Source organism: Patiria miniata, unplaced genomic scaffold, assembly GCF_015706575.1.
Source record: "Patiria miniata isolate m_02_andy unplaced genomic scaffold, ASM1570657v1 HiC_scaffold_5, whole genome shotgun sequence".
Lineage (NCBI taxonomy): Eukaryota > Metazoa > Echinodermata > Asteroidea > Valvatida > Asterinidae > Patiria > Patiria miniata.
Window position 1 is genome coordinate 8,853,143 of NW_024037072.1, and position 72,089 is coordinate 8,925,231.

The following is a 72,089-nucleotide window of genomic DNA, read 5'->3' on the forward strand; positions in this document are numbered from 1 at the left end:
TAATCATTAGCATCTTTCCGAATTGTTTCATTTTCTTGTATTTAATTTATTTTGTTTCCTTGTTTAGAAAATTAATATTTGGTAGTTATATTTCATGGGAAACTCAGGGGGGCTTACATTTGTATTTTGGTCAATTTTCGGGCGCAGACATATGCAAAACAAACGCGCATGCGATTGAAACAAAATTGATGTTCCAAAAACCATCAGCAAGAGTGTATTTTATGACAGCATGGCATTTGGACAATTACTAAATTATTTTGGGTCAATTGCTTATTTTAGTCATTTTTCGGGGACCGACCGACGTCCCAGTGACATGTAGAAGCTCCTGACAGAGCTTAAAGGGAATATACAACATTTGCAAACATTGAAAAATAAAACTACCAAGTTTTTACGAAACACCTTACTAGGATGTTGGTAAATGACAGTCTAAAGCATCCTGTAAAATTATGGCACCTGGTGTGAAGTCATTTTCAAGAAAATAGTATTTTTGTATACATTTCCAATGGTGGTCGGCTGACCACTGTGGAAAAACCTAACTATTTTTCAACTACTGCTCCACATTTGCCATTTTTTTTTCAGTCCAAATTTTGTTTCCTGTTGGTTAAGTGTTCATGAATGGGTGCAGGCCAGCTAGCTAACCTTACAATTTTCCGGCATCTATAAATTGATCCTTTTCATCTTTAGTGGAGTCAGGGAACAAGACTACTGGAACATTTTTGTTTTTCTTTGTTTTTCCAGCATTTTCAAACACAAAACTTCAAACATGTCAGTGTAACAATATTTGATCTATTATACTAACCCCTCAAATGGTTCATTTCTGAAAATTACAGCAAAAGCCAATGATGTATATTCCCTTTAAAAAGACAAAAGTGTTAGCAGTCTTTTCAGATTTTTCTAGATTTCACTAGTAAATTGCTGTTACAAAAACCAAAGACGTCATAACTCCCCCCCCCCCAAGAATACCCCCCCCCAAAAAAAACCCAACCCACACCCCGAAAGAAAATACGCTTAAACAAGACCGTGAATAAGAACAAGTCATTGTTTGTCCACAAATCAAACCATTCAAGAATTTATTTAACATGATTGCTACATTTATCATCTGTTTCCATAAAAATTGTCAAAATCACAATATTTTTTTTAAAGATTATAAAACTTTACACTACCCTGAAATCTTGACAAATTGGATATCACGATTATTCCTCTCGTAATCTGGGGCAATTTGGGATGTAGTAAAAACGTTATAGTTTAAGTGTTATATTCACAAGAGCTCCATTATGCAATGACACACCAAATGCGCAGACTGGTTAGCATACGGAGTGAAGCACGCATAACTTCAATTGACCTATCTCGGCAGAAATGCGTTAGAATTGCATCAACGCATCTCATGAAATTATTGTCCAATTACATGATGTACAAATTGACACAGACCGCGCAAAATCTGAGACAAACAAAACTTAGCACACAAAAACTCCATAGGGTTGTCTAAGGGGCGTGGCTAACTCGCAAACGGTGATAGGTCAATTGGTCAATAAGGCAAAACAAAATTGTGTGTTTACAGTAAGGCCCTAAAATCTATCCAGGTAGGATTAGATTGGAAAACAATTCCATTTTGTAACATTTTATGTTTGTTGATCTTTCAGACCTACACGTACTTTGTTTACCATAAGTACCTTTAACACTACTCTGTTTAATTAACCTGGTTATTTGTTTAATTAACAAATAACACACAGAAAGATCCCATAGGGAAGACTTCATTTTAAAAATACACTTTATTTAAAATCTTTGGCCAAATCTGCTAAAAAGAAAATCCAGATAGGTCGGGCTACCGTAAACACACAACAAATTTACTAGTCCTAACCCATATCATCTTTGTGTGAGTTTGGGCTTACTGTAGCGATTGTGTTCAAGAGTATCTCTGTGCAAGGGCAGATCCAGGGGGGGGGGGAGGCCAACAGGGGCCATGCCCCCCCCCCCCCAAACCAACCCATTTTTTTTTTAAAGTGACGTCGCAATAAAGGCAGGCACTGCTTACACCACCATCTTTTCCTCCCAAAAAATTAGTCAAAGTGGTCAGAAATTGCCTCAGATCGCACCACAGAGCATCTAGAATCCCCAAAATGTTGGAGGCCTTTGAGCGTAAATTTTTGGACCCACTTTTTGGGGGGACCAACATTTTTGGGTCCCCCCCAAAAATTGTGTTCTGGATCCACCCTTGTCTCTGTGCCACTATTGAGAAGGTACTTGTGCATGGACACCATAGGCCCTTCTAATTTTCTCCCAAAATTTTCAATTATTATTATCTCTGGTGAACTACAAAACAGTTTTTTCTTTCTTATAATGTAACATAATGATCAAAGGCAGCTGACAGTTTATTTACATTTCACAACTGAATGTTCTCGGCAGGACATAATGATACGTATCTGATAAAAATCACAAACCCAACTCGTCGGAAGAAAACAATCTTGTTGGCAAGAGAAATGGCCGAGGAAAAAAAATACATAGTCTTCAAAATGTTTGATGACTCTAAAAGAGAAACTGTATAACTTCCTCCAACAAAACCATGAAGATGTTTAAAATTAGGTTTTTGTACCTATCAATTAGTAGCAGTGCAGCTTCGAGTTGAAGAACAAGTGAAAAAAAATCAATGTTTCTGTTAAATTTTCCAAAATTCCAAAAAAACTGCAGGGTCTGAAACTGCTCGGCCAAACCCCTACTTTACACAAGGCATCAAAAATACTCTGCGATTTGTGTGTTTTTCTTTTGATCCTTGATTCTGAATGGAGCCAGACATAACAATCATTTTAATTTATAAAAAAACATCCTACTTGTTTATCCAAACATTTGGAGCATGATCAACTAATATCAATCAAACACTGTAATAGCAAGTTTTATAAGTCCAATAATAAGTGTAATATCCACACATCTCAAAAACAGTAACTAAAAAATACTGTATCCAGACAGTCATTCACACTTATCAAATGCTGTAAAAAAAGAAAGAAAAAGAAAAGAAAAGCGACACAAGAAACTAAATATGTACAGTGAAAAAGGAAATACCATCGCGTGGCACGAGTCAAGCACACTAGGGCTGTGCGGAACATGAATTACTCAAATATTCAATCATCAATCAAATGTCTGAATATTCAAATATTCAAAAAAAATGTGAGTGGTCTCGAGAAGATGATGAAAAATGTCCACGATGTCCTATAAAAAGCACATGATTTCAGAGCTTCCATGACAAAAATTAGCTCAAAATTTCTTCTGTAAATTATCAGCCATTCTGCTGTGTCTTCTCAAGGTTTGAAAGCGCAGGCATACATAAATCCCCACTGGCAGCCAGTTTAGGCTGGCGGTGTAAAACTTGATCAGTGCATTCTGAATATTTGAATATTCAATCAAGTCCCAATTAGAATATTTGAATATTCGATCAAGTCCAAGTTAGAATAATTGAATACTCAATTATTCAAACATGCACAGCCCTAAAGCACACTGTGAGCTATGTCGATTAAGTTTTTCTGTCCATCAAGAAAAGCGCTGGAAGCGTTTTATCTCCGTTCTGCCTACGGATGTCATGCCAGGACCCTAGCATTCGATGGGTGTTCCGCAGACTCTTTCCTCTCTCCTGGGCCCGCATGGCTGGCCGCTCCCCCGCGCCTTCTTCTTGATCTTTCTCATTCGGATCTGGGTGCCGTCGTTGCCGCAGGTGACGCTGCACGGTGTCCACTCGCCCCAATCGGACATCATGCAGTCGCGAGCTGACACAAACCAAACAAAATAATCAGAATACTAAAAATCCTCAACAGGAGTGAGATTGCAAGAAGATCAAAATGTCACAAAATAATTGGCATGGCTCTGAATGTCACCAAAGGCCCCAGCCCCAGAGCAACGTAGGGTCTGTGGTATATGTTTGTATCTATGCCTTAGAGCAGCCCTTAAAATATTCATTTCTTATGCCTTCTATCAAATTTTGTAGGTAAAAACACCTTTACGGTAAAACCTCTGGAATTGCACGTTTCAAAATGGAGTCTTTAAAAATCCTTCAGGACAAAAATCCCCAAAGCAGGAAAAAATACTGATAAATCTCACCCTTCTTTGAAAATGATTCTGCCATGACTAAGACCTTGTACACTACATGCTGTAACTTTCAACCTGTTACAGACCCTATGCATGAACATAATATGGCCCATGGGTTGGGGGGGGGCCAACATATTTTTGCTTGGCACATAAATTTGTTTCACAGCTTCAAGAAACCCACTCTAGGTCCGTACCTGTTGTTTGCACTGTCTTTTAGTTACAAAACTCAAAAACATGGCTAAAATGCCCAATATGTACTACAGGGTGGTCCAATTTTTTTGCTCCACTTTTTCAAAGGCAGATTTCTCAAAAGTAAAGGGACATGTTAAAATTCTTTCAAGATATTCCTAAAATACAAGATCTTGGTGGTATATGGTGAAAACGGCGTTGAATATGGTGAAAACGGCGTTAAATATAAAGCTCAAAGTAAGAAATAGCGGGCATTTACAGACAAATGGTCCAAAACAAGTTTGTCCACATCTATGGCAGTCATGTAGACCTAATTACAATTATTGCGGTTCTTTGTGCGTGCAGTGCTATTGTGTTGACCATATCTCATAGACTTGTGCGTGGACAAACTGGTGTATGACCATCTTTCTTTAAACCATCACCATTTCTTAATTTAGGCTTTATTTTCAGCGCTGTTTCCACCATATACCATGACGATACTGTGGTTTAGGAATATCTTGAAACAATGTTAACATGTCTCCCCAATTCCAAGAAATCTGCGTCTAAAAAAGGGTAAAGATTTTTTTTTTTGACTTCCCTGTATAATGTCCGAGTTTAAGTAACCCTTATAATTCTCAAAATTAATGTGAAGCTCAGTCATTCCATCTTCCTTTACAAAAGAAACCAATTTTATAACAGTTCACCTTTAAATCACAACCAAGGACAAAAAACCAAGGTTCAAAGAAAACAAAAATGACAACCGTTCAATTAAGATCTGTCAATTATTAGCCACTAAACAATGATGGTTTTCAGGGGGAAAAAAAGCTAAAATCCCTATGGCAACCTACACGGTCGTGAAGAATTTCACAATGAATTACGTCGCCCAAGGCAAGCACAGGTGAAACACTCACTACAGCAATTTGGAGTCACTTAAAGTGCTGGCCAAATCATAAACTGATGTCTTCATATGTCAGGATGAATACTCCATTACTTTATGAAGTGATTACTTGCATGTCCCCGTTAGCAAGTTCAACAGAAATTTTGGACACCGGGACGAAAACAAGCTAACACCCACGATATACTAGCTGATAATGCATCAATGTGTGTGTGTGATGAAATTAACGTATGTTTCTCAATCCCTGCTGCCTGTAGATGTACAATATCACTTTCTTTAATTAATGACTCCGTTTTAACTTTACGGTTTAAGGTACAATGTTCATGAACTTGAATTTGGTTAATTTCTCTAGGTGATTGTCAATTTTTTTTTTAAATATTCGTGATGTTTCTTTTCTTAACCAAAGTCCCACAATGACAGCCAGCATGGTTACATTTAATAAAATATAAAAAAATATATTGAACCCGTAAACAATTAAAAACAATTAAGCACACACAATGGATTCAGAATGGCTATTCGAAGGGAGGGTTCAAAAGGGATTCTTTTAAAATCCGGAAATCAAGGAAAAACCGGACAAAAAATCCTGAAAATAAGGAAAAATTGTGAGAAATCTCTGAAGTGACAGTCAATCAGTGAGTCAGTCAATCAGTCAGGTGGTCAGTCAGCTAGTCACTGAGGTACCTTAGGCCTTTTCACAGTAGACAAATCTTGGTGTTGACGCGGGGTTGACGCAGGGTTGAAAACATGCAATGTTTCACACATGAACATTTTTTAACCCTGAGGTTGATTTCGCCCTAGGTTGAACTCAACCCTGCTCCAGACCAGGTTTAAGATTTTCAACCTGGGGTTGAAACCCTCGCCAGGGTTCAACACAGTACTTACTGAGTGAAATCAGCTTGGTTTGCACACAACAAGTGTGAAACGATGCAGTGTTGAACGCGGGGTTGAAAAATAAAAAAGTAAACCCTGGGGGCACTGGGTTCACCCAGGATCGAGTTCAACGCGGGTTGAGGGGTTCTAGTGTGAAAAGGTCTAAACAGGACTTTAGGCTGGCACCTCTGGGTCCATTAAAAAAAAGGGATCAACGCTTTAAGACAAATTCATATTTGACTTACGACAAGGCCCAGTGCTGCAGTTCTTCTTTTCCTTCTGCTTGCCGCACGCCTGGCCACCGTGGCGTGCCTTCTGTTTTACCATGCGCTGTCGTCTCATGGTCCCCTTGCCGCAGGATCGCGAGCACTCGGTCCAGTCACTCCATGGCGACATCATGCAGTCAATGGGCTGGCGACCTGACAAACAAACAGACTTATCGATTGAACTACATTTGAAATAGTTTATTGGGTGGGGGGGGGGGGGGGGGTGAGAGGAGCAACAGGGGACCATGGCCTCAGCCCCTAACCAAGTGCTATTACTTTTTTGGTAGTTACATGCAAAGAATTAAGCACTTGTACAAGTAACAAAATTTGTACTTGATTGGAAGAAAAAAAAAATTGGCAAGTCAGCCCTCATAAGTTTACATCAACGCCGGATATGGGCTCCGTTTACAAGTATCCCCTCAACGGCAAGGAGGGAGAGTTGGGGGAGACCACCAGAGAGACGGGAGGAGACATTCGAACGCCGATGACGCCTGACGCTCACGCAAAGATGCTAGGGCTTAGTGCACATTCACAATAAAAATAAGTTGTGCGTGCTTTGCACTTTACATGCTTGAACCAGTATGCACATATGGTTTGTTCCATCCACGGGCGCTCAAAAGTGGTAAAAAAGCACCCTCTCTTTTGTGCGCACGGAGCCGCCCAAACAGTTCCAACAATAATCAAGTCAACAAAGGGCAAAATGCTGCAAATCACTCAGAATAACAATTATTAAAAAGTCAATAAGTTATGTAATGTAAAGCCATCTTAAATCGACATTTCAAAAAAAATAAAAATAATAACAAGCGGTCCACGGACCGCATATGTCGCCTTTTTCCGCGGTTAATCCCTAGATGTTTTGTGTTTTTACAAAAAGTCAAATTTTGTTCCTTTTTAAACAACGACCTCATATGACCCCCACATGACCTTTGACCTCAGTAATCTGATGAGGAATTGTGTGTTCCCACCAAAAGGTCAGTATATCCAAGTTTCATCAAAATCCGTGAAAGTATGTAGAAGTTATACATTTTTTTTTAACATACAGACGACGGTCATACGGAGATACGGACATGCAGAATTTAGGACTGGTAAGTGTCTCCCAAAACCATTCGCTTGGGCGACAAAATAATAGCAATGTGATAACAGAAAGTTGATATCCCCCATATGCTACAGTAAAAGCTGTTACCGTGGATACTAAACCTGAATCAAGGTGATTTAAATATCACTCTAAGGATTTACTACCGGGAGAGGAAATCGTTGAATAGTGGATGACTGATGAAAGGACTGTGATCAGATGATAATGCAACAGAGACTGTCTGATGCAAGGAACAGGCAATAAAGAGGGACAAACCAGAAATGCAAGCCAACAACCTCGGCCGTAAATGCTTCTTGTGGACAAAACACATGACCTGAAACCCAGACGTCATGAAACCCAGACAAAGTAACACAAAATGTTTTCACATAAAGGGTGGTCATTTCAGGGTAGACCTAAACGTTTTTTGTTTTTTTTTCCTGAATTAGCAACTATGAATTTACCATCTCCCCCCCCCCCCCCAAATGAATATAATCCATCAAGCTGTACTGTGGATTTACTGTTAAAAAAAGTGTATCGAAATTTATACAAAATAAATTTTAATATATAGCGTACGTATCTGTCAACAATTAGGTACTCAAGGCGCTGGAAATTATGTCAATTATTCAAGACAGGTATATGAGGTTTATGAGAAATATGAGACCCATTGTTTAGCACCTTTATAGGGGTTTACAAGGTGCTGCGGGGCATATTGCAGCCACTGCCAGAAACACCGGGGCAAACCCCTTCTCTTAGCAATAAGTGTTACTCGGTTCTTTAACGTGCATTACACAACACACGGGACCTACGGCTTGACGTCCTATCCGAAGGATGGAGCATAGCTATGAAAACATTTGTACATCATTATAAAGCTGGGAACCTTGGGAAATTGAAATGCTAAAACCTAAAAAGCAAAACTTGTTTCAGTTTTAAAGACTTGTTTTCATAAAAAAAGAAGATTTTTTGGATGCAAATAATTGAGTAAGGGAAATTTCTCTTTTGTTCCCTTGGGGTAGAGTGGAATACACGTAAATGACGAAATATGAGAACATGTGAAGGCAAAGGAAAAAAATTAAGAAAATTAGTTGGAAGAATGATCATGTTGAAATTAAACAGTTGCAAGGTATTTGTCAAAATGGAATATTTTAACAATTGAAAGCCGGAGTTGATACTTACCGCCTGTTTTGGCATGTTTGGGTGGCATTGTCACAGGAATATCCTCTCCTTCATTAGGCACTGTAGACAATAAATATTACAAATCACCTGTTGCAGTATCATACATAGATATATATACATACATGTACATATGCACAAAAGTTGTATTTGGAAACAAAGTTCTGCACCAAAGGTTTTAAACCAGGTTATTAAAGCAAAAAAATCTTATCTCACATCATAGATAATCAACTATGCAGACTCAAAAACCTATTCAGAGAATTTTGTTCTCGGGAATTTCTGGCATGATGGAAATGAGATGGAACTGGGCACAGGCCGAATTGGAGAAAAATAGAAAAATAGAAAAAAAATGATTGGGCTGATTTTTTTTTCAATTTTGCAGATTTATTGATATTTGTAATCTTTGATATGTCTACTACCCATCCTTTACAGATATAGTATAAAACTAAGTAAAAGTACTTCTTTAGGAAAAACAATTGGACTCTTCCATTTTCAAGGCTACAAAAGTCAAAACTTTGAAGGCCTTTTTCTCAGTATTTCACTTTTTTGACATGTCGATAAACGCAAACTTTAAACAGCCATAACTTGTCAACGAAATGTCCAATTGAAGTGCAACAAACAGTATTGTAAGGAGAATTTTATTCTCTTTCATAATACCCGTAAACCCTCATTTCGACCTCTGCCAAGTTCTGTCTTATTTTGCAAAAAATCCTCACATACTTGAACTTTTGGTTCCATTCAGGCATTTTTTTTTTTAGAGGAATCCAACCTGAATCTAACAGATCCAACACCCAGTGTATCCCAATGGGGGTACTTACTGACTTTGGGAGGCATGGTGATATCCCCCTCGGGTACTGGTTTCTTCATCATTGGGGTCGTCACGTTGCTCAGCTCACCTCCTTTGTTCATCATACCCGGTTTGGGAGGCATTATCTCCCCATCGGGGGATGGAATCATACCCTCCTTGGGTGGCATCATACCCTCTTTGGGAGGCATCATTGTACCCGCTTTAGGGGGCATCATACCCTCTTTAGGAGGCATCATCGTACCCGCTTTAGGGGGCATCATACCCTCTTTTGGTGGCATCATACCCTCTTTGGGTGGCATTCCACCCCCACCTATAGAAACATTACAATTGAAAAAAAAAATCCCAGCTATTTACTATTGCAAGGGTATGAAACAGAAAAGCATTGAAAACACAAATTTTTGCGTAGATTTGGAGTACAAAACAACTGTAACTGGGAGAAAATAATGAACTCGATCTGCATTAAATAAAACACAAAAATTTACGGCCCTATGAAATTAAGTCTTCAGCTATTTATTAAGGACAGGCTTTCAATGTTAAGCATATAGCACAATTTGCAGACATCTCCATCCAGATATTATGATGAAAATTTTAGGAAAAAACCTAGGAAAAATGAAGTACATTTTTTTATCTGTCATTTTTTTTCCTTGGAGATTGCCAAGAAAAAGTTGGCAGTAAATTGCCTTACATGAAATTTGTTCTACCCGTGCACTTCAACATATTCAATTTTTTACTCCTGTAAGGAATATGCATGTTTTAATTTAACAGAAATATCTACTTTTTCAAATGAACATTTTCAACCCTCTGAAAATACGTTTTTATTTGGGTTGCTTTTGCGCAAAATAATATGCCTGAATTATTGTCAGCCTTGATATTTCAAAATTTGTAAAGTAAATATTTTCGTAACTAAATGTGACCTGTTCTGTCAAAAGCAGACGCTTCTGGGCAGAGGTTGAAATTGAAATAGTGCCCAAAAAACGCTGTGGGGGTGATTTTTGTGATGTTAGTGGTCATTTTCTCTGTTTTCTACTTTTCGACACAATGAACTTCAAAATAGCATAACTCTGCCCAGGAATTTACAGGTTTCAAAAATTAAACCACCTATTAAAAGGAAAATGTACATATTTTAACAATATGCAAAAATCTCATTTTCGACCTTATGCCCAGAAAAGTCTGATTTTGACAGAACAGGTGACAAATGTGGGTGGATTTTTTGCTCAATTTCTTTGAATTACTTTTTTATTTAAAAAACAACATATACATTTTTTTGGGTGAAACTCATAAAATGGGGAGAACAACTTTACAAAGATCAAAGTGACCTAGTGCTTACCAGTATGTGTCGCATCAGGACCCCCTACATCCACCTCACAGACCACCTCCCCAAGGTCATCATACAGGGTGTTGTCCGTCCTCTCAAAGACCAGGATGGCCATGGGCGGGATGGGCCGGCCCATGGGGTCATAGAAGGCACCCAGTGGGTTGGAGGGGAAGGAACTGGTGATGGGGTGGATAGGCTCGATGGGGACGGTCGGGGCGTTGTCCGACTGTGGTGGAAAGAGGACAGTAGAAAACTTGATGTATGCAATGAAACAGGAGTACTGTTTGTTACCTGCATTCCCTTTTATGGACTTGGCATTCTCCTGGCGCCAGGATTATTTTTGCCAACAGTTTTGATTTTCGCAAAAGGTAAAATTTTCCAGCCAACTTCTGACAAACAGCCAAATGCCACAAATACTGATTCGCAAGATTCATTTCAACAGTATTTGTATGATATTTCTTGCCGAAACCTCGTATGTTTCAATACTCTGGGGTGTGCACTGGAGCGTTAATTGTACAACAATAGGCCGCGAACGACAGCCAATTCAAGATCAAGACACGGTCCGCCTCCACAGACTTCACGGACTTTGTGGGTGTGTACAAAAGGCACGAGGGATTAACGTGTTTAGATGTCACCGGGAGGCGAGTCCAGGCAATCTTGACGTCTTAACCCGTCAGCCGTGCCCGTGTGTAAAAACAGCCAGTGCGCGTTATCGTGTCCCGTTGAGAAGGTACAGTCCATACCTACCCTGAACGTTATCCCACTGTCCGTGCCGGCATCCCACGGCAGCAGGTCAATCTCCAGCCTTTGTAGCCAATCGCAGTCGGCCGTGCACAGGTTGACGCGGGACACCCCGACGCACCAGTCCGGGCTGGGGCCGATCATGGACAGCGTGGAGACCAGGTTGTGGGTGCGATTGACACTGAGAACAGCCGACATGTTGCCGCGGGCCGGCCACAGGCCCCGACTGCGAATGACTGTCTTGATGTTTCTTGTCTGTTAAAAAAAAAAATCAACTGAATGACAAAGAGTGAAGAAAAATTACACTGCAAAACCTGATGTAAGAAGCTAGCCCTTGTGTCCTTTTCTTCTTATCATGTACTCCTTCAATGTCTAGGAAATATGGATTCCCTGTACAATGGGGAGGAAAAAACTTGTGGAGGAATTTCAGTGATACTACTGAAACATGACACAGTTCTTTGGTCATCACCTCATCAAATCTTTAATCCGCTGTCAAATTTATCTACACTTGGTGAATTCATTATTAACCAATGGAGTGTATACTTAACTTCTCTCTAAGACTTTAAAAAGAGGGAAAAAATACAAAACAAAGAAATGTGAATGCCAAGAATCGATCAAAACTCAAAATAATTTCAAGTAATATAGGAAAAAATAGTCATTTGTGACACAAATGAATTCTTTAAAGAAAAACATGGTTAAATGAGATGAGATAAACCATAACCTTTACTTAGTCTTCATGGTATGGCCATTATAACTGTCTGTGGGTACATCAAGCCATTTATCATCTCAAATGGGTGACCCTGGAGATGACAAGCCTATATCTTAGCTCAAAGTTTATTGCTTTAATTTCGTCAGAATAAGGCCATAAATTCCATACCCTGAGAGTTGTTGAACCATTAAGAATGAACTTTGCCACTGACTAATTGCCCACTGTGGACTTAAAGCAACAATTTGGGAAGGCAAAAATGTCAAGAGTGTATAGGGCTAGGGTTAATTTTTTTTTTACCCATGAATTAGACAAAAATTACCTGTGCTAATATTTCCCTCTCCAGTGTAGTTGGCGAACCCCATTCTGCGACTCTTTGCACACCCAGTGAGGCATAACCCCCGTATTTCCAAATGGTGTAGTCCTTTGTGTGGGATGCACCAATCAGATCAGACCAATGATCACCATGGCCTTCATTCAAGGGGGGAAATAAAGAGGATTAAGAATACTTGAGAATACTCAAATCACAGTTAAAAATACTACTACTACTAATAATGTAGGTATTTTTATAAAGCGCAATAATCCACCCTTAACCCCTAGTCACTGTTGAGCCTGAAACCGCTGAAGCACTCTATGGTTTGATTGATTATTCAGTAAATAAACGCAATCCCTACAGGTGCTAATGGTTTAATGGCGCTGAAGGCGCTACATCATTATTACCATGCTCATTGGGCCAGTGAAACATTCCAAAGACAATCTCAGCTCCCTGGGGAGTATACATCTATTGTGCATTTACGGGTAGTACAGGAACCCGGTACCCGATTGAAAAAAAAAAAAAAACACGGGTACCCGGGTACCCGTTAAAGAAACCAAACGCCAAACATGCCAAAATTCAAATCTCGGATAGTTGCTGTTGAGATTGTTTACAAAGGTCAGCACGATAATACTACCACATCGGCGCATCATTACAGCAAGATACAAGTGTGTACAGTGAGCTTTATAGCCTTACGGTGTAAACTGCAGCTTTCGCGAGCATCAGAAATGTGAAATATGTTTTGTTTTCCCATGTGGCCTGGTTTTCATTTTGAAAATTCCCCACAAATGACTTCAAAACCTTCATTGTCTGAAAACTTTCATTTTCTGAAAAGTAACCACATGTAAGTAATTTGTAAAGTTGCTTACGGGTACCCAATCCCATAATCTAGAACCGGTTCCTGACATTAACGGTCGGGTACCCAGGTACCTGGTTCCGATGCACAGCCCTAACAATCAATCACAGCTGCATTAAATACCCATTTACTCCTGGGTGGGGGGAAAGCAATGAGTGGCATACTTGTAGTGCCTTGCCCAAGGACACAGCACCACAACCCCAGGCTGGACTCGAACCCACACCCTGGAGAACTACCCGCAGACTACGAGTTCAATGAAATCTAGCAGGTTATGTGAATTGAGACACCCAGGCTATATGCTATGCAACAGAAACTGGTTGCTAGTTGTACATCTACAATACTAAAACCCTCACAACAAATGAATCAATGAAGGGCAAAAACCTAATTTTGATTTACATCACCCAAACGCAAATTCATCTTATGAAGAGTTTAATTGCAGTATCGGCTGCTACATGTACATCAGATTCGAACCAGCCAATCAATCCCGCAAGCACGGTGGTCGAGTGGTGAGACGTCTGCACTAAAAAGCAGGAGGTCATGGGTTCGAGTCCCACCCGAGTGATTTTTTCTAACTTTCACTCAGGAGGTAACACACTGAGTATACAGTGTTTATATGTCGGTGAAGGGTAAAAACCTAATATTGATTTATAACAAATGAATCATTTGACGCATTCTGTGAGAGGCTGATGTAAAACCTCATATCAGCCAACACTTCAGGACCAGTGATTTCTCACTGCTTTCCCGCAAACCGTGTTGCAAGTTGATAATACTGTACCTCCAGGGAAGTCCTTAGGGTGCGTTTCTTGGGACCAGAGTCCCCGCATTGTGACTGTGTACTTGGCCGTGTGGCAGGCACAGCACTCAATGTTAGCATCCTCATCAACAGTGTTGGTCTGCGGTGGCACCGATGCGGCAACATCTGAGTATGGCAAGTGTTTAAATAAGTGACAATGAAAACAAGTACAAAAAAAGGATGAAAACAGGACATTAAAATGAAGAGGCTTTGGGGTTCAAGAGCTACAACTCTATTTCCAGTAGAAAAACAAATTGTCCCTAATACATGGTTTACGCCAGAAAATTTTAGTCAGGATAACTTGGATTACAGATTTTTTTTTTCAAGATCCAAAGTTGGGAAAAAAATTTCAATGAGTGGGGGCACCCCATTCAGTACCCAGAATTTGGACACAGTACCAACTCACAAAGTGCTAAGACAAAAATATGTTATGGTAATTCTACTTTTTTTTGCAAGAAAGTTATCAAAACTTGTCTGGTAAAATTATCAGAAATTACCTTAACAATCCCCACCCAGTCAAACTCCAACACCAGGGTTTGTTGGAATCTTTTGGAGTGAGTACTGCACTGTTTGAGTGAGGAAGGGTCCTAGTAAATCACTCTAAGGGGGTTAGGGTTAATTTAGGTACAAATTAAGGCTTAAAACAAAGGAAATTCTAACAGGGACAACACAGTTTGCATTGCACATACAAGTATATGAAAAATCCTGCCATGTTTAATACTGTATCATTGCAAATAAAGAGCACAGAAACATCACAATTCATGTGTGAAAACATAGAAAAATACGAACACAGGGCAGGAGAATTCAAGTCTGAAGACTGAACAGTTTGCCGATTACAATATTTGGAACACAATATTTCCATTCACAATGACGCCCTGTTTGACTGCTAAACACATACCTTCTTCACAGAGCCAGAGGGTCAGGCCCCGTTCATCTTTGTACCATATCTGCTTCTTCTGAACGGCCGCAGCCCTGATAGAAAAATACAAACAAATCATCAGAGAATTCAAGTCAAGCAATCCTCAAGAAACAACAAGAACATCTGCACTACAACACGGCAGAATGCCACATGTTGTACAAGTGAAAAATCTGTCAAATAAGCCACAAAGGGGAACTGACTAGGAGCAATTGTAATAATTATAAGGTTGAACAAAGAAATTAACTGGAGCGGGGTTTGAACCTGCGACCTCCGGATTGCCGTTCCGGTGCTCTACCAACTCAGCTATCCAGCTATGTTGGCGGTTCCCCTACTTGTCAATGTATTAATTGTGCAAGGGTGCTAGTCAGAAACCATTAACCATAGCTACAATGTGCCATATAACCAGGGATCATGCCCAGTCACAAAACTAGCAACATTAACAATGCTGTGAAAATTTTTTACAAGATCTGGAGTGTATCAATAAGGAAAAAGGGGACCGAGTATGAATGTACATGTACATTTCGGTAAAAGGAGATGAAAAGAGAAGCACCAGGAGGGACCCTACATGTACATGTACATTTAAATGTAAAAAATGTGAGTGTACAAAGTTTGAGTATAGGAGTGGCAAAATTAACAGGCTCGGGGCATAGTACAAATATACACTTCCACTCTCCCTGGAAAATCAATCTGAAAAGACATCATACTTGATTGCACTCATCTATTCACAGATCTGGAGCATCGTTCCCAATTTTCTTACGCACACATGAAGTTGGTCACGTGTGTTCCATTAAAGTCATTAGCTAAATCAAGAGGGAAAACAGGTTGACAAATGAGGTTCGTTCCAAGCGGACTGAAAAGGCTGCAACTGTCACAGATGGTGTGATCTTTGAAGAAGAAAAAAATTGGTAAGCTGTGATGATGTCTGTGAATTACCACACACAAGTCACCAGCATTTCTAGACTTTTCTTTCTGGTTGGGGCATCCATTTTAAAAAACAGGAAGGGGCAAGAACGACAAGAGTGTCATATATTGTGCATCATGTAACGAATTTGTTTTTGAAAATGAATAAAAGTGCTGTTAACTGCTTTCTGACTGGATACAAATCAAGAAACTTAAGACGGCCTGACGTTGCGATCTTAACAATAATCTCCCTTTGAGGCAAATTTATTTTTGGAAATCCTTCCTCTTTTAGGGACAAAATCACATTTTGGAATGCGATGATGCAGTTCCCACAGAAGTCTTGAAATGAAATTCAATGATTTTTTCATGACTTTTCCAGGACAAAATGAGGGCTCTAATTTCCCTGGCCAATTCCTACGCTGTTTTGTCATCTTGGGAACCTATTGCTCTGGAGGCAAGGGGCACCACTCCCTTTTAGCCCTTCAGTTTGGCGCAGTACCACAAAAGCATCACAATTGTGCACTGAACGAGATATACATCATACATGTACAATTCAATTCAATTTATTTATTCTCATCATGTAAAAAAAGGTATACAAGGAAATATAAGTAAGATTTGAGGCTTTGCATGGTGGAGATACTAAATAATGAAAGGTTTTCGGAAACACCATGTGCGAATAATTTCTCAACTAAGAGAATGGTTCTGAAAAGAACCAGAGGTATAAACTCGACGTTTCGGTCAGTATGCTCTGACCGTCTCTCCTGAAGACGGTCAGAGCATACTGACCGGAACGTCAAGTTTATACCTCTGGTTCTTTTCAGAACCATTCTCTTAGTTGAGAAATTATTCGCACATGGTGTTTCCGAAAACCTTTCATTATTAAGGAAATATAACAAACTGGAATGCAAACTGGAAGACTGCCATAGCCAAATATTAAGCCAAACATCACAACAAAGGGGTTGTGCAGGATTCTATGACTTTTTTTCTTGAAATACTAACTTCCATGACTCCAATCCATGACTTTCCCATAACTTTCCATGATAGCTTTAAATTTCCAGGATTTGCAAGGGTTTTTTCACAACCATGGGAACCCTGAATACGGTACTTGCCCCACTTCCCACACACTGATCTTCTACTGGTTATCATTAGGAAGAAGGATTAACGATTTACTTGAAGTTGACGCAGCCGGTGCCGGCCGGCGGTGCGATCCATCTGAATGTCACCGATGTCTTGGAGGCCTTGGATGTGTGGATGAGAAGCTCCGGACAATTGATGGTGTCGGGGGAAAACTGGGCCAGACGATCGTCAACAATCTGAAATGAGAAATCACAAGCAAATGACCAATTTTTTAATTTATCTACTGCATTTTCAATTATGTATGTGGGATCATATATACTTTTTGCGCATTTCAGAAGTTTAATTGCCCAAGAAACATATGATGATGAAATCAATCTTAAAGGTATATTTGTATATTTATACAACTTTACTTTTGCTCTGATTTTTAGAACTGGATGGATTTGGGGGTTAGTATTTTATAGCAAATATCAATTGTTACACTGTCCTGTTTAAAGTTTTGTTTTCATAGATGCTGGAAAAATCAAAGAAAAAAATGCTATTATTTTAGTCTGGTTCCCTGACCCTACTTCAGACGAAATGGGGCAATTTATAGGCGTCAGGGAATTGTCAGGTCAGGGAACCAGACTAGCTGACTTGCATCCATTCACGGATGTGTAACTGATTACAAACAACATGTGGTCTAACTTTTTTCCCGACAATGGTCGGCCACCGATCATTGGAAAATTGATACAGAAATTCCACTTTTCTTGAAAATGACAGCACACAAGGTGCCATGATTTCACAGGATGCTTGAGTCTATTATCAACTTACAGTCCAGGAAGGTATTTCATAATAGTTTGGTATTTTTGTTTTTTTGGTGTTTGCAAATGTTGTATTTATAAAACATTAATATCAGCAAAGAAAAGACAAAATGAAAAAAAAAAGTTCAAAAATTTGCTGAATCCCTTCAGTTGATTTTGGTATTCCATAAATTTTTACTTTTCATTATTACTTATTTTACTTTTCAAAAAAGAAATTAATGTAAATGTATGTGTACTGTGAATCAATGCTTTTCAATTTGAAGCTTATCATAAACAGCATTATGTAGGTATTCTGCAGTGGCCGACAGAACTAGCAACATAAAACTTAATGTACCGATGTACATACATGTACATGTACAGGTACGTGTAACTTTAAACAACCTTCGCTGTGCCAGATTGATTTGTTTTTCACCTGGACAGTATGCATTTAAATGGGACCGTAATCAATTTGTCAATACGTTTGTTTGCCTCATACAGGCTTAATTAAGATGAATGGCAAGGATCTGTGTTGTCTAAATGAGATTTAGTGATTACCATAATTCCCCTGATGAACAGGTTTTCTGTGCCAATTGTTTTCATAAACCGATCTTCATTTTTGACATGCTTATAATTTTAAAACACTCAAATGAATTCTATATATGTAAAAACCTCTAAACAAATGTAGATTGGTTTAGTTATCTATTACATGATTAATTTATTTTGTCGAAGTTATGTATTGTATTCAGAATATCTATAGCTTCATCAGTGGTTGGTTTATTCCTTTATCTATAAATTATAATTTATCTCAAATTGTTGGATTGTTCTGATACTTTGACACTGTCAATAAATCTTGATTCTGACTTTCATGGTATTCTATATTGTTTTTGTACATGAACATTTGTGCATGCACCAGTACCGGGTACATTTTTCACTGCACATTATGTTTGTACATGCCATACACAATATTTGTCATTACCAATTCTGCTTCTGAAGGTTTTTTAATCTTAAGTTCTTCATTCCAACTGTAATACATATTGGCAGTGCGTCTTTAAAAATCATCTGTGACTGTAGAATATGAAACAACTCAAATGATGAGATGTGTTCTTTTCTAGCAATTCTTCTTACAATTGTTTCTTTTGCTGACTGTTGTCTTCCTCTGTAAAACGAATGCCAAGCCAAGGAGGGAGAAATGAGAGAAATGAAAGGAATGGAATTGATTCCAATCGTTACTCCATTCCTCGGCCGGTTCCATGGTAGGGGGTGCCGGTCATGCGATACACAGGCTCAATAGTCTAAAACAAATGTCAAGTGGCTGAGGTGTCGCGCAAGTGTGTGAAATGTTACACCACTTGCTACCAAGAAGTATGCAGGCCACACATGTACAGTACATCTACTAGGTATGTACAGAGAACCAACAGGACCGTATACAACATTGGCAAACATAAAAAAACATAACTACCAAATTATTATCAAATATCTTACTTGACTGTAAGTGAATAATAGTATCAAGTATCCTGTGAAATCATGGCACCTGGTGTGCTGTCTTTTTCAACATAAGTAGAAATTTTGCATCAATTTTCATTTGTACTTGGTTTGTAATTGGGCAAATTAGTGAATGGGTGTAAACGTTGACACTGAATTGACTATGACAAACATGTATTGATTCTGAACAAATGATCAGCATGGCACCGAGTGCAGTGGTCATTTGTGATCAATATCATCAAGGAGAACAAATAGCACAAGCACACAAGTTTTGTTTTTGAGTGAAACAGAGTCACAGTGTTTTTTCCCTAGTACAAACAGTTAAGCAATAGATTGAACAAAACTTAATGTTTCTGAGCCATGAGTATTGGGGGGTAAGTGCTAGTGAAAAAGGGCATTTGAATGGAAAAGGGCAGTCTTTACAAAATATTGGGGGGGGGGGGAGGTAAATACCCCCTTTCCTCCCCCTGGCTACACCTATGACATAGGAGAAAATTACTTTTGCAATATTTAGGCCTATTACAGCTAATGTGTCTGCATATCACATTAAAGCCCCAACAAAACTCGACTGCAACCTTATGAATAAGGCAAATCCGATAATGAAGTTTCAGCAAAAATTGTGTGTACATTTTTTTGTATGCACTATTTTAAAAAATTACAAACCTGTGCTGCACAAACATAGCATAGGCCTACAGTAGGTGTTCCTTGCTCTATGGTGTTACCATGTACATGTACATGTGAAAGTTGATGGCCTTAATTTTGACTATTTCTCAAGAAAACAAGGAATTAGGTCTTTTTTAACTCAGCCTTTTTGAAAATTGGTGTTTCACTAAGTTAAATTTCTGGGGGGGGGGGGGCAATCTGGGGGTGCACACATTTTTCAAGGGGTTGGGGGGGCACAGAAGGCAACTGATATACGGTTTTAGTGCAATTCAACCCCCCCCCCCCCCCAATAGTTGCGGCACTGCTTCAACCATGCAGTGTACTCATTACTGTACTCAAACACGTACTGTACTGTACCTCAAACAGTGAGATTCAATTTCCAAGTAAACATTTCTGATGGCAATTGAGATTGCAACAATTGACCTCTACAGAAAAAAAAATCTGTAGTGTATGCCCAACACAATTCAAGATTCAATTTCCAAGTACGTAGCCTATACAAGAATATGTAAATGCTCTGTTCCTGATGGCAAAAGAGATTGCAACAATTAAGGTCCCCCCTCTCTTAATGTCTGTCCCCCCAGACCATGCAGCCTTTCTATTATTATTTGCGTTGGCAGAGGGCTTTTCAGCTCTGTGGTGTTTGGATGGGGGAAACCCAAGTTAAAACGTGCATTAGTAAAACAAACATTGTTGTGTGCATGTTAAACCCTGGAGGTACGGGTACAATGGTTAAACTTACAGTGAGTAATGACTGGAGGGTATTCCTATATTGGAATCGTGGAGAAAGGCAAGAGTGATTGATGCATCAAGAAGATCAAGACACAATGCACATAACCATTGGACGTGTACAGCACATCTAACCCTAACTCCACAGGCATTTTTGCTAGGATGCAACCTCAATCCTGCAAATCATCCTCCAACTTCCATGTCAAAATTTCACACAGCCTCAATCCTGCAAAATCCTCTGTTATTTTTGGAGTGTGGTCCTTGGAGGGGCAACCACTGCCTCAATCCTGCAAAATCTTCCAGCAATCACTGCCAATATGTTGAGGCAGAGCAAGTGACATCCTGGAGCTGTGCAGAGGATTTTTAAAGTATAATTGAGGCCTACATTTATGCATGGCTGAGCATAAACAACACGTGATCCGGCCCAAGACCCTGACAAAGTGCATCCTCCAAAAAATCAGCAACACCTTTTTGCCATACATATACATGTAGCCTCAATCCTGCAAAATCCTCCATTTTGCAAAGAGGACTTTGGAGGATTTGGGAAGGTTAGGGTTGAGGCCAAGTAAAAAACTTTTTCTCGTCCCCACCCGCTTCCTTTTTCGTGTCCTGTGGTGCATATTGCATGATGTGGCGCAGTGCATATTGCGCGATGTGTTTAGTGTTTACCGGCGGTTTAAACCATCCACGTGACAGGCTCTCGACCAATAGGAATGGGTAAACTGTCTCAGGTATTTATGAACACAGGATAAAAATCACATCACAGATGTTAAATTCTTCATTTTCTCAAGACCGCTCACATTTTTACAAGAATCTAATCCAAAAAGATGCTTTTCAGATGATCAAATATTGGGTACGTTAGGCATTAGCCCTATTTTGCGTTGCTGACCTTATCCTTGACACAGCCTATAATTCAGTCTATAATATAAACTGACATCACAATTCAGTCTGTAGTGTAACTGACATCACACACACACATAACACCCTATCCCTCGTTATCTGTTCATCCTGATCTTCCCGAGCATCAGTCAAATGATAAACTGCATCACGATGTTTGTTATTCTTGGCACTGAGGTCCAATGCATCAAGGACGGTTGCCCTAAACCAATAACGAAACTAATTGCCCTTACAATGATAACACTACCTTCACCAACACGTCTTTTTTCTTTTCTTAAAGGCCTTAAATACTCGGCATGAATGCAAGCGCAGTGTAAATTTGTGACGTCGTGGCAAGAGCAATTATTCCCTGCTGCAAAATTCACAAAAGTGAAAACATTTCAACATCAGCAAATTTTATTTTAGCAGCAAATGCTTCATGACGTCAAATCTGACTTGTATTCGTAATCGTGTGAAGTAATAACAAGCCTTAATTCCAAAGAACTCTCTGAATGTTCCTAGTGTGCCGAGGTTACTATACACCACAAAATTATTTTCAAAAAGCACAAATTTTGTTATTCTTCGGTTTCTGGGCAATGAGGGCCCGTCCCAATTCATATCCAGGATGAGTCCCAAAACAAGCTGCAGGGTAGAATCATTCACTCTTAGTTGGGGAGGAATATAGGGTTCCCATGCACCCCCTGGATATATTTTTCTAACCTACTTTTTTTGCAATCCTCAAGGTGTCTAGTGAACGAATTTTGATGTTCCCAAGATCAAATATTGTCCCATGGGGTTCATTTGGCAGCCATCTTGGTGGCCATCTTGGATTTTGACGAAAATCAGTTATTTGACATAACTTTTGAACCAGGCATCATATTTGTCCGGAAGACGCTCTGTATTTATCCGGGACACGTTACGGAAATTTTTAATTGGCAACTGCTTGACTCACCAATACTGATACATGTAACTTCCTTGTGGGAAAAATGTGGGGAAGTTGTTTAGGATCCTGCAACTTATACCCGATACAAGGTCCCCAATTTGTCCAGAACTCGTCCCCAGATATGAATTGAGAAGGGCCCTTGGTTTTAACTTCACTCCTGAAAACTGGACAGACAACTGTACAGTATTCAGTCAAGGGAAAAAAATGTGTACAGTCTATCCTCTGTATCCTCATTCTCATCGTGTGTGATATTTTGAAGGCCTTATCCTAAAACAAAAAGAGTCACTCCTTTTAAAATTAGGTCGTAAGGAGACAAGAAATCACCATTTAAAACATTTGTGAGTTGTTACTGGGTTGTTAAAAAAAAAGAAGAAGAATGAAACAAACAATAAGGTCTCAGATTGATGGTGTCCCAAAAGGTTTGAAATCTGGTCGTCCTATATAGGCCTTTTCACACTAGAACCTTTCAACCCGGGTTGAACTCAATCCAAGGCAAACCTGCAGTGCTGCCCCGGGTTGAGTTTTTGATTTTTCAACCCTGCGTTCTGTGTTGGTTCACACTTGTTTCGTCCAAACCAATCTTATTTCGCTCAGTTACTATACTGTGAGGAATCCTGGCGAGCGTTTCGACCCGGGTTAAAAATATCAACCCTGGTCTGTAGCAGGGTTGAGTTCAACCCGGGGTGAAATGACACAGGGTTGGCTCAGGGTTGAACATTTTCATGTGTGAAACGCGGCATGTTTTCAACCCTGCTTCAAACCCTGCGCCAACCCCGACATTTTTCTAGTGTGAAAAGGCCTCTAGATAACAAACTATTTGGTTTAAAAATAGTTTATCTTAAACTCTTGACACCTTGGCCTACATTTACACAATGCTATTCCCAACAAGGGAAGTCAACCATTTGCAGGAAGTTCCTGTCCATCTGGATTGCTCTTTTAAAAGAGCAATTGCACTGTCGAGGTCAGAATTCATACAAGTACTGTCTTGGAAGCAGTAAATTGCATTTCATACATATGAAATTGTTAAAAGATTGTGTAGCATACCAAGTATTTTTTTTAAATGATGAAATTCCGTATGATGCCTCAGTGCACACCAAAACAGAAACTCACTGAAAAGAAGAATTGATTGATCTATTTATTTAACTTTAAAGTGCATTTGAACACAAATGTTTGTAAAATTTACATTTTCTATGGACTCCGTGCAGTGATCACACACAAACTTTTATAAGGATGTACATGTATAGGCGGACTCTATATTATCATGCAACTCTATGATAACGGCAGTCCTCTTTTTGCGTTGCCAATACTCCTCCGAGAGGCAATATTCATCCAATGCATCGGTAAGGACCTTCTGCTGAGATGTATTAAAAAGAAGACTAAAAAAAGGTAGAGACTTTGAGTACTTTTCATGATTTTTAATAAAACTTCACGTTTTCCTTAACTCACAAATTTTTCCTCACCATGTCTGCCAAAAGGTACCACAAATCTTTAATGGTGCTCTATCCATGGAAGGTCCATGGTTCCCATTCCACAGCTGCAAAGGTTAAATGACATCAAAAAACGATATTTCCACTGCGAAATCGTAAAAACTTGTATGGAATCCAAGTAAGCACTAGCACACACGTTCAATAAACGGTGCACCGTATATAGTGCATGTGTGTCCCCAATCATCAATCAGTACATGTACACTTGTCTCGGTGAATTTTTCCCCCTTTCGGGAGCTGGGATGTTAAGAAATCATAATGCAGGCCTAATCGTCTTAAATCAACTTGGAACTTTATTGGGCCAAAAAAAGAGTCTTCGGTTTCTGGTATACGTGCGCGTCGCTGTAGCCATGCGCGTCGGCAAAATTAAAAGTTTTTTTTTTCAATGTAAGATGATGTCTCAAGACCGCCAAACTCACTGGTTTGACTGGAATCCTGCTGCTGCACAATTTCAACATGTTTTTAGATGGGGTTACGATCGAGTATACATGTAAGCTTCATGTGGCCTCTCTGGTAATTGAACGTCTGTAAGCCAGACTGAGTGAGCGATGGTCATGTATCTGTAACCTGTAAACGCTTATTAATTATAATTAGCACAATATGCAAGGCAGCAAACTTTAGACCAGCCTGGCAGCTCATGCACAAACAGCCTGATGTCGAAGTCGCTGTAGTGTATGGTCCGACGCTACCGTTTTCTCTGATTTTTGTCTTGACTATCCAAATTTCCCGAAGAATGTTCGTGTCGGTCGAGATCGTAAGTGGGTGTAGAATTCTCAAGCCTTATGGCCTTAGTGAGGTCACCTCAAGCTCCATCCTGAAGGAGATTTTTGAGAGTTTTAAGGCGATCGAAGTGTCATCTGCAACATCAGCCGACATTTGAAGAAAAAAAAGTTGGGGAAAAAAAAAAAAAAAAAAACTCGTCGCCGCACCACTTTTGGGGCAATTAAGCTCCATACCAGAACCCGGCAACTTTTTTTTTTTTTTTGCCTTAGGCAATTCACAGACTTTCTTCAGGGGATGTGTAGGTCCAACATCAACTACATGTATGAATAAAAAAGTTCAGGTTGTCGAAGAAACCACTTCCCACCTACTGCGATTATAGAGAGTCTACCTCCGCTCGCATGTCTATTTGCACATTTATCGTACAGGAAATAAATCGAACCACTGCCGGATTTTTTTTATATCAACGTGAAAAGCAAGAGTTAAACAACACAAAAGACGGGACAAATCAGGAAGGTTAGTGAGCAGTCTCAATTCTGATCGGGAAACGTGATAAGTACCGCGATAACACAGTGTCCCGTCCTGCATGCATTACAAAATGTACATTAAATACATGTATTCAATGTACATGCTAGAACAATTAAACCTCAACCAGGTCCATGTGCTGGTAAGTGTATGTGTTGTAATCGCGTCCCACTGGCAGTAAAAAAAACACTTTGTCGAAGATCCTTGAAACGGGAGACTGCCTCATCAAGGCAATTAATAAGAACATCGCAGCGATTGCAGTTGGTACATGCAGGAGTAGCTGCATGCATGTATGTATCTCAAGACAAGTGACACACGCCGAAGACACTTCACAACAACTGGGGAACAGGATCCCCGGTCTTGATGAATTATTGATGCAGATCATGCCATTAAGAATGTGATCCACAAAGCTGGGGCTTACATCATCGGCAAATTCCCTTCATCATCAAATGTCACTGACAGGAGGTTTTAAGGGATTGATCGTTATGTATTCATTGGAATCCCATACAGTATAATGTGTTTACGAGAAACTATGCTCTTGCTGGAATTACAGAGTTTGGCTTTTGTTTTGCTTTTATTTCAAGATGAATTTTGCATGAGCAGCCAGCGTATTGGATTTATGTACTTGTTTAGCATGCATAAAAAGGTGAAATTCCCACGACGACTCACATGGCTCATATACTTGTTTGAATAATGAAATGTTACCATGTTGCAGAGTACACAAATTCACTTTCATGTATGATCTGGACCCAATTATTGACACATTACATAATAGTTCCCAGCCACTTTTTCTAAAGGCACCTTTTTCAATTTCCCCTATCCTGAATAAAAAAAAAAAATCCTGGCGAGACTGCTGTCTCTAACTAAATGTAAAGCCATCCTATTTTAAATTTTAGATCTCTAATGAGAGGAGCAAAAGAAAATCTGCCACTCTGGAATTCTTAAATGCTTGAAGGCCTTACCTCAAAATGCCCCGCTGATGTGGCATCGTCTTCAACCAGTAAACACGCAAAGGTGAACTCACGGAAGGAGACGGGTGGGGTACTGCTCAGCGTCACTGAAACACAACAGTGAAAACAAGGGATTAACCCTGAACTCTCTTAGCTCTCTGGCCTTGAGGCAGCCCGAGTCCTCCGATATCCTCCAACGGCAAAGAGTTCAAAACTCTTAAAGCCCGAGTCCATCATTTGCAGCTATCCAAAAAGTAACCGGCGTAATTATTGTTGAAAAACATACTGGTTGAAAGATGGTGAGGGGACTAAACTCCCTGTGAAATTATCCTTTCTGGCAAGCTCTCATTTTGAAGAAATCAACAAAAGAAGGCATTTCCAACGGTGCTTCTTAAGAAGCACCGTAGGAAAATTTTAATTAGTTGTTCGTTTTGTTATTCGGCGAAGCGCGTGCAAGCATTGGCACGACGCACGAGGTTGCTATAATTCGTTGGATCAGTGCGCAACATCGCGTAAAGCTGCAATTCAAAACAATTCGAAACATGATTTAGCAACTTTTGATTTGAAATTGAGATCCTAGAATGCTGTTTTTCTCGGAATATGAAGCTGAAGCTGAGCTGAAACTTCATCAAGTAAGTTGTTCAGTATCCTTCATTAGATTTTGAACACTTTTGTTGCTTCAAACGAACAAAATGCACTAATTACAAATGATGGACTATAGCTTTAAGCACCTGGCTGAATCCTTCAAAATCATCCACTTTTTGTCACTGGAGGCCCCTGCGTGGATCCTTGGAAATCCTGCACTGGGTAATTAGCTGGCATGTTAATACATAATTGGATTTCAATGCTCTCATGAGTTCACCTGTGTAATTGATTGAAATCCTCCATTGGTATCCTGTATTGTGGATTGGCAATGCCAAGGCCCTAACTGGAGTAAAGAGGCTGTACTGGGTGAGTAAAAAAAAAAGGAAACCCAAATGTCACAACTGTTTTTTTTATGAAGATCTGCATGTAGCACTTTCAAAATCCCAATCAAAAGCCCAATTAATAAGCTTTCGTTTAGTACAAGAATCATTCAAATCACTCATGTACTTTTCCCAAGTTACGGAATTTTAAACACAAACACCGTTTTGAACTTCTGTCCACGGAACACAAACAGGGTAAGTGTTCTTTCAGCAAAATGAAAACAAATTCACATACACCCCTATGTGAATTGTTTTCATTTTGCTGAAAGAACACTTAGGCCTAAATGTACCTTTTTGGTGATCCGTGGACAAAACTTTAAGACGGCGTTTGTGTTCAAAAGTCTGTAACTTGAAAAGTACATGAGTGATTTGAATGATTCTTGTACTAAAAGACAGCTTATTAATTGGGCTTTCGTATCCTAGATTTTTAAAGTGCTACATGCAGAACTTAATTAAATAATGTGTCCTGCCATTTGGGTTTCGTTTTTATTGACTCACCCAGTACAGTGTGCTGGATGCCTACCGAAGTATCTGTACATACGTACATAAGGCAATTAACATCCTGAATCCTCCAAAATCCTGTTTGGCCCCCATCCTGCAAAATCCTCCAGTGCTCAAACAATGAGCAATACGTGACATTTAAACAAATATTCATAAACTTTAATTTGTCATTAAACTGTTCATCTAAATAGTTGTCTGAATTTTAAATTCTAAAAAAGTTTTTAAAAAATAGTGTGGACCTCAAAAACCAAATTAACCTTAAAACATGTACATGTACAATTATATTTTGTGCAATGAAGGTGAATTTCTGATTTATAAATTTAAAAAAAAATTAAAATAGTGTTGGCCTAAATATATTTCAATGTGACAGCAGAATCAATATTCCCCTAGAGTAACTGCAAGCCTCAGTTTTGAACCGAATGCATAGAGAATACCACAGCATTAGCGGATCACATGTAAAGAGCCTGCAGATCCCACAGAGAATAAAGGCCTTTGACGACGGAATTTCTTTAAGCCAGCTTTTAAAATCTTCTTTTGATTTGCCAAAAAACAAGTCCGCTCGTCACACATCCTGAAGAAGACCATAACCCAAAGCCCCTGTGGAAATCAGAAAATACGATACGTGGGTGGAATACATTATTCGTTTGCCGGGAAAAAAGAAAAAAAGAAAGAAGTTTGGAGCTTGCCACTGCCTGTGTGGCGCACACTTAACTTGATAACAGCGATAGTTACTGCGTCGCGGGAGTTGGTTTCATTATTGTGCTCATGAACGGACCACCACAACACATTTGAGTCTCTGGTGAGTTTGGGCTTGTGAGCTTTGCCCGGCAGCTGAGTTGCGGTATTATTGAGCGCGGGCTCCGCGTACACCTGGGAGATGGTTCCAATCCGATTGTTCAAATATTCAGGAGGTAATTACACTGCCAACTTGGCTATTGATGATCAAAAGGTATTATTTATGGTCTTCCGTCGTGCTTGTCCGTGATGCTATTTTGGAAAGTTCATACTGTACACGTATAAAAATATGTTGTTGTTTTTTCATCAACAAAATGTGTTTTACGAATCAAAGAGAATGAAGGGATGGGTGTGTTTCTTATCATTTTCTCAAACACCACATTTGAAAATAGTTTAGTATTTTTTTTTTTTAAAGGATGACAGACACAAATCAAATTTTGCCAATCATTCATTTTACTATTTAATATCCACCAAAATCGATAACATTTTTGGTAAATCTTTGAAGGATTTATAGGCCAAATCCTTCATTCTTAATATCGATCATGTTGCCTTTTGAAGCATATCTAATTGCGTTATGAACCAGTTCGTTTTGATTGAACCATTGATTAGAGTTTGAAGTTATACCAATTTTGTTTTGCACATCTTATAATCTGTATTTTACTTGACCTTTTTTTTTTTATCTTTGTGTAAATCGTTTAATTCCGCCTGTGGGCTGTGACACTGATTTTATTCCTAATAGACCAGTTTCAATTCAATTCAATTCAATACAAATTGTACGTTCAGGTTTTTTAAAAATTTTGTTACTTTGTTCTTGGCAAGAAAGGTGAGAAAAAGCCTAGACCTAGAAAATTTGGTGTTTTGCTACAGCGTTCCCTATATTTTCTTCCAAATGCATGCATCTTGGATCATTCTCCACTTTGTTTTCCCTCTTCAGGATTTCTGTTTCTATTATTTTTTATTTATAGGCCTACTTATTTTATTTGCAAGTCAGATAGCCATGGGCACTTCCAAAGAATCATTACTCTCTCTCTCTCACTTTTGTACCAAAGAATTATAAGTTGTACGTACATGTAGAGTTATAAGGCATACGCATGAGTTATAATGCGTATGTACGGGTCATTATTTGTAAGGTGTACGTACGGGTTATAAGTCGTGCCTACAGGTTTTACTAAGTCGCACGGTTGAGTTAAGTGGACGTCGTAACTACACATTAAACTTAATGTAATTATCTCCAAAACAGCTAGTAGCTCGATAATATCAATAACATTACTTGACAAGAACAGTTAATTTAGATGAATGCTTTGGCTATTTTTTTTACTCTTTTAAACATCGCAACACACCAGTTTAACGATGTTTCTCCCAACAATTTAGCTAGTTTGCATTGGAGGCTGTGTTAACACGCACTGGCTGTTTTTATTACACAGGCACGGCTGACGGGTTAAAACGTCCAGCGTGCCTGGACTAGCCTCCCGCCTTCCGATGAGGTCTAAACACGCTTATCACTTGTGTTTTTTGTACACACACACATATTGTGAAGTCTGTGGAGGCGGACCGTGTGTTGATCTTGAACTGGCTGATGTGCACGGCCTATTGTACAACAATTTAAGCTCCGTTGCACACCCCAGAGCGTTGAAAAATATGAGGTTTCGGCAAGAAATATCGAACAAATACTGTTGAAGGACCCTTGCAAATCAGTATCTGTGGTGTTTGGCTGTAGGCCCTATATATATCAGAAGTTGGCTGCTATATTTTGCCTTTTTCGAAAATTGAAATTTTCAGCAAAAATAATCACGTCCCGATGTGGTTAAGAGAAAACTAACAGCATGCAGCTTTCATCTTGCTTCAGATCTCTAATGTCCCACTTTTGGTTGCCAGCACATGTTGGGCGTCACCGCGTTATGGAATGGTTTTTATTGTTGGGGAAACTACCGCTATGGTAGGACCGAGTTATGGGGATTTTCTGCTGTCCCCATAGCCTCTTCGGTCCCCATCATACCATGGGACAACACGTGTGCAGTCGATCCCCCCACGGTTATGGAACAACAAAGTCTGTCCTTTATACACACACGCATCTATTGATCAAAATTTCAATTTTCCCAGCTGCATTGGAATACACCCAGTCATCCCTGGACTTGAAGAGGATATTTCCCTCTTACCATGGAGGTAGAATTACCTCCATGCTCTTACTAACTCCCAATCCTGACAGTTTCCCATTAAGATTTCACAGTGTATGGCCCTCCAGTCTGCATCACTCAATACAGTCTTACAGGCGTAAGTGCTCTGATAGCATCTTGGGATAACATTGGTCTGGCATGGTATTATTACAGCTGCAGTGTAGCTCTTAATGGTAACTGGTGATACGTAAAATGCACATCACAGGGGGTAATATCCATACCATAGCGACCATTAGAAATGATGTAGTGCGATAAAAAAAAAAAGAAAAAAAAAGCCAAGTCTTCACCATTTGTTACATGGAGCTGTGTTTTATTGCTCCATGATGTACTGCAGGCCTGCCAACTCTTACAAATTGAGCGTGAGACTCACGCATTTCATGTTATTCTCACGCTCTCACACCCACACAGGTTATCACACGCTAAATTTTTTATTAAAAATGACAATAAAAATTAAACTAATCGAGAGATTGACTCCAAACTCGAAAATGATGTTTAAATGGTATTTGGCTAAAACAATTGGTTAAAGTGGTCAGAAATTGCCTCAGATCGCACCACAGAGCGTCTAGAATCCAAAGTTTTTTGGGCCCTTAAGCAGGCCCCGAACCCCATGCCGTTAGGGCTTCGCACTTCGTGCTTCGCGCTCGCATTGGTTCTGATCAAGCTCCATCGCCAAATTATCACTCTCAGCTCTTACTCAAAGATGGTAGCCCAGTGTACACTGCCTGAGCAAAACAAGAGCCTTTTGAATTTTGGGAAAAAAACGTTGCAACCTGACGCCACTTCAAAGTTGCATACAAAGTCTACGGAGAGTCAAGAACATTTTTAAAGTATTTCCTAACAGAATTGGAAATGTTTCTCAGTCCCAGATTAGTGTCTTATCATCATTTTTGCAATGACTGACCTTGAAGAAAGGATGCTCATAATCATTCAAAATGTTTTTTTCCCGGACAGAAAGATGATGTGCCTTGCAAAAATAAAATGTATGCTTATACAGTGTATGTTATTTTCTGTCTAGACGAGTGTGCACGTGCATGCACCAGTACGTCCTTGTAGAATTGTCATATCCCAGTGTACAATAGAAGGAATCTCAAATACCATTTTTCAAAAGCAAAATCCTACAGAGAGCGATAATTGCATTTCCATTGATACACAATGTAAACACTTCTCCATTGTTAGTATGCATGTATTTATACAATGTATACAAGTACAGTATCACTCTCTTGCCTTGCAGTGTTGCTGATGGCATAACCAAGGCTCATTCATTTCAAGCGGTTGTGAAAAAAAAATCCCTAATGATCATTTCACGGCTGAGTGCTCGTGAGATTAAAGTGGTTTATCAGTCATTGTGGGATTCAGTTTCATGGCTCCGCAGGCATATTTTAATTTATAAGGTTAGCTGTGAATTCATGATTTCTTTTGGGCTGAAAACAATTGATTTTTTGTTTTAGGCCGAATTTCAACCTCAAATCTTCTGCCACATTTGGCCAAACTTTTTTAATAAAATGTATTTTTTGAAAATCAAAAATGTTTTCCCTATGTAATTGTGTGTGTGTTATTGGTTAATTAGACAATTACACAGCAGAATTAAAGGGAATATACGACATTTGCTTTCGCTGTAATTTTCAGAAATGGATGGAATTTTTTTTTTTGGGGGGGTGGTTGGTATTTTACAGCAAACATTGTTACACTGACTTGTTTAGAGGTTTTGTGTTCATAAATGCTGGAAATACCAAGAAAAACAATGTGTTCTGGTAGTATGATTCCCTGACCCCACTTAAAATGAAACGGTACAACTTATTATACATTGTAATAGACTTCGGGGAATTGTAAGGTCAGGGAATCAGTCTAGCTGGCTTGTATCTGTGCATAGGTGTGTAATCAATTGCAAACCAAGTGCGGATCAACTAAATATGGTAAATTGGGGTCAGTATTGGAAAAAAAGCCAGTTTTTCCAACGCTGGTCGGCCAACCAGCATTGGAAATTGATATAAAAGTACCACATTTCTTGAAAATGACAGCACACCAGGTCCAGTAAGGTATTTCATAATAATTTAGTAGTTTTGTTTTTTGATGTTTGCAAATGTTGTATATTCGGATTCCCTTTAAAGTAGCTGGACTCTTCTTGAGTGGAATCAATCCTGCAAAATCTTTCCAAATTCCCTTATAGATTAGGAAGGATCTAGGATGGCGAGTGCTTGATTGTCAAACCACTAACTAACTTTGACAATATGGGAGTCCATTTGTCCACGTAATTATGCAATTGGAACAATCCGAAATGTACTTTCCGGAAAAAGCGTCATAAAATGTGTTTTGTAAATCTCGATTCACCTTTCCCATCCGACAACTTGAAAAATCCTGGCTTTCAACTGACAGTCAGCCCCCCTCAACAAAAAATTCCTGGATCGGCTCAGGTAACAATCCACAGCATCAAATTACAGAAGTTGGCGTTGATCCCCAAACACCATCAGCAATGATTCAGATTTACGTACATGTATGCGAGAGAACTCTGGTACATGTATGGTGCACGTGTTATGATTTATTGTGCAATCACACTTCTCCCAAGTTCCACTCTCTCAAATTTCAAATTGAAAATCTCCCCTTGAGAAAAGTGCTCAAACCACTTTGTGTTTCTATCGTATAGTCTTTACTCATTTTTTCTCAATCTGAAGTTACCAAGCCTACAAACTAAATGGCTCTACCTACATGTACATGAATGCTCTGAGATTCAACATAATTCAGTTCTTTTCTCCTAACGAATGTTTATTTTGTATGTTTTATTTAAATGGAAAAGGTTACTTTCCTCTATTTGGGATATTTTAAACCCTCTCTGAAAATACACATTTTTATGTTGTGTTGCTTTTGAGCCCAAATTGTGATATCTATTATGCTTTAATATTAAAAATGTAAAAAAAAATTAATAAAGTCTGTTGACCACAAGCAAATATGGCCCATATCCAGCCGGCGTTTATCTCGAGAATCCTTGTCATGAAATGACTGAGAATACTTGTATTCCCCCTGGATGGGATGCCAGTCCATCGCTGTTTACTCGCAAGCTAATGCCGGCATAAGCTGGATTCGAACCCCTTACCCCGCATGAGTACTACCCCTGACCCTCTGATCATGAGTCACAAACTCTAAAACTTCCATAACTAAACACGGGTGGATTTTTTGGATGGATGACACATTCAAAGGGACACAACTATTGTTTTGTTAGCAAAAAATAGCAACTTAAAAACGAAAGCTATTTTTTAGGCTGAAACTCAAAAATAAAATAGCACGGAAGGACAACTTTAAGAGGACAATCCTGAAGCCTCCCATGGTCAGCCTTCAGGCTTCAAGTGCCCGGGTCTCACGCAGAGTTAAAGCCCTCAAGACTATTCTGGAGAGACCCTTGGTTGCAAATTAATCCGCACACCATACAGGAAATTGCTGTTATTGTAGAGCCGGGGAATGCTGGGTGATCACAGGAAATTGAAACACAATCAGGAGAACGTGTGCTGCATGGACACGTATGTCTACTTGGACTGTCAATATTTCCCCAAGAAAGAGGCCTTTGCAATTCATGTAGGACGCTTATATGACTTAATAATGAATGGATCTGACTCATGCTATTGATATGCATGTCACTTAAAACCCAGAAATTCAAAGCTGACTTGCTATGTACATATCGTCAGTGTTTTCACAAGGGACAAATTTGGCCACAGGGCGTTGAACAGTGGTTTTGAGAAAATCGACGGTCCGAATCGACAATAAGGTTCAACAGTCTGAATTGACAGCATTGAAAATTAGGCCAAAAAAAAAAGTCTCCGGTTTCTGGTATGGAGCTTGCCCAAAAAGTGGTGCAGCGACGCGGCTTTTTTTTTTTTTTGCCTGATTTTTTTTGCCTCAAATGTCGGCTGATGACTGCAAATGGTTCCCGACTAAACTTAGTGCAAATATATGGGAGTCCAGAGAGGCCACATAAAGCTTATTCTTGATCATACCCCATCCAAAAACACGTTAAAATTGTGCACCATCAGGATTCCAGTCAAACCAGTGAGTTTGGCGGTTTTGAGACATCATCTTTCATTGAAAAAAACCTTTTCATTTTGCCGACGAGCATGGCTACGGCGACGCGCGCGCATACCAGAAACCGGAGACTTTTTTTTTTTTGGCCTTATTGTCAGTTCAGACTATTGTTGTCAGACTATTGAACCTACATGTGTAGTGTGCTTTCAGATTAACCCTAACTCCCGATGCCTTTTTGCTAGGATGTAGCCTCAATCCTGCAAAATCCTCCAATTGGCCTCATGGAAAAATAGCATCTAGCCTCAATCCTGCAAATTCCTCCATTATTTCTTGAATATGGTTCGTGGAGGGGTGACCACTGCCTGAATCCTGCAAAATCCTGTGGCAGTCACTGTCAATAGGTTGAGGCTTGGCCCGTGACATCCTGGAGTAGTACAGAGGATTTCATGCCAATATTTATGCACGGCATCCAATGAAATCAATAACGCACTTTTGCCATGTAACCTCAATCCTTCAAATTCCTCCACTTTGGCAGAAAGGATTTTGAAGGATTCAGGGTGGTTAGGGTTAATGAACCTTCGGGCTATTGAACCTTGTTTTCATTTCAGACTATAGAACCTTCGAACTAATTGACCTTATTCTAAAGGACTATCAAACATTCGGACAAATGAACCTTCGGATTATCGAACCTTCGGACTAACGAACCTTATTTCATTTTCGGACCAAAGAACCCCTGGTTATGGGAAATGTGTGTGTTGGGACTATCTAACCTTTGGATCAATAAACCTTCGGACTAGTGAACCTATGGAATATCGAGCAGATCCCGCCTTGTCTACCCACGTTCAATGGGACCCGGTTCCGTTTACGGTAGACCCGTGTTGATTTCAACAAGAAGATAGTGTGAAAAGACCTTTGGTGGATTTTAAGGACTTTCGAGGTTTAAAGGGTTAAACTGACATGGCTTTGGTTCTTTCCTTAAATCCCAATACCATCAACTCATGTCTAACGTCAACTCATGTCGCGTGCTCGAAACAGCTGATCAGGATCGTCTGCATGTGTTTTACTTGTGAAACGCGTATGCGTACCGTACGCACAAAGTCATATAAACTGAACACGTGATCGTTCTGGGCCAATGAAAATACAGTATTGAAGACAGAGGTACCGGTATAACAATACAAAGTGATACCAATCACATTCTTGAAATGACATTTTTGGCTAGAAGGAACACCACTGTTTAGCTTTCAGAAAAGCATAATTAACAGTGATTACATACAGGTGCTGGTTTTTTATGCAACCAATTATCCAGGAAAATTCAAAACTGAAGTTATTTTTCCTACATCACAAAACATGGTCATTAAAAATGACACCTGTCACATTCCTGAAAATGACATTTCAGCTGCAAACTGATATACATGTACCACAGGTTAGTTTTTCAGACAAAGCCTGCATAATTAACTGTGATTAGAAACAGGTGCTGAGTTCAACTTTAAAGGGAATGTACATCATTGGCTTTGCTGTAATTTTCAAAAATGAACTATTTGAGGGGTTAGTATAATAGATCAAATATTGTTACACTGACATGTTTGAAGTTTTGTGTTTGAAAATGCTGGAAAAGCCAAGAAAAACAAAAATGTTCAAGTAGTCTGGTAGATGAAATGGATCAATTTATAGATGCTGGAAAATTGTACGGTAAGGGAACCAGTCTAGCTGGCCTGCACCCCTTCATCATGAACATGTAACCAATATGAGATTTGAAGGTTTGCATGGTGGAAAGATACTAAGACAAGATAAGTTTGCGGTAGCACCATGTGAATAAATCTCTTTTGTGAGTATGTGTGGTTCTGAAAAAAAAACGGTTCTTTTCAGAACCACACATACTCACAAAAGAGATTTATTCACATGGTGCTACCGCAAACTTATCTTGCCTCATGTAACCAATAGCAAACAAAATTTTGACTGAAAAAAATGGTAAATTGGGAGCAGTAGTTGAAAAATAGTTAGGTTTTTTTCAACGGTGGTCGGCCGATCACCGTTGGAAATGTATACAAAAATACCATTTTCTTGAAAACGACTTCCTACCTGGTGCCATAATTTTACAGGATGCTTAAGAATGCCATTAACCAACATCCTAGTGAGGTATTTCGTAAAAACTTGGTAGTTTTATTTGTTGATGTTTGCAAATGTTGTATATTCCCTTTAAACTAGCTACTTAATTAAATATGTTCTAAGCCAAAAATATGTAAAACAAGCAGCACTGATTTTAAAAAAAAAGTCACGATATTGAATGTTGAAGTTTTTCAGCAAATTTAAAAAGCAAAACTTTTCCCTCAAAGTTGCTTCCTTGGGCTTTTCAACAAGTTTAATTTTTTTTTCTCTTATTACAATTTCAACTTGTTTAATTTCAACCAAAACTCCTTTTAGTTTTCCTTTTTTGGACCTCTCCAACCCTCTGAAAAAAAACAAACAGGTTTTTATTTTGGGCACAAACAGATCCACCTTGTAGGTAGACTGGCTCCCGGTACGTACATTTTATCAGTAAGGTTTGTGGGGTGGGAACCAGCCTATCTCACGAAGTACAAAATTATTGTAGGGACACAAGAAGTTCACATTTTGTGAAGTATAATCTTCAACAACTAATCTTGGGCCGCTTTCTTTCGGTCGATGTCTCATTCAAAAGTGAATAACTTTGGCATTGCAAGAAATGTAGCAATTTAGAAAAGGAATATCTTTTTCTGGATGAATTCGGGAATTCAAGAGCAATTATTTCTACCAACAAACTCGTGAGGAATAAATTGAAATCTATATAGATCAGGGCGGAGTCCAAGTCATCCAATGGAAACATCTATTCATTTGCACACCAGTTTTCATCCTGTGTTAGCTACATTGTGAGTGTTACCATTCAGCACTCCAGACTCAAGAACCATTGAGTTTCAAGAACGTAGGTCTGGGAGCTAGAAAAGCCAATGTAAAAAAGTTCCAGACGTCTGTGCCAAAGGCTATGGTCAAACTCAAAGGGATATCATTACGAATAAGGGAGCCCGACGACTCAAGTCCTGCCACCCATTCTCATCTTCTGCCAAAGAGCTACTGCAGGATTTCTCTCAAGCAAACACGGCATCCTGGGTTGCAGACCAATGGGAGCAATCATGACAAGGATCCACTACGGGCCTACATCAGTTCGTCGAGGACCACACCAACATCAGTGGAATGGATCTAACATGCAAGGCCTGGAAAAGACTAAACCGGCTTCGAACTGGCGTGGGGTACTTCAGAGCCCACATGTCCATGTGGGGCCTCGCAGACAGTGCCACCTGTGAATGTGGGATTGCAGACCATCCCATCTACCGATCTCCGCATGGTGCAGATGGTCTAACTAACTTGGACCAGCACATGTAGGTCAAATTATGGTTGACCGAACTGCAAGTTGATGAATCTGTCTACCCGACAAATGAAAAAAGAAGAAAGGAATATCAATCTGCACACATCCATGTACAGGACACATCCCTGTAAAGAAAGAATCATTGGTGTCTCACATTTTTTGGGCGTTTCCCTCACAGACAGAAAACCACCCTTTCATACTTCACACTGTAATCTTCACTTTGCCCTTTAAAAAACTCACCCAACTGTATCAATTGAATCACGCAAGGTCTCAGGAACAGAAGGGATACACAACCCACAAAGAGAAGGGAATAAATACCATCAGGCCAGAAAGGAAGCAATTGACTGGAATGGATCCTGTGGGAGGAGGGAATTCATTAATGTAATCCCTTCCAATAATTGGAATGAAATCCAATCAACACTTCTGCGCTGGCGAAACTCTGAATCTCTGAATCGTTATGATCGCCAGTTACAGGCCTGTGTGTAAATTTGTCATGCTGCTTTACTTATTAAAAAGGTAATTTAATCAGGGATTAAGGGCAGTAGATTTCAATACATATGAACCAACAAGTACATGTACCGGTACCATGTGGAAATGTGTACAACACATCAATTGTGCGTTAAATATGTATATCAAAAATTTGTAATATTGAAGGTCTTTTTATATATTTTTTTACTGTTGTCGGCAAATTTTGAAAGCTGAGGATTATTTTATTTTTTTTTTTTGCTTGTCAAATATTTTGTTGCAACTTTGTCTGCAAATTTTTCTGTCGGCAAATTCGTAGATTTGAGGACCCTTTTTTGTTGTTGCCTTGTTGGATGTTTTGTACTCCAACTTTGTCGGCAAATTTGGTCCGAAACCCCCCAATTGAAAATGCTCTAGCTATGCCCCTGTGTGCAGTTCAACTTGTCGAATGATGATACAGAATGTTTGAAGTTATTATCTTTTCTTGTTTTTTTTTTTCTGTTACAGATAATTAAACCGCGACAGTCACCGGTCCCTTCCTGAGAATTCAACCTTGCAAATGGAAAATATGGAAACATTAGATCTACCCAACTAATGAATCAAGCAAACTTGCTCCAGAAAAAAACTGGAATAAAACTCCACAAAAAATAAATGTTTTCTTAGCACAGATAGACATTGTAGCTGTATTGATCTCGTCCTCCATTAATTAAATGGAGATGTTCCTGGTAACTACATATCGTCGTGACCAGTCGGGTAGTAATGACTTTTTGTCACACGACTACCCAACTAGTGAGTTTTGCTCTGCACAGCACTAGACCTTGTACAATGTACCAGCACATGTCGTTATGCATTCCTGAAGTGCACTGTACTTTTAATGAGGGTTATGTCATGGTCATTGCACTCTGCTGGACGATGCCCTGACTTGTAATGTACTGACTTCATCTCCGCATTAATTTGTTTTAAGAAGGGGATCGGTAACTACAAATAATAACACAAGGGAGAAGGATTGGGGTTGATGGGGCTGTCAACGGTGGCAGTGATTCACTGTCTATCAGGTTGGCAGATTTAACTGACATCTTTTATACACGAACGTAAATGTATAACATTATTTAACAAAATTTATTTCAAAAATATAAAGCAGGGAATGCAGGCCAACTGCTAAAAATAGTAAAAATTAAAAAGAAATTCACCAGGCATTAATTGCTTTTATTTGTTTTTCAAAATGAAAAATCATGCAACAGACTCTAATAAAAGAAAATGTTATTATTTTATAAAATTTTCAGATTTACCCAAAATCAAAAAACAATGATGCATACATGTACATTTAGTAGGCCTAATTCTTGTAAAGTTCAACTTAAATTTCAAATGCGTACTTTTCTCTGACCATTTCAATCTACACCGTATATTATATGCAACTACCGGTAACATGCAATTTTTTTATTAGTAGGATCATTTACTTTTTTATATTTTTTTTTCATTTGAATCAACAATATCGCTCAAAAATCTTAAGTTGGGCACATAACACTAACCTGCAGAATTTTTTAAATACCGGTAGCTCAGCCACTACTGTACTTTTTGAAGAAAAAAACCCACTATTTTTGGGTCTCATATGTATGCAACTAGATTTCATTGCTATTCCACATAAAAGTGTGTCCTTTGGCACACTTGTTTAAAACCACCTTATGGCGTTATGCGATCGATTTTTTTCTAAATGATACCATTTCAGGTGGAATAATTACACAGGGTACTTAAAGACTGGTTCCGTCCTCACTTTGTGCGAGGTTTCTCTCGTTAAATCTGTACGTCCGTTTCCTGGTTTGTACGTGCCTTTAAAGCACAAAGTGGTAATTTAAACGTGTGCTATTGTGTTTCAATGCACACCATACATATGCAAATGCATTAACACATTATGCACACATCTCTGCCATCGTTTTTAATTAATCTGCTCTAATACCAGACACGTACACACCCACTCATCAATGAAGTGACATCAATTGGTACACATCTTAAACAATTTCGGGAAAAGATGACTCAGCTTTTGTCAACACTTTTCAGGATGTCATGTATACATGTATGTAAAGTCTGTCTCGAGCCTATATGGCCCATCAGGCCGGCGTTTATCTCCGGTTTCAGTGGCATAAAACGACTGAGAATATTTCTATTCCCCCTGGACAGGATGCCAGTCCATCGCAGGTTACTCCCCAGCTAATGCTGGTACCCATTTATACTCCTGGGTGGAGAGAGGCAAGTGGGGATAAAGTGCCTTGCCCAAGGACACAACGTATGGCCAGCAGCCGGATTTGAACCCCTGACCCTCTGATCATGAGTCACGAACCCTTACCGCTAGGTCACACTTCCCTACCTACATGTATGTACTCGGAATTTTTTTTCTGGTGAATTTGAATTTGAATTTTCCCTATTTTTGTGAACATTTAATTTCTAATGACAAAAAAATTTGCCTGGAAACATACTTTTGGGGGAGCGGGTGCTCTAACCTTACATACTCTTTGTGGACTTGTGAACAAAAGATGTCCACAGGATGCAGGAAGCGTGAACGCTTTGTGGACTTGCACACGTCCACACTAGGTTTCCCCTTTTCTTGAAAACAGGTTTAGAGACATTTTTGGGTTAGGGTTATCCGTCGCAAAACGTAGAGAAATACTCAAGGCAATTATGGTTAAAAAAAATTTGGGTTGAAAGAGTGTTCATAGTGCAAGTAAACTGATTTTTTTCCTCCGGTTTTTCTTAATAACACGAAAACAAAGGAAAGTCCACAGAAGGTATGCAAGATAAGACTTGTTCCCAACCCTACAACATCAATCCTAAAAGAGGGACCCAAACTAGTCTACCCAGCCTGCGAGAACTGAATTATTGTCCGGCCGCAGGCGCCTAATAATTCAAATCTTGTAAAGTAATTATCCCGTAAATGTGGGCCAAAATTTCGGTCAATGCCTCTTTGAAAAGTGAATAACTTTGTAATTTCTAGAAAAAAAAGCAATTTAAAAGGAAAATCTGTTTTTCGGGGGTGAAACTTAGAAATAGCAGGGACCGTGCACCACTTGTTCCTTGCTAGCTGTGGTATTACATTGTTTATCAAGCCCCGTTCCCAAAATTGTGCGAATATAAGAAATTCATCTGAGATGAAAATGCCCCTCTGAAGGAAAGCTGGCAACCTTTTATCTTGATTTTGTCTCCTGGAAACTGGTTGTTGTTGTGATGCCCCGTGGCGATTTTTCCCCCTTGGTATCTACACTGCAATCAATTTCTAGAAGCAAAGTCCAAGCAATATGTGCCGTCCAAACGCAAATTTATTGGGGCCTGCCGACACGTGGAGTGCACTCAAATGTGATAAATCGGCCGGTTAATGTACTTTGAAGAAATTCCACGGAGTTCGTTCCGTTTCCACACAAATTAGCGATATTTCATGCGCTTGGCATTTTCAGAACCACAAGTTAATTTATTCTGTCTGTGCGAATGACGCACAATGCACGGTGTACGGCACAAGTACGTGTCTTGTGCCGTGTTACGAACACGTTACTTCAATTTGTCGCTCAGCATACTGTCTCTTGAGAATGTACATGAAATAAAAATAACTTGTTTTCCATTCACCCCGCCTATGCCTGGTATTTTGATTCCAGTATTTTTTTAAATGTTGATTGTCCAAAATTAACTTTGCAATAAGACTAGACAAAATCCAGTGTTGTTGTACTAGTACTCGTACTCGTACTCGAGTATCAAAATACTCCGACTCGAATTCACGGTACTCGTACTCCAGAAGCAGAGTACTTGGACTTAACTATTTGATATCGTAATTGATCATGAAAGTAACTGACTCGATTATAAGGACTCGGAGAAAAATCGAGTAAGTTAGTTTTGAATGAAATAAAATAATCTCACTATAAGAAGTACATGCTCCATTTTATCGATACTTCTACTCGGAGTACTACTTGTACTCCGAGGTCAAAGTACTCAGACTCGGCTTTACAAAACTCATGCTCGAAGGTCCAAGTACTTGGACTCGGATGTACTCATTCCCAAAGGTCAAAGTACTTGGATTTGATTGGTACTTAGAAAGAATGTAATATCCTGGCAGCACTTGTGGCTGTGTACAAAGTCAAGAGTTGTATTTTCGAAGTATTTTCAAACAAAAATTGGAAATGTTTCTCAATCCCAAATTCATGTCTTTTCAACATTTTTGCAATGACTGACCTTCATTGGGATAATAATGAATAAAGTGGGGTCAGGATGCAACATTCTTTCCTGGTACTCGATACCTTGGTACTCGGCAGTACTTGAAAATATACTCGGATAAAACTACTCGACTACCACACTGACAAAACCTATTTGTAAACCATGAATTTGTCAGCATTGATAATGTAATGAATAAAATGTTCCCAATCAACTTGATTCCTAAAATCTGCATTGCCATAACCCAAGATATTTACGAACAAATTAAAATGAGTTTTACAAATACATCTTTATGAGCTAGCCCAAAACCAGTTCAGCCATGGCTACATACATAAAGATTAACTATAAAGAAAATGTGGCACAGATAAATGACAACATTGTGAATATATATGATCAAGCACGGCAAATTACAGAAAAAGGGCTTTTGCTTGTTTTTGATTTTTTTAAGGTCAATTATTAAATACAACTAAAAGGTATTGTGGAAAAATGTTGCAACCTGACACCACATTTTTCTTCATAATATCATTTCAATGAAGGTCAGTCATTGCAAAAATGATGATAAAGCATGAATCTGGGACTGAGAAGCATTTCCAATTTTGTTAGAAAATACTTAGAAAATTGTCTTGACTCTCCATAGACTTAGCACACAACCGCTGAAGTGGCGTCAGGTTGCAACCTTTTTTCAGCCATTTGTTTTTATGAATCGCTAAAGACAAGATCCATAATCTAAGTGCAACTTCCTTGCTCTACAGCACATGGCTATTATAGCGTATACGTTGCGCGGAAACATGGTGGGGGAAACACCTGTTCTACACACTTACCCAAATACTCCTGGCCCGGTACGTAGAATGATGGATGGCCCGATATTCGGATCCGGTACCCGTTGTCACCGGGTCGTTTGGGCACCGTAAAGTCCCCCGGCAGCCTCGAACACGCGCGCCTCGACGCTCCCAGCGTTCCCGCCAGTAATGTCAGAGAGTAAAATGACAAAATGGTGAACATTTTGGTAAATATCCGGGCCATTTTGTGGCTGTGTACTCACAGTGTAGTAAGCTTAAGACGTTCAACACTTTCACCTCACCACCAGCGCTTTCATTAAAGTTTATCACTTCTCGCGAAATCGATCCAACCCAACACGTATACACTCCAGTGCATTGTTATTGCTCGACGGCTGTTTTTTGTACAAACAAAAGTTCTAACCACGGTGAACGCCTAGTGCCCCCTCTGTATTGCAGGGTTTTTTCCCACTACAGTACAGTACAGGCTCTCAAAAAACAATCCCCATTAAGTCAACGTAGCGCCCTCAATCTGCCGATTAGAAAACTAGAGTAACTGGAGGTCAAATAAATATTGCCAACAGCGGCATTTTCTAATGCTTCAAATTTCGAAATGATTTATCTCCCATTCCTTCAAAAATATCCACTGTATTTCGCCAACCCTATATAATTCTAAGATTTGACAAAAGTCACGCGTTATCACCAGGCTCGTCGCCAAGGGGGGCGGGCCCTCCTGGCGAGCAACTGCCCCACCCCCGGTAAAAACCATAAGCCTAAAAATTGACTACAAACGTGCTTTTTCTTGTGGTGCCCCCCCCCCCCCCCCCCCCCCCCCCCGAGAGCTGGCGACGGTGCTGGTTATCACAGTGAAAATACGAGCTAAGACAAGATAAGTTTGCGGTAGCACCATGTGAATAAATCTCTTTTGCGAGTATGTGTGGTTCTGAAAAGAACCGGAGGGACTCAGAACCACACATACTCACAAAAGAGATTTATTCACATGGTGCTACCGCAAACTTATCTTGTCTTAGTATCTTTCCACCATGCAAACCTTCAAATCTCATCGAAAATACGAGCTCTGACAAATTAATAGTCGTGCTTGAATAGGTGCTGCGCGCACAACACAACACAACACGCCAATGGACCGATCCAGTAAGCACCGCCCCATGGTGTTCTGACCAATCACAGCCATGATTTATGTCCGACGTGCGTGCACTAAAGTCCGACATGCGTGCACGCGCGTATGATGCGCGCGGCAGAAAAATGCAGTGTGGCATTGGAGAGGAGCATGTGTTAATTTGCCCACGTGCGCACTGGGCGGAGCTTACAGGATCGGTCCATTAACTTTCGACCAATCAACTTGCTCCTGACGAAAGATCTGTTTGGGCATGATCTAGCACGATCGTCAAAATATTATGTTCGCAGATAGGTTTCAGAACCCTTGAACGAGCAGTTTGGAGTGCCACATTTTTATCAAATGTAGAAGTCCCTATGTCAAAACTAGTTGAAAGGTGTTCAATCGTTAAAAATACACAAGAAACAAGTCAATCATTTTTAATAAGTACTTCATAATTTATTGTACACAATGGTATTGTTCAGGGTTGGGTTTTACCCCTATATAGGGTGCTGGACCCGTTTAGAAGCCGTGTTGGATTCTTGCTAATGTGATAAACGGGTTTCCCGGAATGACCAAGGTCCAACACAGGAATTTTGGATAGTGTGAAAGAACTTAACAGATTTTGAGGCAAAAAAGGTTTGCTTCTAAATTTGAAAATGTATTGTGGTGAGTTTATGGCCTTTGAATTCCTTCTTTTTGAAAAGGAAAGGGACGATGGGAAACAAAGATGGCAAGAAATTTATGGGAGTTGCAAAAATACTTTTAAATTTGTATCAATAATTAAAACGATTATAAAGTTCATACTAATTAATATAACCAAGCTAATTAAAATGGCAAGCACAGATCTAGTGAAGGCCTTGCATTTTTTTTGGCAGTACACTGACTCGAGTAGTCTATGGAATATCCCCTTGCACAGCAAGGGACTATGATATGCTAGCAAAACATGCAAAACAAGACTTGTCTTGACCTCGAGATTCTGACTATTAAGCGGGCGCTTCTATCGGGTTTCCGGTAACCTGTTGTTGTACTACAAAAAAAAAGCAGCCAAATTGACCAATCAACAGCTTTTTAATTTTAGTCCACAGTTTTGATCATAAATCGAAATGACATCACAATATCTTAAGTCTACTCTGATTGGTTGGCGCGCTGGGCCACTTAAAATTTGCATTGCTCAAATAATTATATCAGACGGGTGATAATCAGACTACGACTTGAGCTGCTTCTTGAAAAAAATTAAAACGTAAAAATTTCATCGTTCTATTGATCAGACCACAAGTACTTCATCTTAACTGCTACAACAAACTGAAAATCTCCAGTCTTGTATGAGCATGTACTGTGCATTTCACATAGCTGGTGTAAGTTTGTAATTATTTACCAAGAATTTGGTACAACAAAATCCAATGACACAGTTACTTATATCACACATGTGTCTTAAGTAAATTAGTACTTGCTTTTATATGAAGATTTTAAGACACAATATTCTAAAACAAAATAGTCACACACTTTTCCACAGTAAAGTTAAGTTCTACAAAAAAGAAGAAAAAAAAGGCGATGCTCTTTTGTAAGTACTGTTTTCCCGTCAAGATCCTTCTGACAAAAAAAAAAGGTGTGAGAACAATATAATTCTAAAGGTTTGCATGATGAAGATAGAAATAGGATCAAGATTTATGGTAGCACTATGTGACAAGCTAACCCCGGTTCTTTTCAGAAACTCACAAACGAGATTTGTCACATGTTGCTTCCGTAAATCTTTGTCCTATAACATAATCATTTTCTGAGTTTACTTTCATTAAGTCATGAGTTGTGGATTAAATAGAAACGGAGTAAAGAAATGCTAAATACCCCCTTTTGCTCCCTTTAACAATAGATCCTTTGTATTCTGTAACCATCTTCGAGTTGTTTTTTTTCAATCAGTAAAAAAATTGGGAATGTCTTAAATAACGGTGTATGTTCCGCTTCAATGATGGATCTAGCTTAGGTGGGGTAGTCAGTCTAACTCCCCCACCATGGGGCTGCAAAATAAAAGGAAATTCTTTCAGGAAAAAGTAGCACATGCCAGTCCCCCCCCCCTCGCCCCTTGAGCAAAAGCTGTTTTTATCCCTGCATATCTGAACAATCATCAAGCTCTCTTAAACTTATTTACTCAAGTTTCATAAAAGGACATCGCCAGCACCTGTAAATATTTATAAAAAAAAAAATTGTTTCACTGAAACAAGCATAGAACAAAATGGATGGCAACGTTTTGTGACAGAGTTCAATCTCTTTGGTTAGCGGATTTAAAATATCTTTGAACTTGAATTTTTCGAATATGATCGCTATATGGCAGCTCAGTTTGAATCATTCGAACACATGTTTTATTCTTCGACGCTTCAGGCTTCAGCTTGAAGCTATCAATGTCAATCCCGGGCGGCCGCCATACCCCTTCATCGCCGCTCACAACATCAGCGATGCAGTGCTCTTTAAAATACGCCTTCCGTTTTCTCAGTTCGGCCACCTCCCGTTGCATTCTGTCGTGGCCAAAAGCCTCGACTTTCTTCCAAAATGTCCTGTTGAAGGCGTCGTACAGCTGCACGTCCCCGAAATTCCACCTGCGGATGTTGTCGGCCGTCTTCGGTGAGACGGCCCGCACCGAAGACTTGTTGCGGGCGTTGAGGACGAAGTACACAATGTCGTCCATTTCCCAGCAAAAGAGGTCCCGCAGAAGTATCAGGGACTCGTCGAAGTACTCCGTGATCATAACCAGGTCAAACTGGTATTCCATCTGGTGGATTTTCCGTTTGATCCGGAGCGGGTCTCCGAGTGAGCGATCTTCCAGACCAAGGTCATACAGCATGGGATTTCTGACCCTCAATTTCCCGGCAGTGTGAGCGATTGCGTAGTAGTACTCCGGTTTCTCCAGGAAGAGTTCCAGCGCCTTGTCTTCGGGGAGATTGTACGCGAGAGCAAAGTTGCCGTAGGTGAAGAGAGATTCGAACATGCTGATGGGGTCTCTGATGATGGTGGTGTAGACCGCATCACTATGCATGACCTCTGCCATGCCTGGAAGATTAGAGTTAAAAAAAAGATGAGACAGTGTTGAAGTTAAGTCCATCACAAGTCCACACAAGTCCTCACAAGTTCACACAGGTCCTCACAAGTCCGTACAGGTCCCCACAAGTCCAAAATCAAGTCAAAAGCTTTTGAAATGATCTGTGACACAGTCATTCCTTTTAGCATTGTTTTAATCTGTGTTACTTATGACGATTGACTCATGGACTTGTGGCTGGACTTGTCAGGGACTTGACTACAACAATGTGATAAAGGGTATGTTTTTCTTTAATGGCCCAACGACAAGCATGTGATTTATTCTGGACAACCATCAACCGGAACCTACATGTACTTTGCAAATTGCAAACCTGTATAATTCATTCACCTTTTATGAATGCAAACAAAACTTGAGGATATATCAGGAAACAGACAAACAAGCAAAATTACATGTGCATGTAGTACACAACTGACAAAATGTTCAACAAACTATGATTAAAGGTACATAAGATCATTTCCTTTTGATCATTTCCTTTCCTGTCTTTACCAGCGGCGTAGCCAGGGTTCTTATCCTAGGGGGGCATGTAGGGGGCTCGAGGTTGCAATGGAGGGGTGCCCCAAAAATTTCATCCAAGCTGAAAGGTAGACAGGTTTTTGTTTTTCACAGGACATCCGCCCTCCGTAAAATCAAATAGGAGGGGGGGGGGGGGGGGGGGCTGGACACCATCTTCCAATGGGGGCGCTGTAATAAACGTATATCATGACTACATTAGACAATAACTACCACTGTTCGCTTTCAAATAGACGTTACAATAAACAGCCACTTGCGACAAAAAAAAAGAGTTTTAGTACAAAATATGCACAAAAACGCGGAAAAAAGGGACTTTTTGTTCTTTCAGCTAATCATGGTAAATCGTATGGCTGTGTTTTTCCTCCAGATGCCAAATTTCCGGTGGGGAGGGGGGGAGCAACTGGGGGGGGGGGGCACAAACTTTTAATGGGGGGACGTGCGCCCATGTAGCTACGCCGCTGGTCTTCACTTTGAGCATTGAAGGTTTCTGTCCTTAAATCAGTAGGGATATACTTTTCCGTGTAATTTGCAAATAATCTTACATGGCTTTAAGTTTTTAGAAAGCAAAGAGTACATTGTAATACCCAAAGCCGCATACCTCTGTAATTGAAGCGAGTGTGGTGACAAAGGACGTTGTACTTTTTCACAGGGAATTTCATCATGAGGCTCCTTACGAACAAATACTGCCCGTTGCCCAAATAGTTCCCCTCCTTTGGAAGGACAAAGTCCAGCTTGTGCTCCTCCCCGTAGCGGAATAGAATATTCTGAACGGTGCTGCTGCTGCATTTGTGCATCTTGAAGAAGACGATATTCCTCCTTGGGGTGCAGTGATGTTCCTCCGCGATTTCATCCGAGGAGATTGTGTTCGTTTGGTTTCTGTTATCGGTGTCTCTCAACTTGGCCTGTAAGTAAATAGGATTTGGCACATGTACATGTAAGACATTAAGGGTTGTCCAAAATTATCAACATTTTCACAACATCTACATGTATAGGCCTAATCCAGGCTATATTGAAAAAATTGGCATGTCATGAACATGCACCCACACACACACACACACACCCATTCTGGAATTTGTATTCCTGTGGAGACATTTCTTTGTTCTCGTGTAGTAAAGTTTTCGAGTTTGAAATTGAAGTTTCAAAATGCTCTTATTTTAACCAGAATTAATTTCCTGGGCTGAAATTTGGACTAAATATCCCTTTTCTAAAACTCTTCCATTTGCGACAGATCAACCTACCTTGGAAATTCCTAGTTTTTGAGTAAAATCCATATATCTATTTCGTGAAATTCTTGTGGAGACGTATTCATCTATAGAAATGTTCTTCTGGAGACGTATACAATCTTTTGTTCCCTATTGTGTTCATGTCTCCGTAAGGTAGTAAATTCCAGCACACACGTGTTTACGTTACATACCTAATGTGGACATTCCCTTGCTTTCGTGTAGTTAAGAAAAACCTCTGAAAAAAACTCGTTTTACTCTCACTGTGACAACACTTTCAATCCAATTTTTTTCTTCTATGATTCCCTTTAGTGTTTCTCTTGATTTTGCCACTGATAAACCTAACCCAAAAATGCCTCTAAACCTGTTTTCCAGAAAGGGGGAAACACTGTGTGGACGTGGGCAAGTCCATACATCGTCGCTGCTACCTGGTTTACGTGGACCTCTTTTGTTCGGAAGTCTACACAGTGAATGTAATGCTTACCCCCAAGCACACGCGCATACACACACGCAGGTCGCGCGCCATGGATTAGCCATGTGCTAACTAATCAAAACACTGACTGGATAGCTGATTTGAAGTGAAAATGGTCGTCGAAATTTATTGTCCAATAGGCATGCTCCTTATATCATGATGAGAAGAATATACAGGAGATAAATCTGACAGCATTTTGCTATTGTGACTGCATTCTTTGAACCAAAAAATTGTCTCGGTTGAATGCAAATACAATGTAAACCGATTCAGGGAAAAGCCTATATAGTTTTAGTATAGGGGCAAATCAAAGTCCAAAATTTATAGGCTTCAGTAATTCTGGAATTACTTTTGTAGTATTTATTTAACATACTGCTTAAAAAAGAGAGCATAATCCTTACCTTAGCAATGTCATGCATTGACTGTACCAGCTTGGAACTTGCACTGCAAGGGGAATGGGTATGGAAGTATAATAAAAAAAAAAAATATTTTTTTTTAATAGTTTAAGAAGAAAATAAATAGAATTTTAAATTACAAATAAACTTGTCATACTCTAGATTTGCAATAAAAGTAACATAATTGGAATCTTATGCACAGCATTTTTGGACAAGTTACAAATCAAGTTTTATTACAACTTTCCCAACAAGCACCAAGAAAAAAACACGACTGACTTAGTAAAATACTTTGTACGAGCGGCAAACTCACAGGGAACCATTATGCTCAGCCCAGCGCATTGACGAATTTGACAATAGAAGCAGCGATGCATGGCACTGGTAGAGGCTGAGCAAAACCCATTGTTGGAGGCCATACAACTTTGTCAAAACTTTTTTCAGACTTTCCCATTATTGCAAAAGGGGTGTTGGTTAGACTATGCAACCGATAATTAAATTCTGAAACGATTTCCAATTCGAAGGACAGAGATAACGACATCAACATAGTTTGACAGATCCGATTAACCCTTTTTGTCTGCGAAATTGTCGTCCTGTCTGCAAAATTGTGTGTCCGTCATCAAATATGTCACAACAAATAGTCTGATAGTGATACTGCCCAAGACTGTCCGCTTTGAACAGCGCCCCCAATAGTCAGATGGTGTAACACCCCCTCCCTCCTTTTTTGATTGTGTTACAGCAAAATTGTCACAAACCCCACCCCCCCCCTTTAAATCGGTCAGGCGTTGCCCCTGCATCCTTGCAAGTAAATGCAAGCATTAAGATTTTGCCGCACTTTAAATATAGTAGGCATTTCATAATATGCCCACTTGCCATGTACAAATGTGCTTACCAACACTGCCTCGCAATTTTCAACACATAAGATGCTTAAGCCTCGGAATTATTATTCAGGACAGATATTTGACACTGTCCATCTCAACCCATGGTGTTTTATAAAAAAGTGTCTCAATATCCGTTACATTTACACTATCAGAGGACCACAGATGTTCCTAAATCCTGTATATTGATTCCTGATATGTATTCAGTAACAGGTTAGACAATACACAACTAACGAACCACAGCTGGTGCCACAGTGATCATTACGTGTATTTATAGTCTTTCTTGTATTTGTTTTTGTTTAAATCAATACATTGCCATGATACAAAATGGAAGAAAACTGTTTTGCAACAGAATAGCTCATCAGCTGTCCAGGAAACAAATATCGTGATTCTATATAACATTTGTAAATGTTGACTTTGTGCCATATTCAGTAACACAATACACTGCTGTTCATGTTTCTCAAATAACATACATCAACAGATGCCAAAGTGATAGAATGATAGAATGGTACTTCATATAGTTAAAGGGAAACTACAATACAAACATGTCGACCTAGACCCAATTTATTTAAGTAATTCTTGGATGAAGATATTTTTCCACCAAGCTACAACAAAAATCCTGCAATACTTTTCCAAATAACTATTTATAATTACTTCAATTTGGTTTTAAATGAAAGGAAGTTGACTTGAAACTTGATTCAATCCTGATTAACTTTATGCATCATGTTCCAGAACAAACTGCCTGCATTATTGACAAATACCTTGTGAACTTCTATTTTTTTAGGTTGAAAAGACTAGGATTGCCTGGTCGTGCTAGACCCCTGCAGAGATTGTGAACAATTTAGGCAGTTTAGGACATTGTTTATACTAAATGACAGTCAGTCATTAAGGTGATTGTCGGGGAGTAGGGGAGTCAGTCGGGGAGTTGGGGAGTCGGTCAGTCAGTCAGTCAGTCAGTAAATCAGTCAGAGGACAGTAGGCTCGCCCGGCGGGTCCAGCAGGCTTGCCCGGCGGGTCCGGCAAACAAACAAACCCCTTAGGCCAAAAAAAGTCTCCGGTTTCTGGTATGCGCGCGCGTCGCCGTAGCCATGCGCGTCGGCAAAATGAAAACGTTTTTTTTTCAATGAAAGATGATGTCTCAAAACCGCCAAACTCACTGGTTTGACTGGAATCCTGCTGCTGCACAATTTTAACGTGTTTTTAGATTGGGTTATGGTCGAGAATATGCTTTATGTGTCCTCTCTGGACTCCCATATATATTTGCACTAAGTTTAGTCGGGCACCATTCATGCCATTTGCAGTCATCAGCCAACATTTGAAGCAAAAAAATCAGGTAAAAAAAAAAAAAAGCCGCGTCGCCGCACCACTTTTTGGGCAAGCTCCATACCAGAAACCGGAGACTTTTTTTTTTTGGCCTTATGAAATACCTTCTTTTTTAACAAAATCACTTAAGTTTTCGTTCACTTTTATCAATCTTCTTACCCTCTCATTTGAAAGTTACTGACTGGCAACTTCAAGTATGCGTGATAGGAGTACAGCAGCAAGGTGCATAGTAGTAATGTAGACAGTACAAGACCCACATGGATTCCCTGCTTGAAGTGGGCCATCTTGCAAGATATTCCGGACCACTCAGAGCGGCTGAAGCTAAGAGAAATCAGAAAGCAGGATTTAACAAAAGGGAAAGAGTAAATATAGTTTGTGTAGAAATAAAAAGTCTTCATTCTTTAGTCTCTGCTTTTCAAAGATAGAAACTAAGGAGTACACGATCTACGGTAAAAAAAACACATCTAATTTCAGATTGAAAAACTCTGAGAAAAGAAATCAATTCGGTGGAAACTTGGGTGAAAGCTCAATCTAGTCGATTGAATGAAATTTTTTCTAAACATGTCTGGTTCCTATTTCCAGTCCGTGGGAGTGAATAACAGCATGAATATCACTCCAATGGAGTGAAGAAAGTACACTGTATGCTTCTTTTAAAACCATCTTAACAATTTTGATAGTAATACATGTACAGTCGAGTCTCGTTAATACAAACTCGTTCGGACCTACCCAAATTGTTTGTTATATCAGAATTTTGTATTAAGAGGAACATCAGTCCCATTCATTGTGCACATAAATGCACAGTCGGGACTGAGGCTATTTGTTTGTTATAACCAGAATTTTGTATTAACAGAGTTTGTACTAACGAGATTCGACTGTATACAACATTTGCATTTGCTGTAATTTTCAAATGGATGGATTTGGGGATTAGTATTTTATAGCAAACATTGTTGAAAATTTTGTGTTTACAGATGCTGGAAAAACCAAAGAAAAAAAATGCTGTTCTTGTACTCTGGTTCCGTGACCCTACTTCAGACGAAACGGGAGCAATTTATAGACGTCCAGGAATTGTAAGGTCAGGGACAAACTAGCTGGCTTGCACCAGTTTACAGATGTGTAACCGTTTACCAACAAAATCGATTGTGGTCAAGCTAAAGTTGGTAATTTGGGTGCAGTAATTGAAATAAAGTCCCAACGATTGTTGGCCCACCATCATTGGAAATCGATACAAAAATTTCACTTTTCTTGAAAATCACAGCAAACCAGGTGGCATGATTTCACAGGATGCAGGCATGCAACTGGGAAATCACAAAAAAAGAGGAAATTCAATTTTTTCCCAGACTTTGTACAGTGTTTTTCTATTTTCAATGGCACGCATGGGAAGTAAAAAAAGAGGAAATCAGCTGATCCGAGGAAAAGTTGCATGCCTCAGGATGTTTGACACTATTATTCACTTACGGTCACTTACGGAAATTTTAAAATAAATTTGGTAGTTTTTTTTTTTCATGTTTGCAAATGTTGTATTTTATACTGAGACTCCATGTTACCAACGCTTGTACAACGAAACATCACGTCCAATTTGATTTAACTCCAACTTCAATATGCAAAGAATCATGATTTTTTTACTTCAATGGTTGTTTTTTTGAATGTTGAAATAGGATTTTATAAGTATCAGTTTAAAATTTAAACTTTACAGGTCTTGAAAAGGTCTCCGGGTCTCAGTGAAATTTTCACTCTGAATAAAGCCAAAAAATTAATAATTCTGCTTCCGATTACATGGCATTCTAAAATAGGGTAGGTAGGTAGGGATTTTTTGGGGGGCCATTTTGTGTGTGTACAATCATATGGAGGCGTCTGCGTGTAGTCAACGGTAAAACTTAGAAATTGATGGTTTTGGTTTTTTTTTTTCTCATTTTGCCCATAAAAAAAATAGGGTAGGGGCTGTCAGAATATGGTAGGTAGGGAAACCGGAAGCAGAACTATTATTTTTTTGGCCTAATACATGTTTACCGGCGCGGACACAATGAATGGAGACCCAAATATCAGGATTCCTTCATGCACTTCATTTGACTTACTTTGGCTGTGAAATATTGATCCAAATTAATTAGGCCAAGAAAAAAACCCAGTTGATCATCCCTGCCTGCATCTTTTTTGAAGCCGCATCCTTACATTTCATTTTTTTTTTTTTTCTCACTTCAAAAAGCAATTTTATTTTCATGCTTAAAACATGCATAAATTGGGTAAAATACATAGCATATTTTGTTTGACATAAATATTTTGACTCTTCTAGTAGGATAGCTAATAAAAAGCTGGAGGTCATTTTGAACTGAAAAGTTGGCGTTTTGAATTTAAATACATGGCATTACCCCCCAATATTTTGTAAAGACTGCCTTTTTCCATTCAAATGCCCTTTTTTCAACGGGGGGGGGGGGGGGGGGGGGGGGGGGGGGGGGGGGGGGGGGGGGGGGGGGGGGGGGTAAGGGGGTTATTTACCCCCCCCCAATATTTTGTAAAGACTGCCTTTTTCCATTCAAATGCCCTTTTTTCAACGTGCTTACCCCCCCCCCAACAATTTGTAAAGAGTTCCCTTTTTTTTTACGAAGTGCCTTTTTTTCTGAACAAATGCTCTTTTCCAAAAAGAAGTGGTGCCCTTTTTTGTGGTATCTGCCGTTTTGGATACCTTTTTCAGAATTTCACACATGAAAAGCACCATATATTGGCCCTTTGTGTGCATAATTGTCGGTTTTGAACAGCGCCCCATCGACAGATTTACCCCCCCCCAATAAAAATGACCGTGCTACGCCCCTGACTTTTAACCCACAAGAAGCATAGGCAGAGGAAAGATGGAATGTTGAGGTTGATCCGTGAAAACGTTTTCTTTGAGGTTAATGCCCACTTACTTACAGGCTAGGTAACATTTTTGCATGTACTTGTACAGCTAGTCCTGGGTCAATTGTTATACAACTGCTTGCTACATGTACTATTCTTAAAGGGAATATTCAGCATTTGCTTTTGCTGTAATTTTCAGAAATAAATGGATTTGGAGGATAAGTGTGTTTTAGAAAATATTGTTAAACTAGCTTGTTTCACGTTTTGGGTTTGGAGATGCTGGAAAATCTAAAAAAACGAACCATGTTCTTGTAGTCTGTTTTTTTATTTACTTTACTTAAGATGAGACGTTGTAATTTATAGACTTTGGGGATTATAATGCTCTAAGAGAGTCTGTCTAGCAGGCTTGTTCCCCTACACAGATGTGTCATCAATTGCAATTCAAATGCGGAATGACTAAATATGAACAATTAGGAGCAGTTTTTGAAAAAAGCCAGTTTTCTCCAACAATGGTCGGCCGACCAGCGTTGGAAAAATACAAGTTTTCTTGAAAGTGTTAGCACACCAGGAACCACGATTTCACAGGATGCTTTAGATTGTCATTCACTAACAGTCCAGTAAGATATTTCCTTATAATTTGATCATTTCGTTTTTTGATGTTTGCAAATGTTGTATCTTTCCTTTAATCTTATCTGCTTTCCTTCCTCACAAGTCTGGCCGACTCAGCATATTTTGTGTGCATGTAGAGTGCATATTGGCTAGTACATGTACATGATGTAGTTGTTTGTGTTCCTTCCTCCATGGTTGTACCATAGAGCAAAGACCTTTTTGGGCACACTGTCCTGTGCACAGCATGCATCATGTTACAAGCCTGTGCCACTTGTTCCGGCCGCCATTTTCTGCCAGCTTGTTTCTCTGAGGGTTTTTACGCACTGTACCACCATGGCAGCATTTTTCTGACCTTGAAAGGTGCTCAGGCCATCTGTGTCATATTTCAATCCAGGAGGTGGGGGAATACAAGTCTGATTGTTTTATTCTACACAGCTTTTAGGTGGGGGATTTTTAAATAAAACCAATACATTTGGTATCAGCTGGAAATATTCAAGTTTGTAGGTAATTTTGTCACAGTTTTGTTTCTAGAAACAATTCAGGAAGTGTTTCATCACATTCAAAGTTAAAAAGGGAATATTACGGAAACAGGCGAAATGTTGGACCCTGCCACTGGCATTTTGGTTTTACAATTAAATATAGTGAGGGGAATACATGTATGTCAAAACGCGAAAGAAGACTACAGCTACTTTGTTTTTAGGGAGAGGGGTATAATCTGCACTCTTCAACTCAAAGGGGATTCCCCTTTTATTTCTCGCTTCTAGTTCCCATGCTCACCAATGCACTAAATGTTGACAAGGCACTGGGTTGGGAGTATTAAGTCTGCCTTTTTATAGAGAATACACAACATTTGCCTTTGCTGTAATTTTCAGAAATGGATGGATTTGGAGTATTTTATTTCTTATTAACCTAAACTCCCTAGGCAGTGTGCAAAATCAAATTAAAATTGGAGGATTCAGGACTGTTGTTAGGGAAGTAGTTATGTATAGTTTGATGTTTGCAAATGATGTCTATTACTTTTAAAACCAAATTAGTCCATATATTTAATACTCAGCCAGTTGGGTCAGGCATGCAACTGGGAATTTAGAAAAAATAAGGAAATTCGAAACCACATAAGACTTTGCACAGTATTTTTTCTATTTGTAATGACATTCATGAGAAGTAAAAATCGAGGAAATCAGCGGATCTGAAGAAAAGCTACATGCCTGGTTGGGTAAATCAAAAGGGGGGGGGTGGATTGTTGGATTTTCATGAGTTTCTTTGATTTTCATGAACAAGGACAAATTTCAAATTGGTAAAAGTACAAGGTTCCCCAAGTTGGTCAAAGTAATCAATTGTCCATGTAAAGTCCATAGTTGGTCAAAGTAATCAATTGTCCATGTAAAGTCCATTAAGGCAGTAAATATTGATTGATGAATTTCGTGTCGTAGCTTAAGTTATATTGAAAAATAACAACACATCATCGGCAAACCTGTAGCTTTTTTGTGCCTTAAGTAGCTAGTGATTTGAAAAATGCATGTGAATGTTCACAACAAATGTAGAACATTACTGCACATTTTTCAAAAATTCATGTTTAGTTTTAAAAACAAATGCGATTTCATTGCTGCAAACATTACAAGAACTCCCATCAATATTATTAAAATTCCCAAGCAAGTAAAAGAAAACGGAAAGATTTCCAGATATGAAGTTCACTCAACACCCCGTGTACAAACCCTATGGATTGGACTGAAAATTTTTAAGTGTTTTCTAAGAAAATGCTTGTATTTTCTCACTGCTCAAATTGACTTTGATGAAATGAAATTGCTATCTGGGGGCTTGTTAGTCACAATACAGAGGAAAATTAGTGAACTTCGTATCTGGAAATCTTTCCAAGAAAACCTGCTTAGTTTAAAAAAGAAGTTTGTATATGCTGCTTATCATTGGATCTAGATGTGGAGACCCACCATTTAGTCTAGACCTGGTATTAAAATTACATGCATTACAAAAACAAATGTCATTTAAAGCATCTTGCTACGCTGCTTTCCAATCACATAATGTCCCATCAAAATGAATAAATACACATGATTGGTTGAAATTATGTTTGGTTGAGGTTTACTTTCAAAAATAATGATGGAGATTCTCTTAAAGTTAAGTTAAAGAAAAGAAGATATGATTATGACCACCAGAAAATGTAAACGTATGTTTGCTATTAAGTTGGTGTTGACCGAAAATAAAGGCAATGTTAATTGTTGGCATTTATTTAATACTAGAATGGGTGTTGTGTTATAAAGAACAGTTCTTTTCCTTAAACAATTTACCCATGATCTAGCCTTAGGCCTATATGTCTAGATGTAGAAAAAGAAAATAATTCAGATAACAAATTCTCCGGCTATATCATATTATGGTATACGTTGTTCATGTACATGATTGAAAGTGAAACCATGTGTGGTTTGATAAATAACATGGAGGTAGAATTAGCTCCATAATATTATAAGCCAATGGCCAACATCTGACGACAAATTCAGTAGAAGTACTTACAATCCTACAAGGAGAAGTCGATCCACTCTAAAGAATCACCATTTTCACAATTTGTGAATAGCTCCCAGCCTGCCCAGCCTGCCCAGCCTGCCAACACTATGAAGAGTGCAATTTCACCTCCTGCAATGTCAAGTCGAAAAGTCAAGGCAAAAGTCGAGACATCGAGGCACAGCTCACTTCGTCGCCGCGTGTAAACAGCAGGCGTATGCGCCAACCGGACCACGCTGAGCTGAGCAAGAACAATAACTCGAGTTGGACGAGCGATATGATCTCGCACTCGCCTAACAAAGCAGGATTATCTTTCATACATAATCTTCTCGTCCATAATCCGTAAGGTCAACACACCGACAACAAAAGGTAAACATTTCTGTTTATACTGTGGGTTTGTTTTCCGCCAGAGCGTATTTATCGGAGGCAACTTTTGACATCCTTTCTACGATACTGGGTAGTGTCATGGAGGAATAAGTGCACCACGTTGCACGCTGAGCCGTGTGTACGTATGCGCTGGGCTTATCTCTGTACAATGTACGTACATGTACACGATGTAGTTCGGATGGGGTGTATGTGACGTGTGAATCGAGCCCTCATGCATAATTCTTGATTTGTTAACTCCCGTGGGGTCGGGATTCCAGAACCACCAGTTCAAGTTGTAGATCGAGGGGGTGTGGGGGGGGGGGGGGTACTAAGCAGATAATTATTTATGGGTTATCTGCCTTAAAGTGATAACACAACAGTGCCGACTGTCGCGTCGGGGGGCGGGGGAGGGGAGGGTTGTAACGTAAGGATGTATTTCTTGCGGTCTACGTGGCCTACGTGAAATGTCCTGCCACGTCCACAACTAGATAACTGACCGTTGTTTATCGCAAAAAAACAGTAATAGGCCTAGCGGTTGCAGTAACCCGTATGCTTTTTATAGGGAGGAATTAAATTCTCAGTGTGGCTCCCATTAAACTCCCCCCCCCCAAAAAAAAACCCGTATAAATATTGGTCTTGTACTACTGGAATCCAAATACAATGAGCTACCAAAATGGGTGCGTTCGTTTAATTAGCTCAGTCAACATGGTGCACCACTGACCCTGCTTGTGGAGCGCGAGCAGAGTTGGTGGCGCATGGACATACGTCACACGAATGCGTTGTCCTTTCTAAGAAACGGACGGCGACTGGACAGCGGAAATCTCAAGTGAACTTAAAATTTAACTTAATTTGAAACCTAAAGGTAACTCATTTGTTGAGTTCATTGCGACGAAGAAAGAAAGCCCACTTTTTTCACTTTTGCAACTAACTGAAAAGCAGTAAAAGCAGTGCTAAAATCTAAAAAGACCTAATCAGAAACGAGCGTCTTGTCAGTGGCTACGGCCACGTACGTACGGCTAGAACGTGAGGATCCGAGGCCGCGGTTTAGCGTTACCGCGTGCGCGTCTGCCTTTACTGGAGGTCGATCCGGGTGAGCTACTCGAACGAATGTTGGAGCGCTCATTATGGGCCCGCCCAAATTACAAATTGAAAGCGCGACACGTGGCTCTCAAGTTACTGCGCGCATTTGCCTTTGTGCTTTGCCATCATTATTCATCGGCCCGCCCTAACTCCCGGTACACTTCAAGTCCTCTTTTTTTATAATTTAACATTTCAATCATACTGAGCATATTTTCTGAGAAACACAACACTCAAAAGGCCATGTTTTTTTTAGATACATGAATTTCGCTGCTCTGTTATAGCGCCAATTAAAGTATGAAATGGGATAACTTTCTCTAACAACCGGGACGCTTTGGCCTTTTAAGCTTTGTAACCACACGGCTTTATTTTCTTGAAACTCAAACTTTCCAACGTTCTTACAAAGTCTGGAGTGCTGAATGGCAACACACCAACCAATGAAAACTGGTATGCAAATGAATTAATGTTTTCATCGGATGGCATAACCGGCCCATGCTTATAAGCTGAGCACGTGACCTCTATTGTGTGGTATAACATATAGCAGATTGCATTCAGCCACTGTGTTAAATCATTGAATGCACAATAAATGCACAATGGGTACTCATGCGTATCCACGTTGAACAAAAGCACACACTTCTAAGATACATATTCATCACAAAAAATCACTTTCATGAGCCAAAACAACGTTTGAATTTCCTCCATGATGCTTGGTTTATTTAACCATTGAAAGAATACTCATACCAATATTGAAATTCACTTTAAAATACACATGCTACATTTCCACGTCTGTTTACGGTGGCAAAACATTCAAAAAGCACCTTTTTACAACACATGCTGCATATCAAGATAAATACATTTCCAGTCAATAAAAAATATGAATATACGTGTACAAACTTAATTTTTTTAAAACATTTTACGGAGTGAATTATTTTACGATAACTGCGTTTACAAAATGTAAAAAGGAATGCGATTTTTAGGTAGAAAAATAACATCTAAGCACACTGTTGAAACATTTGCACACGTTTATTTTTTTTAAATCTGCTACAGTTTTCACTATAAAAAAAGCAATTTCGACTTCATTAAAATATGATTAGCATTTCTTTCCGATAATTAAAACTTATTTTTATAAAAGCCATTTATTTACATTATTCTTTGGTAATTTAAGCACACAATTTTTTTGCCATTGTAATCTTTTATAACAAATCATATGACATATAAACAAATGACAGAGATTTAAAGGGAATATACAACATTCGCAAACATTAAAAAATAGAACTACAAAATTATATCATGAAATACCTTGCTTGACGGTTAATGAAGACAGTCTAAAGCATCCTGTAAGACCATGACACCTGGGATATTTGTATCAATTTCCAACACTTTTTCCAAAAACTGGCTTTTTTCAAATACTGCCCCCAATTTACCATATTTAGTTAGTCCACATTTTGTCTGCAATCGATTACACACTACCTATGAACGGGTACAAGCCAGCTAGACTCCTTGACCTTACAATTCCCCATGATGACTATTAAATGCTCTAAGTGGGGTAAGGGAACCAGACTACAGGAACACGATTGTTTTTCTTGTTTTTTTCCAGCATAGACTACAGGAACACGATTGTTTTTCTTGGTTTGTCCAGCATCTACGAACACGAAACTTCATACAAGTCAGTGAAACAATAATTTGCTATAAAATACTAACCCCCAAATACCAACTCCTCTTAATTGTATCAAAACTATTTGACATCCCTTTTTGGTGAATTTGATTGAAAAGTGCATTTCATTAAACATTAAAAATTGTCCCTGCTTTTCCGGACAACTGAGAGCGTTGTTGCTGTGATGTCATTTCAGGATCAGGAAGACACAGTTCAATTTAGGGGTTTTCTGTTAAAATTGTGAACCCAAATATTTCCTCATTAAAAAGACATCTTTGAGAAAAGTTTGCTCACTGGCTTACTGTATGTACTGAAACAACAAAGAATCACGTAAGGACAAAACAAATTTAAGACAGCATACATGTATATCCAAAATTCTGGCAACTTTTCATGCTGAAATAACTGTAACATTGAAGTTTATGCCTGAAATGACATCACACTTTTGCTCATGAATATGCATGGTATTCAAATCAGCATAAAAACCAGAAAGGCACCAAAACATTCTTGAAAGTGGTACAAAAATGAAAATAATGTCAAATGGTATACAAAGGTATATTTTTCAGTAAAAAAATTACATTGCAAGGGCCCTTTTAAGGAGGTCATTCCTCAATGCTTACTTTTGGATGGAAAGGATCATATGTCGATTCTAAATGGAATCGTGTCTCATTGATTCAAACAATTTTGGAAAAGCAGAAGCCTCATATTACACATTGCAGCACAAAATCATCACAAACGAATAAACTCTTAACCTAATGCACTAAATTAAACGACATGTTTATTAAAATGACACAACATACAAATGATAGATCTCAATGTAAGTGTAACCCTTTCAAATCCATTTAGCACACATGCAGTTTTTAAGAGAGCACCATTATTGCATTCCGTATCTCTTTTTTTGAATTTGTCGGATTTGAGCCGTGTAGAGCAATTCTGGCTCCGCCATTCTATTGCACATGACGTCATTGGACGCCTCCTTTTTCAACAGGAAACTATCAACTGGAATACCCGGTGGATGCCAAACTCTGTCGTTTTTGTTGGTCACCTCAGCAATGCAGCGCTTCTTGTAATATTCATTTCTCTCCCTAAGTTGTGCGACTTCCTTTTTCATTCGGTCGAATCCAAAAGCCTCGACCTTCTCCCAGAATGTCCGGTTGAAGGTTTCATAGAGTTTCGTATCCCCGTAGTTCCACTTCCGGATCTTGGTAGCTGCTTGTGGCGATACGGCCTTCACGGCCGACTTGCTGCGAGCATTTTGGACGAAGTAGACAACGTCGTCGAACTCCCAGCACATGAGGTCGCGCAGCAGAACAAGGGACTCGTCGAAATACTCGGTCATCATGACCAAGTCAAACTGGCCCTTCAGTTCCTCGATTTTTCTGTCAATTGCGCTCTGATCCCCAAGGTAAGCTTTGGGAAGCCCCAGACCGTACAGCATGGGATTCTTGATGTGTAGGATCCCTCCGTCTGCTATTCTGTAGTAGTATTCAGGTTTTTTTAGGAACAGCTCCAAGCCGCGATTATTTGGAAGGTGGTACTGCCAGGCCATGTTGTTATAGGTGAAGAGGGATTCGAACATAGGAACAGGGTCCCGAAGAATGGTGGCGTAAACGCTATTGACTGGCATCACCTCTGCCATACCTAAATAACAATAAATGAAAGGGGATACATATTTTGATCAGGATATTTTCATATCATACTTACAGTACTCAAATAAGTAACATCATTCTATTTGACGTTGTAATTTACTGATTTCATATGGGGGTTCTGTTTCAGTAAAGAAAAGGTTGCAACTGGTAAACAACATAATCACATCTCCAGTTGAAATTTGACAAATCAACATCGATTTGACAAAGTGACAAATTTTCAACTTTTATGTTTATTCAACTTTTATGTTTTATTCCAACCCGAAATTGAATTCCTATTTTCATTTTTTGGCCATCTGAAACCCTCTGAATGTTTTTTTTAATTTTTGGGCCACTAAAAGTGCCACCTTACGAGTTGTCTGGTTCCAAATTTGTACACTATTGATAGTTTGATACCAATTGTTGGGTGGGAACCAGTCTTCCCCTCGTAAACAGAATTAGTGTTGGGCTGCAAGTAATTCCAAATTTATTAAGTAATAATTCAATAACTAAACATCAGCTGAATTTTTTTTAGTGAGTGTCTCCTTCAAAAGTGAATAACTTTTGTATCACTAGAAAAGAAGCAATTTAGAAAAGGAATTTATTTTCAGGATGGAACTCGAAATGAGCATGGGGTAGCATCAATCCTGCAAAATCCTCCAATTGGCATCATGGGGAAAAAAACATATATCCTCAATCCTGCAAATTCCTCCCATTATTTCTGATTATGGTCTGTGGGGGGTGACCACTGCCTGAATCCTGCAAAATTTTGCGACAGTGACTGTCAATATGTTGAGGCTTGGCCAGTGACATCCTGGAGCAGTATATACAGAGGATTTCAAGCAAAATACAGGCCTATATTTATGCCTGGCTCGGCAAAAACAACACAAGGTCCGGCCCACAACCTCGACAAAGTGCATCCTACGAAATCAGTCACTGTCTTTTGCCATGTAACCTCAATCCTCCACGTTTCTTCGCTTTGGCAAAGAGGATTTTGAAGGATTCAGGGCGGTTAGGGTTAAGCTTCTGAAATTTATGTAGCTCAATTGTGAAGTACCTTTGGCATTGAAAACTGTATGGTGGCATAAAATGTTGTACTCCTCCACGGGAAACTTGATCATGTAGCGTTTGTTGAACGCCGAGTGGCCCAAATAGTTGCCGGCCGGCGGGAGAACGAAGTCCAACACGTGCGCCTCACCGTAGCGGAACAGGATATTCTGAATGGTGCTGCTGCTGCACTTGTGCATCTTGAAGAAGACGATGTTGGTGCGCGGATTGCAGCTTTTCCCTGACCCCTGATTGGTTGAAGGTGCTCTGTCGTGATTTGCCATGGCTTGGGACGATGATGCGTTATTAGCCTTCGCAATTTCCCGATGTATCAGAACGGCTTGCAAGGCCTCCGATTGTCTCTCAGTACCACGGCTGATGTTTGGCGTTGCATTCAATTGGAGTGTTTTCAGCAAAAAAGTGGAGACGTCTGCAACTCTAGTTAGATTCTGAAAGGGAGCGTTATGAAATATATCACGTGACAATGAATAAACTGCTGCAAACTGCTTGCTGACTGGATTGACCTGAAATATACAGATCATAAAAAGTCAGAGGGTCTAATCTGTTGATCTTAGCAGAATCTTTGTAAAACGCAAAATGACAGGGGCACAGAACACACATGTACACAAATATAACATTTTAAATTGGATTGCAACAAGGTGAAAATAAAGCAGAACTGCATATCACTGTAGATAAGTATACAGGGTGAGTAAAAGAAACAAAAATGTGGGGACCATGGTTTTAGTGAAGTTCTGCATATGTAGCACTTTCAAAATCAAGGATTTGACAGCCCAATTCATTTTCTTTTAGTACAAGAATCATTTAAATCACTCCTGTAATTGTTAGGTTACAGAATTTTAAGCACAACCACCATTTTAAAGTTATGTCCACGGATCACAACAAGGTAAGTGTTCTTTCAGCAAAATGAAAACAAATCAGATAGGGATGTGTGTGAATTGTTTTCGTTTTGCTGCAAGAGTGCACACCTTTTTTGTGATCCGCGAACAGAACTTTAAAACGGTGGTTGTGTTTAAAATTCTGTTACTTGAAAAGTACATGAGTGATTTGAATGATTCTTGTACTAAACGAAAGCTTATGAATCAGGCTTTCATATCCTAAATTTTGAAAGTGCTACATGCAGAACTTCAATCAAACAATGGTCTCGAGTCCCGACATTTGGGTTTCCTTTTCTTTGCTCACCCTGTATAGGATGAAAATAAGTTAGAGCAGTGCTCAAAATAATACGTTCTTCGTTTCCTAATTCTATTCCTGATGCAAGATGACCTGATGACACTGTGAAACACAACACGAGACCCAACTTATTTAACATACTGTAGGCCATGTCACCCAACACAACAAAATTGCCAAAGCTACTGAGTAATACACTCTTTTTGTTTACAAATCTTACACAACAAACATCAAAAGGAACAGTCTTCCTCGTTATTAATTAATATCTGCAAATGCAAGATGTGAAACTGAGTGCTAGTTATCAAATTTTCACCAAATTTACCAAATTTTAACATTTTCAAAATCTCTATTTGCAACTCACTCAATGTTCACAGTTACTGTTTAAAGTTACACAAGATCTTTTCTTTTTGTGCCTTTTTTTTTTGCAGGAAGACACTGTTCAATTTGGGGGTTTTCTGCTCAAATGGTGAACCCAAAAATATGCTCATTTAAAACATCAGTGAGAAAAGTTTGCTCACTGGCTTACTGTCATGTACTGACATAACAACGAATCACCAAAGAAAAGAAAATTTACGACAGAGAAATATCCAAAATAGTCTCGTTCCTTTTGCACAAAAACGTTATCATTCAGTACTGTTTTTGGATACAGGGAACATGACTGAAATGGTGGCAGCATGATAAAGGTCTATACACTGTTTTTGTGATATGAGTAGTGTCTTTGCATGTGAGAAGAGGATTGTCATGATTTTTTTCTATGGGTTCTTTTCAAGATTCAAGACACATACCTTGGTTTTACCTTCAGTTCCTCCTAGAAATTTATGAAGGTTGGGCAGTGAAGATTTGATCCCTGAGCTGGAAGTAAAAGTGTGATCATTGAGATGTCTGAAAACTGCAAATCTAAGAATACAGATTCACTGAAACACTACATATACAATGGTAACAAGATTGCTATCATTATCATGTCCTTAAATTGGCTGGTGTTCCTGGAAAAAATAGTTTTAACCCTAACCCCTTTGGGTATTTTTACTAGAAAGTATCCTGAATTCGCCAAAATCCATCAATTTTGCCATGCAATAAAATGTCAGTTGGCAGTGAATCCACCAGTTAGCCGGGAGTTAAGTGTTGAGATCCTGAATCCATCAAAGTCCCCCAACTGCTCAATATGGAGGTATCCTGAATCCATCAAAATCCTGCAGTACCGCTAGGCTTACCGTCCTGAATCCATTAAAATCCCCCAACTTTTTCAATATGGAGGTATCCTGATGCCGCCGAAATCCTCCAAAACAGGGGTGTGGATTTTGATGGATTCAGGTACGTTAATCAAGTTGGGTAGCGCCAGTGGCCATTGTAACAATGGCTGACTGAAGTCTAAACGCTGATGTTTTTTTTTAAACTAAAACCTACCCTGGCATGAAAAATGTGGAAACCGGATGAGAGGACTTGTGTCAATAGACAACTGTGAAACCAATTTCTCAAAGGCGACCATAGCGCTAGTTTAATTATCTCCTGGCAAAATATTGTTGACCTTGCAGAATTCTGCACTGAGGGAAATGTGGCCAGTGATGTTCAATGATGCAGAACTTATAACCACATCACAGTGGACTGATTAAACCCATTCATCCTGCAGTACCGCCCAGAACCACCCTCAGAATTGCTTTTGTTTAATTAGCCACCTGACCATGAAATAAATGTCATCATAAATAAAATGGAAAATGACTTGATGCATAAGTAATGCTTGCTGCACTTATGCTGTACTCTCATAAAAATGCGACCAGCAAGTGACAATTTCAAAGTCAAGTTCAAGCTGCTCTATCCATGTCTTCAACATATTCAGTTTTTCCCCCCAAACGAAATGTCAATTTGTTTCTTTTATTTAAACAAAAGGCTACTTTTTTTTCTACTATGGACTTTTCGACATACTGAAAATATGCTTTTATCTAGGGTTGTGCCAAAATGCACAGACTTGATACACACCTGAATTATCATTGGGCCGCAAATAATTCAAAATTGGAAAGAAATTGTACAGGAAATACTCAATAAGTCCAACAACTTTTGTATTGCTTAAAAAAATTGCTTAAAAAACAAATAACTTTTTTTCGGGGTGAAATTAGAAAATAGCCTGGGGGAGCAACTTTAAGCTTGAAATTTTGTCTCATTTCAAGAACATAACTTTTTCCACAAATAAAAAGCAGGTTGCTATAATTCGTCGTTTCAGTGTGTAACTGTAATCGGCTGAATGTGAATGTGTCCCGGACGCTGATTTGGGTGCAATTCAAAACATAACTCAGCAACTTTTGAATTGAAATCGAGATCCTAAAATATTGTTTTCTCGGAATGTACAGCATTTACTGAGCTAAAACTTCAGCAGGTTAATTATTAAGCACTCTTGTTTAGATTTTGAGCACTTTTGTTGCTTCAAATGAAAACAATTATATACACGTACTCTACCTTTAACAGAATCAGAGAAATAAAAATAAAAAATGGAACATTACTTGCTTTTCTAATGTCCCAACACAGTTCTGTACCAAAGAATGACATTTACAAGAATTTGTTTAATAGGTCGAAAATAAACAGAAAAATAAATATATATGCTGAATCACAGTGTAAAGAGAAAATTAAATTTTGTTAAAGTTGAACAAAGAAATTGACAGGAAAAATTAAAGTCCTGAATACTGGAGGTTCGAACCTCTGGTAATTCAGAGGTGGCAGGTTCAAACCCCATTCTAGTCAACTTAAAAAAAAAAATATTACAATGCATCCAGTAAGTTTCCTAATTGAAAAACGCGGCCCAATTTTGTTTTTTAGAGAGTATTTTTGGCCAGTCAACCAGCTGCAGTGAGTTTGTTTCTGCATTCAATAGGGGATTTTGAACAATACAGGACAATAGGGTCCCCTATTCCTGAAGGTCCCCAATTTACGATTGTGTACAAAACATATGGGAGGTTGTCCTAAAAAGTACAAGCGAAAGAGGGACGGGGTCCCCTCTTGCAGGCAAATACACTCTTGTGTGCATTTGTTTATGGTGTAAATTGAGGACACACACGTGCAACATCATCGGTGAATCGATGACAGGTACCAAATCGAGGACGACCCCGATTAGAAAATGTGTACAAAACCAATGAGAGCTAGCTGTTGCGAAAAAGTTAGTGTACAAACAAAGGAAAAGGGAAGAGGAACAAAAGAAAATCCTCAATTTACTCCATAAACAAATGTGCGCATGTTTGAGGGTTTATCGTGGTGCATGGCAGTTCACACCTATTATGTCACAGACATTTAAGGCCCATGCAATTATTACACAACAGTGCATTTTCTCATATGGCAAATATTGAGTCTGGTTGAGTGAGGATTGATAACAGGAGAACAGCAAACAAACCCACCTTCTCAATTTGGAAGAAGTGTCAACAACGACATGTTTGATACCATCGTACTGGATGTAACCAACTGTGACCATCAGTAGAAGAAACACGGCCAGCCCAACCGAGGCCACTTGCTTGGATAATGTCATGACGACTGTGGTGACGTCTGAAACAATGTCTGGGCACACTGCGGATGAAGACATATAGAACTTGTAGCCATATAGTATACAAATATTGAGTGGCTCAGCATGGAATGGGAGGAATATTATCGCTCGGTAAAATCTGGACTTTTCATTTCACGAGGCGAAGCAGAGTGAACTGGAAAAGTCCAGATTTTACCGAGCGATAATATTCCTCCCATTTCACAATTTAAAGCCACTCAATATTTGTTTTATATAACTGACATATAGATCCTTGTCATTTGATATATTTGAACTTTTGTTTTCAATACAAAACTGAAGGAAAATCTATTTCTCTCTTCAAAACCACCCATCACGAAAATGTTTGAACCTAACGCTGTATCGCTGGCTCTTGGAACAATACGCGCTACGCGCAACGCTGAACGCGCACACCAGCATTCATTTGCACACAAATACCGCGTCATGATCCTAACTGTTGAATAGTATTTCCCATTCCCCATGGGCGGATAGTACTTTTTGAGCCGCGGCGGTGAATGGGAGCAATAACGAATGTCATGTGATGTGAGTTCCACCAATCAAATGACTAGGATCTGTATGTCAGTTATATAATAGACCTTATTGCAAATATCACTTAATCTGTGATTTCGGTATTGGATGGAGAAACGTGAGCTAGAAGCTCCCATTTATTTCATAGTCACGCCAACAAAAGTGATAAGTGAGGTCCCAAATGCAATGCCCTCCATGTTGAAAAAAATATGGGTGGGAACTCTCTGACCACTTGAACAGGCAGGCTACTCCTGAACTAAGACGACCGCTACAGTGATTGAATACCATGGAAATCAGAGACCAAGGAACAAATTGGGTGATGTTCCAGTTGCAAATTCTTTAGTTTGTGGGCACGTGTGGTCTAGCGGTGGAGCACAGGATTCATGATCATAAGGTTGTGGGTTCGAGCCCCGCCGTGGCCATGCGTGTTGTGCCCTTGAGTAAGGTGCTTTACACAATTACTCCTCTCAACCCAGGTGTTACATGGGTACCGGCATTATTCAATGCTGGGAAGGTAACAGACTCGCTGAGGAGAAGGTGTGGCGATCCCCCCACGGCGGAATATGAGTCTGGCCCAATCGCTATGGGCACTCAGTTCCTGTTAGCACAGGTTCGGCATCTTTACCTTTCTTTACCTTTAGTTTGTGTCACAAAAACTGGAAAGCTTAATTTTTTAAGTTGGTTTTGAATATCCGGTTGCTAAAATCCAAACCGAATAGTGGAATTCAAACCGAATTTAAAAAAATCTTGATTTTAATCCCACCACTAGATTTTGGACAATCGCTACCAAGCACTGAGGGAAGGAAAAAGCGGAAAAGTCTGTGTTGTTTCTCTTTCCGCAATACTTGCTATCCACTGTAAAAACGCACTTTAGGAGTAATTTGTGATAAGACTTTTGAATTCACACAGTGGACAACACAAAATAATCAACATACTATCCCAAGACATGGGCGGATCTTGGAACAATACCACAGGGTTGATAGGAAGTAAGCCACTCAAAAGCCTTTCCTGGTCATGGGTGGGGAGGGAAGGGTGGGGAGGGAAGGGTGGGGAGGGGCAGGGGTGTAAGACTGGGGGAGGGGGAGGAGGGGTACACCGTACATGTATATATCCTCCCCCCCCCCTACTTTTTGACCAGGGGGATGGGCTATTGAAGCATCCCCCCACTTTTCGTGATGAGAAAAAGAAATGTGGATTTCGAGGTATTTTTCTAACATCCCAACAACAAAAATGTATTCAATAGCACTGAAAGTGGAGAAAGAAAGTACAAAAGCTTTGTAAATGCACCTTTTTGATGTAAGCAAGAGTATACATATCTATATTTTGATGTGATGAAATCACATCAAAATTGTGGATAAAAAGTAATAAGTACATTTTCAGTGACATTTACATTCCAACACATGTTTTGAGAACATTTAGGGAAAAACAATTAAGCCACTTTATCTCTACACAAGACAAGTCTTCATACCCCCCCCCCCCCCCCCCCCCACCCCCCACCCACCACCACAAAAAAAACAAATAAATCAAGGGAGGGAAAAAGGCGATAAGCTTACTGCATGGTTGATATGAAAACTTGACATTACTCATACAAGACAGCAGTTGATTTATACAATTTCCACTAAAAGGGGCATTGCGGCCTGAAATCCCTGAAAATTTCATGTTTTGGATTGTTTACTTACACTATTTAAAAGGTCTAGTTGAAAGGAAACGAACCTAAAATTTATGTATCCAGGACTGAGAAACATTTCCAATTTTGTTAGGAAATACTTGAACATTTTCTTGACTCTCCATATGTAGGCTTTGTATACAACCGCTGAAATGGTGTCAGGTTGCAACATTCCTTACTTGATTAATTCCATATTAGGCCTACCATTCATCTGTGAACAGGTGAATCATTGTTATGTGCATCAATGGATTGGGTGGCACCTGATCAATGTGTACGTACGTGTACTGTGTTAAGCCCACCTGAGCAACGACTACGAGAAAACTCACCGTAAATGCCGTAACTCACTGCGTAAGTTACCCTCGAAATAAAATGCAATATAACACAGGGAACTTACCATAGTAAATGCTAAGTACACTTTGTGATGTCTTAGACGGTTTGTAAATTACGGGTTTGGACAAAAGCCGGCACTTTCTTTGAACATTTCTTGAACATTTCTTGAACATTTCTTGAAGGCCGCTGGCACGGCAAGCGAACTGTGTACACAAGTACTGTACACACATCCTTACGTCTTCAATATCGACTGGTGCATGTCTCAGACGAACCGTGCAATGCACGCTTTAGAAGTCGGAATACCAGACGTGTATTATTGAAGAGATTGCGGCTATTTCGAGCCCTCACAATCCTCATACATATATCGATCGCTTCTTCTTCTTCTTCTGCAGTAGCACTGGCAGTAATTTACTGGTTCCTGTGACATTTAGAAATTACCGTATGCTAGTAAAACGTCTGGGTCGAGAAAATGTAGGTAAAAAAAGGTGCATGCTGGGTAAGTTTTAATGAAAAATTCGTTACTTTGGCGCCAATCTTTGACAAGTCCGAACGACGCACGTGCTTGGGATATGGGCACCCTGCCGGTATCAGGTCAACTCGGACCCAAACAAGTCGGACCCATGCCAAGTCGGACCCATGCCAACTTGGACCCACGCCAACTCGGACCCACTACCAACTCGGACCCACTACCAACTCGGACCCACGACCAACTCGGACCCACGACCAAGTCGGACCCACGACCAACTCGGACCCACTACCAACTCGAGTTGGCATGGGTCCGAGGGCTTGGGTCCGAGTTGGTTTGGGTCCGAGTTGGATCGAAACCCTGCCCATGGGCTGCCGCGGTGACATAATGGTCGGCAGTAAACAAGAACCATGCACGAACT

At 39.4% G+C, this 72,089-nt stretch overlaps 3 protein-coding genes across 3 annotated transcripts; all 3 read right to left on the minus strand.

Moving 5' to 3' along the window:
- Positions 1–2,172: 2,172 nt before the first annotated feature.
- Positions 2,173–43,675, minus strand: LOC119740529 (spondin-1-like). Its single transcript, XM_038215869.1, has 12 exons — positions 43,325–43,675; positions 26,101–26,195; positions 17,034–17,176; positions 14,943–15,016; positions 14,027–14,170; positions 12,405–12,553; positions 11,383–11,631; positions 10,648–10,861; positions 9,331–9,630; positions 8,516–8,575; positions 6,250–6,423; positions 2,173–3,752 (listed from the first exon to the last, which is right to left on the minus strand). The coding sequence occupies exons 1-12, from the start codon at positions 43,524–43,526 to the stop codon at positions 3,580–3,582; spliced, it is 1,977 nt and encodes a 658-aa protein (XP_038071797.1). The 5' UTR covers positions 43,527–43,675; the 3' UTR covers positions 2,173–3,579.
- Positions 43,676–44,827: 1,152 nt separating this feature from the next.
- On the minus strand, positions 44,828–58,874 carry LOC119740530 (galactosylceramide sulfotransferase-like). Its single transcript, XM_038215870.1, has 5 exons — positions 58,223–58,874; positions 52,430–52,591; positions 50,082–50,124; positions 48,590–48,893; positions 44,828–47,435 (listed from the first exon to the last, which is right to left on the minus strand). Exons 2-5 carry the CDS (start codon positions 52,552–52,554, stop codon positions 46,651–46,653), a joined length of 1,257 nt encoding a protein of 418 aa, XP_038071798.1. The 5' UTR covers positions 52,555–52,591; positions 58,223–58,874; the 3' UTR covers positions 44,828–46,650.
- Positions 58,875–61,877: 3,003 nt separating this feature from the next.
- LOC119741214 (galactosylceramide sulfotransferase-like) lies at positions 61,878–71,432 on the minus strand. The gene is made up of 5 exons (XM_038216946.1): positions 71,267–71,432; positions 68,542–68,707; positions 65,950–66,016; positions 63,987–64,425; positions 61,878–62,945 (listed from the first exon to the last, which is right to left on the minus strand). The coding sequence occupies exons 1-5, from the start codon at positions 71,430–71,432 to the stop codon at positions 62,179–62,181; spliced, it is 1,605 nt and encodes a 534-aa protein (XP_038072874.1). The 3' UTR covers positions 61,878–62,178.
- Between the last annotated feature and the right edge of the window lie 657 nt (positions 71,433–72,089).

What these genes read in the sequence shown, in the direction of transcription:
- LOC119740529 (XM_038215869.1), bottom strand. Translation starts at nt 43,526, where the DNA reads ATGGCCCGGATATTTACCAAAATGTTCACCATTTTGTCATTTTACTCT. An exon ending in TCCTGATGCGACACATACTG is followed by an intron (nt 9,631 to 10,647) that starts GTAAGCACTAGG and finishes ATGTTTCTATAG; the next exon opens with GTGGGGGTGGAATGCCACCC. An exon ending in CTGCAGCACTGGGCCTTGTC is followed by an intron (nt 3,753 to 6,249) that starts GTAAGTCAAATA and finishes GGTTTGTGTCAG; the next exon opens with CTCGCGACTGCATGATGTCC.
- LOC119740530 (XM_038215870.1), bottom strand. Translation starts at nt 52,554, where the DNA reads ATGGCCCACTTCAAGCAGGGAATCCATGTGGGTCTTGTACTGTCTACA. An exon ending in AGTAACTTTCAAATGAGAGG is followed by an intron (nt 50,125 to 52,429) that starts GTAAGAAGATTG and finishes TTCCCCTTGCAG; the next exon opens with TGCAAGTTCCAAGCTGGTAC. An exon ending in CACTCGCTTCAATTACAGAG is followed by an intron (nt 47,436 to 48,589) that starts GTATGCGGCTTT and finishes CTAATCTTCCAG; the next exon opens with GCATGGCAGAGGTCATGCAT.
- LOC119741214 (XM_038216946.1), bottom strand. Translation starts at nt 71,432, where the DNA reads ATGTGTGTACAGTACTTGTGTACACAGTTCGCTTGCCGTGCCAGCGGC. An exon ending in TGTACTTAGCATTTACTATG is followed by an intron (nt 68,708 to 71,266) that starts GTAAGTTCCCTG and finishes CTTCATCCGCAG; the next exon opens with TGTGCCCAGACATTGTTTCA. An exon ending in ACTTCTTCCAAATTGAGAAG is followed by an intron (nt 66,017 to 68,541) that starts GTGGGTTTGTTT and finishes TTTTACTTCCAG; the next exon opens with CTCAGGGATCAAATCTTCAC.